Source organism: Dipteris shenzhenensis, chromosome 13 (genome assembly GCF_047967505.1).
Source record: "Dipteris shenzhenensis isolate YYH24624 ecotype China chromosome 13, Dip_SZ_1.0, whole genome shotgun sequence".
NCBI lineage: Eukaryota > Viridiplantae > Streptophyta > Polypodiopsida > Gleicheniales > Dipteridaceae > Dipteris > Dipteris shenzhenensis.
In genome coordinates this window covers 7193356-7265444 of record NC_141608.1, presented here as the reverse complement: position 1 = coordinate 7265444, position 72089 = coordinate 7193356, and the positions used below count along the sequence as shown (strand labels likewise).

The 72089-nt window shown below is 43.5% G+C and overlaps 2 protein-coding genes and 1 pseudogene across 2 annotated transcripts; 1 reads left to right on the top strand and 2 right to left on the bottom strand.

Moving 5' to 3' along the window:
* Nucleotides 1-8071: 8071 nt before the first annotated feature.
* On the bottom strand, nucleotides 8072-8939 carry LOC147894969 (uncharacterized). Its single transcript, XM_087384108.1, has one exon. It carries the CDS (start codon nucleotides 8913-8915, stop codon nucleotides 8574-8576), a length of 342 nt encoding a protein of 113 aa, XP_087240234.1. The 5' UTR covers nucleotides 8916-8939; the 3' UTR covers nucleotides 8072-8573.
* An 11791-nt stretch (nucleotides 8940-20730) lies between these two features.
* Nucleotides 20731-52778, top strand: LOC147894968 (vesicle-associated membrane protein 721-like). The gene is made up of 5 exons (XM_087383500.1): nucleotides 20731-21153; nucleotides 29651-29792; nucleotides 29896-30016; nucleotides 51967-52029; nucleotides 52329-52778. Exons 1-5 carry the CDS (start codon nucleotides 20964-20966, stop codon nucleotides 52473-52475), a joined length of 663 nt encoding a protein of 220 aa, XP_087239626.1. The 5' UTR covers nucleotides 20731-20963; the 3' UTR covers nucleotides 52476-52778.
* A 5506-nt stretch (nucleotides 52779-58284) lies between these two features.
* On the bottom strand, nucleotides 58285-61670 carry LOC147894967 (uncharacterized; annotated as a pseudogene).
* Between the last annotated feature and the right edge of the window lie 10419 nt (nucleotides 61671-72089).

Below are 72089 nucleotides of genomic sequence, written 5' to 3'. Positions count from 1 at the left end.
CTGCAATTACGAACTATTACGTAAGAGTCCACAAACATATGTGTACTCTCATCTAGTAAGAGCTATTAAGTTCCAGTCAACATGAACCTTTCAATGACCTCTCAATTCTAGGCTTGCTATCTCAGTCCTCTAGATTTCCCCATCCAATCGATCATCAACTCACAACTCAATCGATCTTTCCCTAGCAGAATTGCCAAAAATGTTGACGCTCCGATTTGCCCACCCTCAATAGACTAACTTTAAGGTGCTCAGTGCTCGACAATGAATCAGCCCTGTGCAATGCTTGGGTGAAGATGCTCACTCTTACAATCCTTAACTGTAGTGTACTCCAGGTGATGAACAGTGGCCAACAGTAAATACATAGAGTTAGGTAATATCAAAAAAAGAAGGGTGCCAACTCAGAGTCAAAGGAGTCACGTGGCAGTAGGGGACCTTTTTTTGGTGGCCACTCCGTGTGTTGCTGAGATTAGATACATGGACCATGGTGTTACTATCAGGATGTCAGGCATTGAGGAATGGAAAGAAGAGGAGTCGGGATCCTTTGTGAAAATGGACAGCAACGAACCTGGAATCATTTGGCTGCTTGGCTAGCGTTACTGAAGCAAAGGGGGATTCTTCGACACGACCTCAAAGTCAGAAGAGCATAGTGACTATGACTTAGAGGGGGACAACAACAACGAACCACAGTTGGAGCTTGACGGTCCAGGTAAACTGGATTTGTGCCTGGGATATCATGTCTCGGGCATTGTGTTTGGTTGCATACCTCCAACAAAGGGGCTGGACCCCTGCATAGAAGTGAGGTCCTTTGGCCCGGTTTTGAGGGTTCAATGGGCCGGTTTTATGGAACAGACCAGGTCGGGAGGAGAAAGAGACCTTGAAGCTGCAGACCTAGCTCACAGGAGGCTGCCCACCTGGGCCCACCTGGGCTGTACCCAGGCAGTAAGGTGGAGAGATCAGGAATGAACAGAGAGTCTACATATGCTCAGCGGAGCACACAGGATCAGACATCTAGAGGTGTTAGGCATTTAGACGGAGAACCTTCTGTATTGTATCTTGTCCAGTTTGTGGACAGACGGAAATATAACGTATTGCTTCTATATTTGTCTCTGAGCATTGTCTATTTGCTAGTCTGCACATGTACATGAATGTTGGTAAGTACACACACTTGATGAAGCATTGATTCCATAGTGAATTCCTGGGCTAACTATCAGTCTTCTGCTGCGGGATACCCTCTATGTGAGAGAGGTCAACTTTTCTAATAGACGAGACACGTGGCACACCTGTATGGAACTGTACTAGTGGCAGCAGGTGTCAGAACAAGGCCAGAGCTGATGATCAAGTGCTGGAACAGGTCCAGAAGGATGGCGGGCAACCTAGAGCAGGTCTACAATTGACTGGATCAGTGTATAGACCCCGACTTGGGACCATAACGGGCCTGGGCCACTGGCAGAATGCCACATGGCCAGGCAGTTACAAACAGGCCTGGTTGGGCTGGTCAAGGCCTGTTTGTAACTGCCTGGCCTGGGCTGGTCAGGCGGAGCCAAGCAGGCCGGACCCCACACACCACCAAGTCAGCTGGTTTGGGGCTGCCTGGGTTGGTGCATTTTGGGGGCCCTTGGGCACTATTAAAGGAAGCCCTTGGGCTCACTCATTCTATCCATTGGAGCAGTACCTGAAAAGCAGACTGGAGCAGAAGATCAGCAGGGTTTTGGCCTACATCCAGGAGGACCTGAAAAGAGCTGAGCGCTGCAGAGATAGCCCGGGCTTCGCCCTTGGCAATCTTCCAGGGCAGCAAGGTGTACGGTGTGTTTTGGCTGTCCGGGAGGGGCAACAAAGTACAGGTGTCCACGCTTCAGTTGGGACACTAGACATGCTTTGTATTATGTCCATCTGAGTCAGTCGTTTCGTCGGCCTGTCTGCAGAATAGTCGGTCTAATTTTGGAAGTTATTTTGCACACTCCAATCAAGCACAGGCACACACATTTCAGACAAAGGGGGGTAGCTGAGAGAAAGAATCGAGTGATAATAGAGATGAGGCTATGTATGTTGAGACGGAAGAAGTCTCCCAAATCTTTTTGGGGTCCATGCAGTTGTTCACATCCTGAACACAACAAAGACAAAGGCAGCTGAAGGGAAAACTCAATACAAGGCATACTAGGGTAAGCAACCCATTGTTTCTCATTTGAGGATTTTTGGTTCTGATGCTTTTGTACATGTGAACAAAGCAGATACAACAAAGTTGGATCCCCAAAGCAAGAAGTGCATCTTTGTTGGTACAGTGATGAGTCAAAATCTTATCGGCTATATGACCCAAAGACAAAGAAGCTCGTGGTGAGCAGAGATGCTGTTTTCCTAGCGATCCACAAGCAACCGAGTCAAATACATTCCAGAGAGCAGTTCGGAGGTAAGGAGGTCTCAAAGGAAAGCACCAACCATCAAAATGTTCTCGTGGTTCAGATCCAGAAGATTGTCGAACCAAGAACCTTTGAAGAAGCAAAGGGAATTCCAAAGCCATGGACTGTCGTGGAAACAGAAATGGATGTCATTTTTAAGAAGCAAGGGGATTTTCAAACTGCCGTGGAAACAGAAATCGAGGCTATTATGAAGAACCATGCTTGGAACCTGGTTGATAGACCCCAAAAGAGGAAGATCATAGGAACCAAGTGGGTTTATCATGCCAAGTACAAATCTTATAGGACTTTGGATAAGTACAATGCAAGACTTGCTGTCAAAGTCTATGCACATGCAAAGCGATCGACTACAAAGAGACTTTTGCTCCTACAGCTAGGATGACTACCATATGGACGTCATCGCTTTGGCTGCCCATCATCAATGACCAATTCTTCCAAATAGACGTGAAGTTTGCCTAACGGTGAGCTTCAAGAGGAAGTTTATGTTAAGCAGCCAGAAGGCTTCCAACAACTAGGTGAAGGAAATACGCCCTAAAAGCGTGGTCCCACAGGATAGATGACTACTTCTATGAGATTATCACGTAGTCCCTCTGATGCTAGCCTCTTACTGAAGAGACATGGCAGTAGGAGAATGCCAAGCTAACTAGGAACGGAATGGAAATATGGAAAGCATAATGGAAAGAACAAGTGTTAGGCAATGATAACCAAAATACTCACATGATATAAAGCTTGATGTTGACTGATGTGATAGAAAATAGACAAGTACAACACTATATAGTGTGCCACTAGACTCTAGAAAGTCACAATGTCTATGGGATATCTCTCAATATGACACGTGGCATGTCTAGGCTTCACTAGACTATAAAACCACTCCTAGACCACCTAGAACACTCATTTTAGACTCACTTTGGCTGTGGTCTACATCAAACTCGGGAAGTCTTCACCAATGTTGGAGTAGTTACGTGAAGGAGTCACCGCAAAGTAATGTCAAGAGCTCACATCAAGTGACAGGTAGAGAAGATAGAGGCAGCGTGGACAGCAAGTGAGAGCAAAGCTACTTGGACAGCATCAGCAGCAACGTGGGCTGCTAGATGGCGGGCAGAGAGCACAGACGAACTATTTACAAAAGATGGTGGGCCTTTTGCTGAGCGGAAAGGACAATGGATCAGCAAATCGTGGGTAGCTCATCTTAGCTTCATGGGCACCAACTGGAGCAGCAAAAGATGGAGGTGGAGATCAAGATAGTGACAGCAGGTTGAAAACTATCATCCCATGAGCTCAAGAACAAAATCCGCGCCCAGGAATAATTTTCGTCACTTTTTGCAGGAGCTATATCTTTTCATAGAAAACTCGGATTGCAATGATGTAAAAACAAAAATTGTAGTACTCAAGGTCCTCTACAACTTTCCTGAAGACACAAAGTCGTGATGCTGCTTCCAGATCCAGATAGAAGCGTCACATCGTCCGCAGATCACAGAGAGAGCGACATAAATAGCACCACTCCAAGATGTTTTTGTAGTTAAAGGAAGGAGAAGAGCTCACCAAGGAAAGGGAAGAGAGGTGACAGAAGCTCAAGTTGGAGAAGACAACGTTGGAGGAGAATCCCAATGTTGATGAAGCCTTCAATGGAGAGGAGTAGGGAAGGGGACCTCCTCCAAGAGAAGAGGGCAGCTTCTCTTTCCGGCCACCCTCTACCTCATGGAAGAAGCAAGGAAGGGAAGTAGCTCCGATACCACATAAAGAGACATGGCAGTAGGAGAATGCCAAGCTAACTAGGAATGGAATGGAAATATGGAAAGCATAATGGAAAGAACAAGTGCTAGGCAATGATAACCCAAATACTCACATGATATAAAGCTTGATGTTGACTGACGTCATAGAAAATAGACAAGTACAATACTATATAGTGTGCCAATAGACTCTAGAAAGTCACAATGTCTATGGGATATCTCCCAATATGACATGTGGCATGTCTAGGACTCACAAGACTATAAAACCACTCCTAGACCACCTAGAACACTCATAATAGACTCACTTTGGCTTCATATTCCAACACTTACGTCTTCATAGAAGTTTGCACAAGGAGGTAAGACCATGATTATCATCATTGTCATAGAAGATCACCACAAGAAGATGCAGTAGCTTTGGTATGCCATCATTTCGGAGAGATGTGAGAGACCTAGCGGGGTTCATGCACCTATCGCTCCACCAGCGAGCACATATAGCCAGACGTAGCCAATGCATCAGATGGCAGCAGCTTCTACACAGCTGGGAGTTGGTGGTGGCCAGCAAGCCACTTTTCATTACATGTTGGCAGATTCTTTACGTTCATACATGGCCCTACCTGAAGCCATCCCAAGGGGGGTGACTTGCAAATGCATGTTTATAGTGACTCAGTTTGGGCTGGAGAATATGACACTAGGCAGTCCGCTCTTGCGTTTCATCCATGGGTTAAATTCTTCTCTCGCATGCCTTGTCACAGACCGGTACAGTCCAAGAGTACTTGCAGCACTTTTGGAGGCTTTCCTTGTTTGTGCAGGACGTATCTGAAAAGGGAAAGCTCTTGCGTTTTATCCATGGGTTAAATTCTTCTCTCGCTGCAGATGTGAAGGCACATAACCCTCAAACAATTGAGAGGGCAGCTCAGCTTGCAAAAGTATTCAAGCCTAAATATGCTGGCAAGCACAGAAATGCCATGGGCAGCTCGCACGCTACGGGGTATGACGCTGAGTCGAAGCCTAAGTTTGCTGAGTGGACTGACAAGAAATCTGCAGCAGCACCATTTCCCGCTTTCCTACTGTCTCGGGTAGTAAGATGCCGTATGCCAGGCCTTACAGGTATCCTGATGCCAAGCCTGGAGGCAAGCCTACTGCTGGAAGTGAGCAGGCTGAGATAAAACAGCATACACACGCAATAATGGACAGCAGAAAGAAGGCCAACTTATGTTTTAAATGTGGCGAGAAATGGACTCCTGAGCACAGGAATGTGTGCAAGATGCGCCACAGTGCTACTAAGCTCAGCATGACCATTGACCTCTCAAATGACGAGGAATGGTTTGATGCCCCAGGTTCTTTGGATACGTCTTAGGATGAGATGGCAAAAACACATGATGCAGATGAGGCTCCTGACACTGGAGCCATGAAAAGCACTAACTTTCCTTTTGATCCTGGTGGTGCTACTGTACATGACACTCATGCTTCGCATTCATATGAGATTCTGCCCACTGGTGGCATGAGAGGCCGTAGGCCCACACTCTTCTCTGTGGAGCATCACGATGCGATGCCTTTTTATGCATGTGAAGATGCAAGTGGTAATGCTCCTGTGAACGAGGACGGAGGAAGGGAGGTTTATTGGGATGCCCAGCCAACACTTTATACTATTTCCACGCATGCCCTGATGGGTGCCAAAAGTGCTGATACTATCAGATCAACAAGAATGATTAATGGCAGGATTGTGCATGTGTTGGTGGACAGCAGTAGCACCCACAGTTTTGTTAACTGCAAGACCTTACAAAGGGTGGGACTGATTGCTACTGAGATAGACCATGGGCTGAGAGTAGAAGTGGCCAATGGACAGCATATGGTCAGTAGATCTTGTTGCCAAGATGCAAGGATTAAGTTCTCTGATGACTACATTTGCAGGTGATCTCTTGGCTCTTGACATGGGCCCAATAGATGTTGTCCAGGGTTGTGATTGGTTGCAATCACTAAGGAAAATCAGCATGGATTTCAATGCCTTAACACTCAGCTTTGTCCACAGGGATGGATCAGTTACATTGCATGGTATTGCAGCTCCTAAATTGCAGGTCATTTCAGCAAGGCAGTTGGCCAGAGAGCTCAAGAGGGGCAGTGCCATATATGCATTAAATGTGTCAGTGACTAAGGAGGGTGGCACTCCCCGTGTTGATGATTGTGAGATGCAGAGATTGCTCTCAGAGTTTGCAGATGTGTTTGCTGATTTGCCATCACAGTTGCCTCCGAGAAGAGATGTAGATCATGCCATAGTCTTGGAACCTGGCAGTAAACCAATCAATAAGGCCCCATACCGACTCTCTAAGGTAGAATGGGAGGAAGTGGCAACTCAAGTGAGGGACTTACTTCAGAAGAGTTTCATCACTCATAGCCCTTCTCCTTTTGCATCCCCTGTGCACCTGGTAAAGAAGAAGGATGGTTCTTACCGTATGTGCATTGACTACAGAGACTTGAATAAGGTCACCATCAAGAACAGGTTTCCAATCCCCAAGATAGATGACCTGTTGGATAAACTCAAGGGTGCTCAGTTTTTCACTAGGATTGATTTGAGATCCGGCTATCATCAAATTAGAATGAAAGCTGGGGATGAGCACAAGACAGCATTTCGCACAGAGAGGGGATTGTATGAGTTCAAGGTGATGCCTTTTGGATTGACCAATGCACCAGCTACCTTCCAGGCACTCATGAACAAGATTTTACAGCCTCTCCTTTTCAAATATGTGCTGGTATTTTTTTATGACATCCTCATTTACAGCAAGGATAAGCAGGAGCACATCAGACATGTCAAGCAAGTGCTGGAAATTTTGAGGTTGCATGTAAGCACATCAGACATGTCAAGCAAGTGCTGGAAATTTTAAGGTTGCATCAGCTTTATGCTAAAGCCAGCAAATGCACTTTTATGGCACAAGAGGTTGAGTATCTTGGTCACATTGTGAGCGTAGGCACAAAGGAGGAAGGGAGAGTAGATAGGATTAGATGTCACATCAAAAGGTACATAGTAGGGGGTGGATGGAGACTTATATTCCCTCCCCATTTTCCACCTAAAGGGCCTCTAAGTTTGGCCTCTTATTCCCCTTCTTTACAGATGTGTGTAGCTCTTCTCTGAGCAGGTTTTCCTACACTTGTGGCTGAATAAAGTATGAGTTTTGAGCTCTTTGATGAGGGCCTTGCTCTCAGATAAACTGCCCAATTGCCGTCTCTTTGCCTTGACTTTTAGATCGGATTGTTCGTTTGAATAGCACATAAGCTATGGTGAAAGTTTTCTAGCATCGTTGGTTCAAAGACTTCAAGACCCTCAGTCTATAACTGATGTAACTCATGTTAAAAAAATGGTCACTAACCCAATTGTGGGTTACTTATAATAATGGTCCTGCTTTGATAGCTAGGACCTCCTATTTAAAGTGATTGAGGTGCAGAGTGAAGAGGCAATGGCAAGGCCAGAGCAAGAGGATCCAGTGAGCTAGGTAGTGGTGAAGGCGGAAAAGAAAGAGGTGAAGAAACTCCATCTTTGCATCATAGTTGCCAGTATCTTTGACAGAAACGTTTAAAATATTTTCAAAAACATGTTTTTAAACATAAGGTTTTTCCCCTTAAGAATACCTAAGGTTGCTAGAAAAATGTGAATTGTGACATGACTTGATCATGGTAATGACTAATTCATTCTGGAAATTGCATATCTAGATTCATCATTCTACTATCGTGCGTGCAATTTGTAGCCATGCTGTGTGCACAGTGCACATTGTCGTGTGAATTTGTATCCTTATAAATGTTGAACCATAAAGTTATTTGAAGGAGAGCGTTCTTTTAAGCACACATTTGTTTCCACAACCCCCTTAATACAGACAACAGAGAAGAACACGTTCACTTAAATTGCAAACTCTTCATAAGAAGAGTAAGCAGCTCCTATCTTTCCACCCTGATCACTTCTCATGGCAACTTCTTTAACAGCGACCCTCATTACTGGCAGCAAGCAGGTTATGACAAGCGTGTTAAAATCACTTATCTCCTAGTTGTACCTCCCTCCTTAAACATGTTCCTGCCTGTAAACGAGCTTGGAGCTTGGGACAACACCTTGCCTGCATTGGTAATCCAAAAGACTAACCCTTGGTAGTCCCAAAGGAGACGACATAGACAAAACGGGGCTAGACTCAACACGCCCAGAAAGATGTGGTATGATGGACAAGCGGAAAGAAGCACAATGAGAAAAAAGATCTAGATATTTCGCGCCGGTTGGTAGAGTAACAACTACAGAGCAGATGGTCAGCATGGTAGTCTCCAAATTATACAATAGGAACTGAAAAATCTCTAAAAACCTTTCAACTGTTTGAGCCACGACGATCTAATACGAAGGTGGAGATTCAGTCTGCTAAACCTGGGACATCTTCCGACATAACGAAAAACCAATCCTCGCTCATTCGATGCCTGGCACTTTGGCAACCGGACGGCCTTCCCCGTCCACCTCGGCTGCGGAAGAGACCTCGTTTTCCCGCTGATTCTGTTGTTCTATGGGAGCTTCCGCGTACGAGATGGAGATCAACTTGCGACGATACTCGTCCTCGTCGTCGGTGTCCTTGCGAAAGGCGTCGGTAAGGGAGGGTTTGAGCGATTCGGAGGCGGCAGAGTCTACGTCTGCGTCTGTTTGCGAGATGGACAAGAGGCATTGTCTGGCGCGATCAGCCGACGATTGACGGTTCAACTCGAGAGCAGCAGAGAGTTGCTGGGAAGGCAATCCATGGGCAACTGATGCATCCATAATCCGGGGAATTCACTGGGATCTTCTTCAAAATTGTACAAATACAAGGAGCAAGACCAAGTTTATACACAGCTGTCATGCCTTCCACGTCGCACTTTGACCTTCGGGCACAACATCATTGTGGAAGCAACGGCACTAACATACGGCATGATCAGCACTAACACGAGGCCCTCGCTCGCTCAAGAAGAATATGTGGGTATGAGCCTGACGACAAGGGTTCGACCCCCAGTTAAAGCGTTGCACAAGAGTTTTTATCCTTCACCCACCTGTGGCCTTGGACAGCTTCTAGTTCATCCGGACAAATTTTCCCCCCTCACCTGTTGGACCACGCGGGCGGTCGAATGTGCATCTTATTTTTGGAAGGCATCTGGGGGCAACCAAAAACTTAATGCACCTATTGCAAGTATTCCTCCAATAGCGCCTACTGCAAGTCTTCTCTAAGCAATCGGCTATTGAGATCCCTATCTTGAACGTAGCACCTTGAACCGAGTGGGCAACTTTAAATGAATGGCAACACCTTTAGCTGCTTCCAACGCTCCAAGCAGCTACTGCTCTAAGGCTCCATAGCTTGTGAGCTCCAAGGCTCCATTGCCTTCTCTAGCAGATAGCTCCAGCAACAAGCACGGCTGCAACCAAGCATACGACCATCAACAGCTTGCTACAGCTCGCCTATGCGCTTCTACTAAAAGGATCACAATGACTACGCCTACGACTACAGTGCCTACTGCAAAAGACTCACAATGTCGGCTGGCAGCCAACAACTCTGCACCACCAGACGACCGACAAGGAAAGCTCCATAGTCACTATTCTGTGAACTATAGCAGACACCACCGATGACCTCAGAACGGCCTCGAATCGACTCCTCTGATTGCCAGCCTCCTCTCTAGCAAGACTAAACGGCCATCTACAAACAGCTCTTGCCATCCAACCTCCAATGAAAGCCCATTTGGGTCTTCTCTGCCACAACGATGCACCTCTACCATTAAGGCCTCTACATGGCAAGGCCTCTACTCCATGCTCCTAGCTGGCAAAGCGACGACCAATGCATCAACAGCCTTGTAACAAGGCACATCCAAGACTCCAGTGCCCTGTTCTACCATGTTGTGGATTAGTCTCCAATGCCCTACATGATGGAATGTAATGCTCAGTCCTTCTTCCATTCCCCAGAATCATCATCTTGAGGGAAGGCCTACTTCATGATGTTGATCTTGAGGGAAGGTGTTGAGAGTTCACCCTCAACATCGTGTCATCACGTGTGCATAGCACCATCATGTGATCATATATGCATAGCACTGGACGACCATTCCATACGCTCCGCACAGAGTGACTCTTCCACAATGCCATCCACCGAGCCGTTTACAATGAGACTAGTAGCTGCAAAGGCTCTTGGCACTCAATGCTCCAAAGCGGTTCTCTACAGCAACACCATCCATGGCGAACCTATCCTCAGCGTTGTAACAACTTCAAAGCTTCATCGACAAAAATCCATAGCAGACAGAATCTATTTGATTCTATCATAATCTTCATAGATTTCAGTAGCCCTCCTTACGTGACACATGGCAAGCCTTATAATCCACATCACGTTGCTTCAGCAAACAAAAGCGAACCAACTTTGGCAGAAGTACCTCTCGTGCACGAGGTATTCTTGATTTGATTCATACAAATGTATGGGGTTATGCCCAGACCCGCAACATCAATGGTGCACTTTATTACTTGACTTTCATTGACGACTACAATAGATATTGTTGGGTCTACTTTCTTAAAGAGAAATCTAAAGTCTTTTCCAGATTTCAAGAATTCAAATCCATGGTAGAAAACCAGACAGGCATAAAGATCAAAGTCATGAGATCAGATAGAGGAGGTGAATACATGTCTTCAGCATTCATGAACTTTTGCAAAAATCACGGAATTCGAAGACAATTCACATGTGCAGATACTCCTTAGCAGAATGCAAGAGCTGAAAGGAAGAATGGGACTTTAGCAAGACCGTGCTAGAGCAATGCTTAGTGAGAAGCATCTTCCGAATCAATATTGGCCAGAAGCAAAAGCCACTACGAACTACTTGCTTAATCGTCTTCCTACCGAACAAATACAGGGTATGACTCCTTATGAAGCATTCACTGGACATAAGCCACACATTGGGCATCTCCGCATATTTTGTTGCATAGCATATGCCCACATACATGATGATCATCGCAGGAAATTGGATGCAAAGTCACGCAAATGCATCATAGTTGGCTACAATGAAGAACGCAAAGCATACAAGTTGTATGATCCCATCAACCGCAAGGTCATTATCTCAAGAGATGTAATCTTTGATGAGGAATCAGAATGGAAAACCTCAAATACACAACAGATGGAAGCATCGACTTCACAGTCATCTACATAACAGGTTGATGAAGAAGAGCAAGAATTGCCAGAAACACCCCAAGCAGAGCCACAAGAGCTCAAACGACGGTCTACTAGGGAAACCAGACCTCCAACCAGATTGACAGATGCTCAGAAAGGCAAAGCAATTCAGGTTGAAATGCCCAACTATGCTCTTATGACTACCATCATGGCTATAGAAGAGCCAGTGTACTTCGAAGATGCAGTAGACAAGCCAGAATGGAAAACTGCTATGAATGAAGAAATGGATGCTTTGTATAAGAATAATACTTGGGAATTATGCAACCTTCCACCAAGAAAGAAGGCCATAGCAAACAAATGGGTATAAAAAGTGAAGTACAATCCAGATGCCAGTATTTAGAGATACAAGGCCATACTAGTTGCAAAAGGATTTGCACAACAATATGGTCAGGATTATGATGAGACTTATGCTCCAGTAGCAAAGATGGATTCCATATGGTTCTTGATATCACTGGCGACACTCAGCATATGGAATGTGTATCAGCTCAATGTCAAGAATGCATTTCTCAATGGTTATCTAGACGAGGAAGTCTACATGCAACAACCAGCAGGTTATGGTGAACGAGGAAAGGAGAATAAGGTTTGCCATCTTAAGACGAGTCTCTATAGCTTAAAGCAAGCACCCAGAAGTTGATACAGCTAAATCGACAAGTATTTTACTGATCTGGGATACATGAAGTCCAATGCAGATCATACTCTCTACTACAGAGTTCAAGGGGAAGACATTACTATTGCACTTTTGTACGTAGATGATCTGATTGTGACAGGAAGCAAGGATAGCTTCATTAGAAAACTAAAACAAGACTTATCTGCAGAGTTCGACATGAAAGATCTTGGGTTTATGCACTATTGTCTTGGAATTGAGTTCTAGAGAGATTCAGATAGCACATTCATGAGTCAGCTCAAGTATGTTGACAGTCTCCTGAAGAAGTTTCATATGGCAGATTGCAAGATTGCAGCCACTCCCATGGGACAGAGTTTAAAACTTACTAAAGATTCAGAAAAGCCTACACTCACTGGCAGATACTACAGGCAGATCATCGGATCTTTTATATATCTGACTATCACTCGGCCAGATATTTGTTATGCGGTAAGTTCACTAGCACAATTTATGGCAAATCCAAAACAGTCTCACTGAAATGCAGCCAAAAGAGTCTTGAGATACATCAGAGGTACAAGACAGTTTGGGATAGAATACAGAGGAAGTCATCCAAGGTTGCATGGATATTGTGACAGTGACTATGTCTCACATCATGAGACCAAGAGATTGACACAGGGATATGCATTTTTCCTTTGTCACAGTGCTATATCATTGTTGTCAAACAAATAGCCAACAGTTTCTTTGTCTTTGACCGAAGCAAAATGTAGGGCACTCACTATAGGTGCATGTGAAGCTATATGGCTCAGAAGACTATTGTCAGAGACATATTACTTTGATGAGTCAAATCCAACAACAATATACTGTGATAATCAATCGGCTCAAGCATTGAATCCAGTATATCACTCCAGGACAAAGCCATTGATGTCTGAGAGCACTTCAGCAGAGAAAGAGTGTTACTTGGTGACATCACACTGCAGCATTGTGATAGCAAAGAGAATGTTGTAGACATCTTTACCAAACCACTTGGTAAAGAGCTTTTTGAGAAACACCGATTAGCTCTTGGTTTGACACAGAGGAAGGACATTCCCATTAAAGGGGTGTGATGGAATGTAACCAACCCGCAATCAAGTCCATAACACTATCTTCAAGCCTTAGGGTGTAGATCATTGTATGTATGTAGGCCGAGTGAAACTATTACCCATAGCGATGGGGAACTTGGGCAAATTGCCTAAGTTTCTCCATGTTCACCTCTTCAGGTATTCAGTGTTGTCTTTTTCTGTCGATTCTTTGGCCATTTTGCTATGGCTGGCCTTTTTTGTTCATATCTTTCTCAATGTTATACCTCTGGGACACTAGTCGAGTGTTGTCAGAGTCATTCTCTTTGTTCCCTATCATGGTCTTTTGTATCTTTCTCGACATAATTTCTTTGGTATACTAGTGGACGTATTTGTTGGGATATGTGTGATCAAGGCCTTGCTAGGTGCATGTGTGCATCCACTAGCAGTCATATGGTTGTGTGTGTGTGTGTAGAAGAGTCACACTTAGTGCCATAGGCTATGACATAGGTGATGATGTAAATCAAAGGCCCCCACATGGGGTGGTGCCTATGATTGTGGAGTTCCTATGATTTAGGAGTTACCTCCTTTGATGTAGGAGAGGTGCCATTGAACAACAGGCATATCAACAAAGATTTATGCCATCATCTCTTCCCACTTAGATGCTCGAAGTACACACGTAAGGTCATGAATGGGACATGGTACCACAAGATGACATTTCCAATCATGCTTGCATATGCCATAACCGGACACAAGTCACAAGGCTTGACACTACACGGCACAACATTGATCATCATACGTGAATCGTTTTTGACATACATCATGCTTTCTCGAGTGATGAGTCAATGGCAACTTTGTATCTTGTATAGCATAAAACCAGCTTGTTGGAGAAAAACCTTCATGGAGTCATGTTCTACTTGAAAGGTTTGAAGGGGTTCTCATGACTTGGCAAACAAGAAGACTTGGAAGTTGCTAGTGATAGGTCAATGAAATGAAGGAGAAGCTAATTGGCTCGTGATACGCCTGAGGGCATGCATGGCTGGTGGTTTGACTACATGGAAGCTACGTGGTGATTGGTTAGGGACGTGCCTCCACATATCACGATGTGACGGTTCTTTCAGAGGTCACACACAATTCAGAGTCATGGTGGCCTTCACATATCGGTTCAAGGATACAGCAAAAATCCCAATAGGGATGTGATGTTGTCGATTGAGTTGTCATTGATAGTTCTCAGAGTCGAGCATAATAAGGAGATTTTTAACTATCTCTTGTCTCGGCTGATTTGAGTTTTCATTGCACAATTGCTTGGATCTTCTATTGCATGCGTTGTGCAAACTTGATATATAAACTCTAAAACCTAATAGTGGTATCAGAGCTTGGTTTGTGAGGATTTTGTGCATCTGAGTTTGCGTGCTAAGTTTTGCATGTCACAAAGATCAAGTTGAAAGAAATACGGGTCGAAAAAGCTTGTCTTCCCATGAATTTACAAAAGAATGAGGAGCAAAAATTGTTGTAGGAGAAGGTTGTCAATCGACGTATTGGCTAAAGCGTGCTTCCAGACGTTCTTTATTTACTCTTCATTTACATGATCATTATGGATTCTCTCAAGAAGATTAAGGGAGAGGCTAGTGTTGTGACATTCAATGGACAAAACTTCTCTAGTTGGCAATTGTTGACCAAGTCGTGGTTCATGCACAAGAATCTCTAGAGTGTAGTATCAGAAGAGACCCAAGATTAGTGGTCACAAGGCATAAAAGATCCTTGTGTGGGAACAAAAAAATGAACGAGTGATTGGTATGATGGATTGAGCCCTCGGAGCATATTTATTTCATCATTTGGATACTACAAAGACAGGTGCAGAGAATTGGGTGATACTCAAGACGCTGTTTGGAGTCAAGATGAAGCACTCGAGTGCTTGTTTGAAGCAAGAGCTATATGTTTTGTAGATGGGTGAGACCAAAATTCTGGGAGTGTTTCTAAATCGGATGTAGGCTCTACTTCAATAGCTCAACAAACTTGGGTCCAAGATTGAAGAGGAAGATCATAAAGTGATTCTAATGAAGTGTGTGCCTCCTAAGTATGTTGACATGGTACAAATTATTCGTTTGGATGATGAGGAAGATTTTTAAGATTATGTGGAACTTTTGTTGAGTGAAGAGAAAAGAGAGGAGTCTCTTCAACCAGCTGGAGAATCGGCTTATGGTGTGAAAGATTCAAATAGTACCAAGAAAAAGAAGTCGTGTGGTTATTGTGGAAAGCATGGACACGTTGTAGAACATTGCTGGAAACGACAAAAGGATGAGAAAACAAAAACATGCATGGCTGAAGAATCTTCTTCAAATGAGAGCATTGATTTTGTTGCAATCATGGATGGTGATTGGGCATTTTAGATTCTTGGTGATACACTTGTTTTGAATCAAGGTAGCTATGTCATCAGAGTTTGGGATTATCTATAGTAGTGTCCTCCTGTTGGTTATCTTCTATAGTATTCTTTTCGTGAGTTAGGTGATGCAGCATGTGTTGTTCTTAGTTTTCGTCTCCTCCCCCATTCGGTTTTAGGGAGGGATTGTTGGAGCAAAACCTTCATTGGGTCATGTTCTAGTTGAAAGGTTTGGAGGGAGGTCTCATGACTTGGGAAAAAAAAAGACTTGATAGTTGCTAGTGATAGGTCAATGAAAGGAAGGAGAAGCTGATTGGCTTGTCCTACGCATGAGGGCATGCATGGCTAGTGGTTTGACTACATGGAAGCCACGTGGTGATTGGTTAGGGAGGCACCTCCACATACTCACAACGAGACGCTTCTTTCAGAGGACACGCATAGTTCGGAGTCATGGCGGTCTTCAAATATTGGTTCAAGGCTATGATCTCACTCTCTTTGTCCAGGCTCGTGCCTTTAGTCTAGTCTGTCTGTAGCAACTTTTAGGGTCCATAGTATCATCGATCCTTTGGATCATTTTGAGGTTGTAACATAACAAAAAGCCTAGTAGGGATGCGTTGTTGTTGATTGAGTCATCATTGATAGTTCTCAGAGTCAAGCATAATAAGGGAATTTTCAACTATCTCGTCTCTCAGTTGATTTGAGTTTTCATTGTGCAATTGCTTGGATCTTCTATTGCATGCATTGTCCAAACTTGATATATAAACTCTAAAACCTGAAATAGTTGACTTCTTGCCCATGCCTTATATACTACACCCACAATGCAATTGAAAATGATAGTATATGACCCCATACATTGAAAATGGAAAATTCCCATTAATTAGTTGTGGAGAAGAGAAGAGGGGTGAAAAGGAAGAGGGAAAGGGCATGATTAAACTAAGGGATAAAGGGGGGAAGGGGGAGTTTCAATTAAAAGGGATAGTATATGACCCCATACATTGAAAATGGAAAATTCCCATTAATTAGTTGTGGAGAAGAGAAGAGGGGTGAAAAGGAAGAGGGAAAGGGCATGATTAAACTAAGGGATAAAGGGGGGAGGGGGGAGTTTCAATTAAAAGGGACCACTTAAGAAGGGGCATTAAAGAAGAAGGCACTTGCTAAAGGAGGAGGGGGAATAGGGACCATTTGAAGGGGGCTTTAAAAAGAAGAAGGCACTTACTAAAGGGGGAGAGGGAAGAAGGACCATTTATATTATTTTAGTTAGCACCCATTATGCTTTTCTACTCTATAGCTTAGTGGTAGGGCTCATATGTGGGAAATAACACATTGTGGGTTCGAATCCCCCTCTTGAATAATGTGTACTCCTCTTAGACATAACTTAAAATAAATAAATTAACCTAAATAAATTAATTGATCCATGCATAAACATAAGTTAATTAGCCTCCATGGTCCAAAACAAATACGATTAAAACATAGTTGAGCGAGTATGCCCCCCCATACATTGATAAATGGTAATATCCATGCATCATCCATTGCTTAATACGATAATTTTAATGACTGTACAAATGCTTATACATTTCAAGAAACCATTCTCAAATCTTGGCTCTAAAATAAACTAAAAATACTAGATTTATTTATTGTATAACTCATTCACTTTTCCAGGCCCGTGTCTCTTTTGACAAACATGGCTTGCATAAAAGAGGTATTTGTATATGCATTACTATTATTCTAAGATTCAATCTATTTAATATTATTCTATAATTTTATTAATCAATTCCTTGTTATTTGTTGCTGTTTCAACAATTCAAACAAAAAATAATACAAAAAATTTGACAAGGAAGAGCGCGCTCTAAAGATATTAAAAAAAAGGGCAATTTATTTTTCACTGATAAACATATGAGAAGAGCAGGGATACTACCACACGAATATATCTATGGATTTGATTCATACGAGCAATATCATCCCTTGATGGCTAAAAGCAACCCATATTAGGCAAGATAGACCAAGAGGAAGCAATGAACTCGTAGATGGGTTAATAAAGCATATTGTACAAAGACTATCCAATGAAGGAGCCCATAGATGAGTTGTTGCCCTGCACAAAAGTGCAAGCAATACTTGATAAATATACTAAAGGAATAGCAATCTTTTGCATAACAATCTTTTACTTTGGGTTCAACGTTGAAGTTGAAGAGCGTGCCGATCTAGATAAGCGAGCAACTGACAACATATTACAACAATTCACAGTAGGCTCAATGGCCACTAACCATTGAAAGTTTGCATACAAAGTGTCCCATAATTCGTGGAGCAATACTATCGATCACCAGCAACTATCTTTCCCAAACCCAAATAGTAGCCTACACAAGGTAAAATTCTACCCAAGTAAATACATTCTTTTTTCATTTTGTCATATAATTACTTTAACTTTCTCTCATACTTTATTCAACTGTATGCATAGGTTTTTTATTTTTATTTTTTAAAAACATGCCGTATATATTAATAAAAAAGGAGGGTGGTCAACCCTAATAGACCAATTACAAAAAGTGGCTCAAAATGGGCATCAACCCCCTAAGCCTACGCTGCACGCAGTGTTATGCCATCACTCCATGCACACTTTGATTTCTAGAAGTGTCCTACAGACCACCAGGTCTTTTTTTATGAGTAACCAACTGAGGTCTCTTAGATTGGCTTTGGTTAGGGAAAGGACTCTAGACTCTCTCCAACCTATCAGAGGGTTATCACAAAAGACTATTTGATTACGGGTATCCCATATCGCCAAGGAAACCGTTGCTTGAAGATAAGACCAGTTATCTAACTGCTCTCTCCACCTCTCTCTAAGCTTCTTGAGTGATCTAACAGCTCCACATCAGATGCCACACGTTTTCCAGGGATTTGTTGCAGAGAGGACAAACTGGGTTCGGTAGAATCTTTACCAATCGAGCTCTCAATGGTAACCATTAGTGGAGGGTCTTCCAGAGGAGGAAGCTCGCTTTGCCTGCTTTGCACCATTTCCAGATCCACTAGAATCGTTTCTTCCACACATTTACATAAAGAATGCATTGACCCATCTTGGATAATAATATCCTCTTCTACAAAAGGACTACAAATGCCCTTGTGAATGCCTAAGATTCCATTTCCTGTTGAGGTCATGCAACGTGGAAGATTTACCCATCATTCTCTTGTACATGATCCTGGTGGAAATTTTCGCAAGACTTATTTTGCCCATAGCCCAGAATGCTAACTTGTCGTCATTGGTCCTCTGCATGCTCAATGGCCGATCCTCTAGAATTTTGTCCATGACCGCTTGGAACAAGTCTCTTTCTCCTTCTGTGTGTCTGTAATTCTTGCACAAGTCCTCCATAGGTATCCAATCCGCGCTGGGGGCCGCACATGTCTCTCCACACCTACAATTCTTTCCTGTGGAGACGCCTCGCTTTTGGAAGATCATGAAGTGCAAACACTTCATTGTGGGGACGGAAGGCAATCGACCACCAGATGGATTCATCAAGGCTTCCGTCTCCCTTCAATCCACCTCAACCTTTCTAGTTGAGGAGCTTTATTCCCTCCTTCCACATAATTAGTAGTTTCGGCAATAAGATCTGATCCTATTATGCGTGCTGGGAAGGCAAATAAGATCTTCATGTACCATGTCATGTTGGGCCAAGCCCTTACGTGACGGTTATACCCTTGTTCTAGAATGAATTTAACAATTTCAATCCATGGAGCATTGTTGGCGAAGAGTCCTAGTAGCCATTTACAGATCAGTGCCGAGTTTTTAACCCTTACGTCTAGAAGACTGAATCCTTCCTGGGATTTAGGAGCTTTGAGAGCCTCCCATAGAACCGTGTGCATCTTCCTTTTGGCCTTTATCCTTTGCCCAAACAAAGGCTCTGAATAGCTTTTCTATTTCCGCCCATTGTGCTTTCTTAAAGTTCCAAATGGATGCAATGTAGGGAGTAGAAGCGGCCAAGATATGTTGTACAACCAACAATCTTGCATTCCAGCCCAGCGAGATACCGTTCTACTTCCTTAGCTTTTCTTTGATTTTCTCTTTGAACTAGTCAAACCTCTACCTAAGGGTGAGGCCAACCCCTAGTGGGGCTCCTAGATATCTGATTGCTTCTCCATGTTGAACCACTTGAATGTTTGGATCCTCAATCCACGCGGGAATCACGTCGAAGCTATTTTTGATGATGAAAGACTTGTTTAAATTGTAGATAGAGCCGGACACCGAGTAGAGCTTCGAGAATGTGAGCATTAGTGAGTTCATTGAGGCTTCTTCTTCTTGGGTGAAAGATACCATGTCGTCTGCAAACATTTGGACAGTTATCTGGTTGCCTGATGGGAGGCAAACCCCTTCTATCATCCCAGCATTCTGTTCTGTCATTACCTCAATTAGGAAATCCCATCGGATACAGTCATATGCTTTGTCGAAGTCGAACCTGAACATTAGCACCTGCTGCTGGTGTGAGGCCGAGGCTAGGTCCAGAGTTTTTCATAAACATTAAGTATATTCTCGAAGATGTCCCTTCCTTTGACAAAGCCATTCTGCTGCTACAGATTTACCACGTTGGAACAAATATCCCCGATTTAGAGTGAAAGAGCCTTGGCAATTGTGATGGGGCGCCAATCTCCCACTTTGAGCTTGTTCTGCCTTTTTAGGAACAACTTCATCAGACCCCTATTTATGTCCTATGATAGTTGGCCCTTGTCTGTTGTGCGTTGGCCATCTCCACCAGATCTGGCCCAATGAGGGACCAAAACGCTCTGAAGAATTCCGCTATCAGCGTGTCAGGGCCTAGAGACTTGTCATTTTCTAGATTGGAACCTTTTTGAATGACGAACCTTCTAGAACGATGAACAATCTCAAGACATTAATATTTGCCACCCCTTATGCATGGAACGATGCCTTACCTTACCTTAATCGCCAATCATCTGTCCCACAAGACAAATACTGAATAGGCATTGTTCAACATCACGGGCACCTATTAATATCAAACAGTGTGATGTACACATTGAAATTGACTAATTGTATATTTCGTTATGTATGTTAGTTTTCCCTTGAGAGGCGGCCTACGGCAATGTAGGTCCCATTACAGAAGAGGTGTGATCCAAAGGTGAGGATTTGATCCGACGGTGGAGGATCCAGGCTCTGGTGATGATGAGCCCACAACCCAGTTTTGATAAGGGAAGAGTGTTGATCCAACGGCGAGGATTAGATTGAACGGTGAGGATCCAAACTTTGGCGACGACACCGCGGATGGTGGGGGGGGAGGGGTTGGACTTTGAAGGGGAGGGAGGAAAGGTCGTAGGGGGGAAGGTTCCATGTGGGAAACTTGAAGGAAGGAGAAAGGGAAAGAAAGAAAGAAAGAAAGAGGGGTTCCTTTCTTCTTCTTCTTCTTCTTCATAATTAAATTATCATAATCATCTTCTTCGTCATCATCTTCATTTTTGCTTCATCATCTTCATCTTCCCCAAAATCTTCTGATCTCCCCTCCCTTCCATGGTTCTTGCCCTTCCCCCTCTCGACTTCGCAAACCGTTGATTCCCCCCCCCCCCTCAGATTTCTCCCCCCTCTCAGACTCAGATTTCCCCTCCCCCCTCCCGCCATGGGCCAGCAATCCCTCATCTATAGCTTCGTCGCTCGTGGTAGCGTCGTCCTCTCCGAATACTCCGCTTTCACCGGCAACTTCAGCACCATCGCCGTCCAATGCCTCCAGAAGCTCCCCGCCAACAATAGCAAGTTCACCTACACCTGCGATCGCCACACCTTCAACTACCTTGTTGAAGATGGCTTCAGTACGTATTTTGTTAATGTCGGTTTTCCGTATTCTGGCATCCCTTCGACCCGATCTAGATCGATCTCGGCAAGCCGAGGGCTTGCTGTCGAGGTGGCTCCCTTACGGGAAAATTAAACGGGCCGGGTCGCTCTCCCGGACGGTTTTGTTTAGGTTCTAGACCCCCGTCTGTAGATGCTTGGTTGTACGGTCTTTCTCCTGTACCTAAAGTAATTACCCTTGGTGCCCCATCGGACCGGACGCAAGACCGGGTCAGGTCGTAGTTGGAGCACGTGTGTTAGAAGCTTGTGCTACTCTGTGCTTTCAAAGTATGTGCGCATTGACGCACATAGAGAGTTCACCTTTCCTAGGGTTATCATTACCGTTCTCAGGCTCAACCACGGTTTCCAACTTGTCTACATTTTGGAAGACGTTGCCACATGTCTGATGCATTTTGAGTGCTCGTAGATGACAATTCCACCCTAAAGCTGTGCATGTTATCAGGGTATTTTTTTTTGGTTGCTACGATTTTGTGTAGATCTCTGGAGATATTCTTCAGCTTATTTGTATATTTTGATTCATAACGCGGGATGGACTACTATAAGGTCAGCTGCATACAAATTTTTCTGTGCACAGAATAGCAACGAAGAAGGGCTAAAAAGATTTAGGACTTGAACCCCATTAGAAGTCACAAGACGGTCTCTGAGTTTTTTGTTGGCCTTCTCACTATCTTTCCCTCCCCTAGAAATTCATTTGGCAGAGCAAAATGCAAGTTACTGGGATATTTCTGATAAGAAACGATGAAGCTGCTAGGTATTTCTGTCAAACCAGCATTGAGAAAAGTGTGGTATGCTTCACAATTAATGTCGAGACTTTCTTAGGCAGCATCCTATGGCTGTTATGTGTTTAAGAATGGTCTGTGTAATGCCGTGGTTCGATCTCTGTCTATATTATGGAGGTTACTCAAATATGGTGGAGGTTATGGTGCAAACGAGGAGAGACAGTAAAAGTGTTACGTTTCGCCCTTGATTTATGGGTCGTTTCTTGTGAGGTTTTTCCGATTATTCTATGGGATCAGTAAATTTAGTAGCCTGTCAGAAAGTGGATTTTTTATATCAATTGGCTGCTGAGAGTCTGGGTATGGACCCTGAAGGTAACCCAATAATTGGAGTCAGGAATATGGACTCCCAGCTGCTTGGGATTATCAGACCTTTGAGCATTCTGATCTGACCACTTTATTGTCCTGTTTCTACCTTGTGGCAGCCTTGACGTTTCTGATGTAATGCTTGTATGGAAAGACAAGAAGAAATTTCACATGTGAAGGAATTGGCAGTTCTCCAGGGAGAACTTGAATGTGACTTATCTAAATAAGATTCAGCAAGAGTGGGTTGTAGTGGCCACTTTGGGCTCCTGCCCAGAATTATTACTGCTTAGCCAGCAGCAATACCTAAACTCTATGTTGAGTGCAGTTTTTCATGTACTCCATTGTCTAGCTATAAAGCGAAGAAAGCAATAATCTAAGGCATTGAATGAGGGAGCATGGACTTCTGTAATCAGATTGCCACTGAGGCATCTGCCTTTGATAAGTAAGATGGTGCTCAGGCTGAGGGTTTGAATGTTTTTGAAAGCAGTTGGAGGCAGATGGCATGAACGTTCCCTACACTACCAAATGCTTGAAATATCAAAATAAATAGTGGGAACTGTTCAAGGATTTGACAATTTGAAGTACTAGACTTGAATTCCAACAAGAAAGGAGTGAAATACTAGGTGTAAAGATGGTAGTGTTTTTAAAGCCGAATTTTAGAAATTTAGGTGTTTAAAGCCCATATCTTTTTATTTCCAACCCCGAATGGTGTCATTTTACATCTCAAATCAAATGGCAAGGCACGATTCATGTGATTACTGTGCTTGTTGCATCATTTAGTAAAGTTATATAAAAAAAAAAGAAGCATTTTATGTGGGTAATTATCCAAAATTAATCTAGTTGAAGGTTGGTAAGATTGGATATATTCCAGTCTTACAAAGGTATATATCTCGGTTTTCAAGGTGGGGATGGTGAGGTAGCTCACCTATTGTTTGCCCATCTTTTGGGAACATGATAAGCTCTAAAGAGCCCAGGTGCCCAGGCTGGGCATCAATAGAGGATCACTGTTTGCACAAGCGTGGTACACCATTTCCTAGTTCCAGAGGTGTACCTCCCTCGACTTATTTTGGAAGCTGTATGGAGCTTTCAAACCTTCCCAAATTCTGCTTTCAGTGTGTGTGTGTGTGCGCGAGAGAGAGAGTGTATGCTACCGCCATTGTAGGTCAGTCCCTCTTGGCTAGGGCCCTCAAGTTGGCTTCCATGGCTGGCCATATGGTACACTGGCTCCCATGGCTGGCCATATGGTACACACTTTTTTTTTTTTTTGGGGGTAATATCCAGTGCAGTATATTTATATGCTCATAAATTTACATGATGAGAGGTCTCCGAAATGGAGAGTATCCCAAAGATCAGAAACATAAAAAGAAAAGCTCTATGCAAGAAGCATCCATATCACCCTCATGGCAGGCATAAGGATTGCCGCAATGAGGCTCGGAAAGATTCATATGACTTGTGAATCTGCTGACCCAAGTATGCCAAATTATGCTCACTCCAGATTGTCCAAAGAGCCCAATATCGCACCCAAGAGAGAAATAGTGAGTATTGAGACAAAGACTTCATAAATCTGCCAAAGAGCCAGAAATGTTTCCCAAATCTGTGACTCGGGAAACGGATCCGAAGATAATCTGAAATTCTCTTGAGGAGGATCCTAGTACACGGGCAGTGCCAAAGCAAATGAATAACAGTCTTTGAAGGAGCCTGACATCTTAAACATGTGGATGGTGCAATGCGACGTTTAGCAAGTGTGACCCCCACTGACAATGTACTTGTCATACATCTCCAAAGAAAAAGTCTTTGTTTCAATGGCATTTTACACTTCCATAACATCCCGAGTTTCTTCCGCCACCATGAGAGGGGCTTCCTTATATGTCACAGAGAATTAGCATATTGCTGAATCCATGGAGGAGGCTGAAGAAGCCTATAGGCTTTGATGGAGGTTAAGGCAGGAAGAGGAACAGGATGAGTGCATGTAGCAGAGGGTTGCAATTGCCAGTCCGTAAGCCTGTCTGTGTCAGCCACAGGAGGAACAGGCAGAAAAGGGTGTAATAAATCAGCAATTTTCTTCCATATAGGTCTATGATGCATTCCCAATGCATAGGAAGCAGTGGCCTGAGGAAAAGATAAGACAAATCACACACACACACCACACACACTTGCCATATGGTACACACACACACACACACACACACACACATTGTACAAGGCTTAAAGGTGGATTGAATAAATATACTTGCTCTACGATGGTTACTACAAAGCAAGTCTCAATTTCCAAATTAAAGACAAAAGTTACCACAAAACCAAGAATCCATATTTAGTGGTAAAAAATGTGTGCAAGAGACATGATGGCTTTGCCACTGTTACAATAGTGCTATCTTTTACTTGTTTTTATGTGTATCATCTCCAGAGGGTTCAGCTTGACATCTATAGTGTAAGACAAGCAACAAGAACATATAGATGTAAGCGGTTCTTTTCTTTTCGAATCCAATGTCACATGCATCCTCCACATCATGCAACGGAATTATTTGTAGGCCAGGATGTAGCTTCTTGAAGGGATCCTACATTTTTAGCATGGCTTCTATCACATTAGTTGAGAAGGAAGCATTAATCCAAGCCAAGTTGCATCTGTTAGGTCACTCATCCAGCCTGTATCAGTACATTGTGACCCTTCTGTCCCTCTTTGTTCTATTGGAGAGAGGGGCTGAAAGTTCTTGTTTGAAGCAACCACCTGGGGAATCTAGGCTGTATCGGCATGGTGTGCCCCTTCTGTCCCCTCTTGAACCAGCCTTTGTTCCACTTGAGAGAGGGACTGAAAGTTCTTGTCTTTTCAACCAACAAAGATCCACAATGATGGCATGCAATTCCGTGCAAACTCACTAGTCACCTTTGTTGATCATTGAGGATGGGGAAATCCTTGCCATTCACCAATCGCCTTAGTTCGAATGCCCACTAACATGACCTAGTTTTGGCCTTCATTACACCACCTTAGGAATATCAAGACTTTATAGTCAGGAGAAATCCAAGATCTTCCATGGTATGGTTGGTCCATAAGTGGGACCACCTCATGTGGCACTTGGAAGGTTTCTCATGTGAGGGCCTTCAAGGGCAGCCACTAGGTATGTTGGAATGGTCACCTCCCCATCTGTAAGCCCCCATATGAGGAGAGCATTGGGGAGGTAGACCTGGAAATATTGGGGCTGCCACATGGGCAGCACATGAGCTGCCATGTGGGCAGCTGTCAAGGCAAAGGGCAGGCAATGGACCTGCAATTGGAGACGCAGCATGGTGACCTGTTTGGGCAGGCTTGTGCGCAGGGTTATTGCCTGCAGCCGGTCCTGAGCAGGGCACGGACCTGTATGGCTGCAGTACGGCTGCATGGCGGGGGTCTGTGGGCAGGTATGAAGCCTGCAAGAGGGTCTCCAACAGCATCAAAAGGGCCGCCTAGCAGCAGCCCAAAAGGGCCTGGCTAGGGCCCTTATATAGGGCTGGTTGGACCAGCCAACCAGGTCAGCTAGGATGAGGCTGGCTGGTCGGTCCATTCAAGGGGGCCTTGCGCCCTATAAAAGGAGGACTTCCATGCCCTCATTCCATATCTTCTAGAGCAGCACTTCAGCCAATAGATAGGAGCAGCACTAGACCTACCTTGTGCCTATATCCAGGAGGTGAAGGAGACAGAGAATTTGCTGACTAAGTTGAGAAGGGCTGCCCACCTAGGCTGGTTTCCAAATAGCAAGGTGGAGAGGATTGCTCTAGACAGAGAGTCTACATTTACTCGAGGTGGAGCATGTGGGCTGAGAGATCTAGAAGTGCTCGACATCTAGTAGGAGAACCTGTTGGTATTGTATCCTGTCCTACTTTGTGGACGGACGGAAATATAAAGTGTTGCTTCTATATTTGTCTTTGAGCATTGCCTATTTACTGGCAAGGCGCTGCTGGCGAATGATTACACCGGCAAAGGTAAGGGCAATCCTAATGGTGGCATGTCCAAGAAAGACGACTCTGATGACGAGGATACTTCCAAGAGGAAGCAGAAGAAGAAGTGCTTCTACTGTGATATGCCAAGACATTTTGCAAAGGACTGCAGAAAGAAGAAGGCGGATTAGAAAAGCAAAAGGAAGGAGTTCAACTCAGATTCTGAGGGAGATACAAAGTTGTTCCTCGTGACATGGTAATCGAAGAGTTGTTCCTCGTGACATCACGGTGTAACCAAGGTCAGATATGTTGACCAAGAAACCACAGCGAGGATGTCTGACATAGAGGTGTGGGTTGACGAGGAGTCAGATGCCTTTGTGAAGGTGAAGGACAACATGGAGCTCTTGGTACCTTCCAGGTGTGTGGCTGTCGACACAGACACGAGGGTGGATTCCATGGAGGACCCTAGGGTCTTATGGTCAGATGGATGTTGTTACCTCATTGAGGCACCCACCAAAAGCCTGTGTAATCCTATATTGTCCCATGGTTTGCTTTCAGAGCAAGCACACAGGTAGTATGGCGGTTTGGTATGTACTTGATGTCAGGAACATTTGAGCCTTTATAGCATGCCGTGGAGAGACTCTGCTCTTTATTTGTCTTCGGTGATGCGAGATTGGAAGGAATTGCCCTCCTTCGAAGGCAGAAGGGGAAGTATTGGTGCTTCTTCAAATCTCAGACGTAGATTGCTGGAAGGTGATGGACAAAGGGTACTGAAGCCAGAAGAGTACTTTCTTGAGAACTCAATGAGAGTTCATGGTCCTGGTGATTTGGAGATATTCATTGGTTACAGACCTTGCCAAAGGAAGGATGGGTTGAAACAGACCCTCAGAGCATGGTGCTTGGAAAACTCCTTGTTGTTCACTCATTATGAGGGGGACAATTGGAACATCGTGACGGCTGGATTGCTTGAGTTCGAAGGCAGGAATGTGACTGAAGATGGTGGTGCCAGGAGGTGCTACCAAAGATGGACCTGTGTATCAGGATGGTGTGCGGAAGCGGAACCAGAATTGGTGGAGTAGGAGCCATTGGATGAAAAGCCAGGAAAAGAATTCGACATCAAAGTGTTCCAGAGGACTATGACCCGGGAGTCATTGGAGCATCATCATCGACGTGTTGGCATTGGGCCTGGATGTGTCGGTGAGAGGGGGGGTTGGAATGGTCACCTCCCCATTTGTAAGCCCCCATATGAGGAGAGCATGGGGGAGGTAGACCTGGAAATATTGGGGCTGCCACATGGGCAGCACATGAGCTGCCATGTGGGCAGCTGTCGAGGCAAAGGTCAGGCCATGGACCTGCAATTGGAGGCGCAGCATGGCAACCTGTTTGGGCAGGCTTGTGCGCAGTGCCTGCAGTAGGTCCTGAACAGGGCGCGGACCTGTATAGCTGCAGTATGGTTGCATGGCGGGGGTCTGTGGGCAGGTATGAATCCTGCAAGAGGGTCTCCAGCAGCAACAAAAGGGCCGCCTAGCAGCAGCCCAAAAGGGCCTGGCCAGGGCCCTTATATAGGGTTGGTTGGACCAGCCAACCAGGTCGGCCAGCAAGCAGATTGGTTGGCCACGATGAGGCTGGCTGGTCGGTCCATTCAAGGTGGCCTTGCGCCCTATAAAAGGAGGACTTCCATGCCCTCATTCCATATCTTCTAGTGCAGCACTTCAGCCAACAGATAGGAGCAGCACTAGACCTACCTTGGGCCTATATCCAGGAGGTGAAGGAGGTACAGAGAAGCTGCAGACTAAGTTGAGGAGGGCTGCCCACCTAGCCAGGTTTCCAGACAAGCAGACTGGTTGGCCAGGATGAGGCTGGCTGGTCGGTCCATTCAAGGTGGCCTTGCGCCCTATAAAAGGAGGACTTCCATGCTCTCATTCCATATCTTCTAGTGCAGCACTTCAGCCAACAGATAGGAGCAGCACTAGACCTACCTTGGGCCTATATCCAGGAGGTGAAGGAGGTACAGAGAAGCTGCAGACTAAGTTGAGGAGGGCTGCCCACCTAGCCAGGTTTCCAGACAGCAAGGTGGAGAGGATCACTCTAGACAGAGAGTCTACATTTGCTTGAGGTGGAGCACGCGGGCTCAGAGATCTAGAAGTGCTCGACATCTAGTAGTAGAACCTGTTGGTATTGTATCCTGTCCTACTTTGTGGACGGACGGAAATATAAAGTGTTGCTTCTATATTTGTCTTTGAGCGTTGTCTATTTACTAGTTTGTGATTCCACACCCCACACGCACACTGTGTGAGCTCCTAGGCATTACTATCAGTCTTCCGCTGTGCGTACCCTCTGTTGGGTCATTTCTAACAAGGTATAGGCATCTGCTAATGTTGATGGTGTAAGAGAAAAAGGGAAGTCCTCTGTTGACCCTAACTAAGGGAACCAAACCCAATTTTGGCAATTGTTGCTCTTGTAAATGACAACACTCTTAAGAGCACAACTTAAAGTGATAAGTTGTGATAAGGACTCAGGGGGCCTCTTGCCCTAGAGAATTGAGCTAACCAATGTTTGCCCCCCCGGCATTACTATTAGTCTTCCGCTGTGCGTACCCTCTGTTGGGTCATTTCTAACAAGGTATAGGCATCTGCTAATGTTGATGGTGTAAGAGAAAAAGGGAAGTCCTCTGTTGACCCTAACTAAGGGAACCAAACCCAATTTTGGCAATTGTTGCTCTTGTAAATGACAACACTCTTAAGAGCACAACTTAAAGTGATAAGTTGTGATAAGGACTCAGGGGGCCTCTTGCCCTAGAGAATTGAGCTAACCAATGTTTGCCCCCCCTTGTGTAAGTTCCTTCCGATAGGCCTCTAGGATAGGTTGCATCGATCTCCTTAGCGACTTGCCCCTCTCATATTTATCGAAGCTCTTTCAATTGCTAGGGGGGATAGCACAATGAGTCTGTGAATCTAGCTGGTCCTCTGTCCCATTGTGCCCAACTAATGTGAGTCTTTGAGCTAGCATGAAGCCCTTTTGGTCCTAGACGTTTGGTGCCTAATGAGTTGTTGATGTTCTATCTCCTCTTGCATTGAGGTTGACATGCACGAGAGCAGTTGCTAAATGGTGCTAGACCCCTCATCAAGGGGAAACCCTTACGTGTTAAGGGGCATTCGTGAAGATCCATGTATGTGAGGCTCCCAATGCTCTCTCTCTCTCTCTCTCTCTCTCTCTCTCTCTCTCTCTCTCTTTCTCCTCCCACAGATGATCTTTGGTGGTACTTTTAACTTTCTAAAGATTGGTTTCTAATCTTTGTAAAAATCTCCTTTGATTCTGTGAATTAAGCATATGCATATAAAAAGGATGAGCACATTTTTATTGGTCCTTAGACGTGGGTTAATGTGGAGTTTGTCGTAACTGTGGGCATTTAGCTAATTTTCTCTCTCTTAAGGGTATCTGTTCTAATTTCAGTTGATAATTGCAGCTTATATGGTCGTTGCCGATGAGACAGTTGGAAGGCAAGTGCCCTTTGCATTCTTGGACCGCATCAAGGAGGACTTCAAGCGGCGATATGGGGGTGGGAAGGCTGACACAGCTGCTGTGCACAGCCTTGACCGAGACTTTGGGTGTGTGAAATGTTATACACTCAAAAGGTTTTATATCAATAGTTTTCTGAACAGCAGTTTGTTTGGTTTGACCCACAGACGAATTGTTTGGGGAATCCTGCAGGCCTAAGTTGAAGGACCATATGCAGTACTGTGTTGATCATCCTGAGGAGATGAACAAACTAGCCAAAGTGAAGGCTCAGGTTTCAGAAGTAAAGGGCATCATGATGGAGAACATTGAGAAGGTTTGTCTTTACTGCTGTTTTGGGGAAGTCAAAAGGGGCTATTGGACTTCATTGTGGTGTTCTTTACGTCTAATTTGTCAAGCAGGAAAGCACTGGAAGTTTTGCTTGTTCCTATGTTGTGAATTCAAGACCCATACTTTCTGTAGCATTGCTAGTGTTATTATCCTCCTTGAACTGACTTTCAGGTTATATATCATGCAACACCTTTTAATCCCTGTTGGCAATGCGTCCTTGACTGAGATGATATTGGCAGAACTTGAATCCCTTGTGGTATGGATGGCTTTTGCTTGTAGTATTCTTCACCACTAACTTGTCAAAAGCAGGAAAGCACTAGAAGTTTTGCTCATTCCTACGTTGTGAATTCAAAGCCCATACTTTCAATAGCATTGCAGGGTTGTTATCCTCCTTGAACTGACTTTCAGCGTAGATATCATAATGCACCTTTTATCCCTGTTGACAGTGTGTCATCTTGACTGGAATGATGTTGGCAGAATTTGAATCCCTTGTGGGATGGATGGCTTTTGCATGTAGTATTCTTTACCACCACCTTGCCAAGCAGGAAAGCACTGAAAATTTTGCTCTCTTCCTATGTTGTGAATTCAAAGCCCATACTTTCGATAGCAATGCAGACTTTCAGTGTAGATATGATGCAGCACTTTTTCAGAATACATCAAAACATCTTGACTGGGATGATGTTGGCAGAACTTGCAGAACTTGAATTTCTTGTGGGATGGATGGATTTTGCATGTATGCTTCTGTTATGCATTGGACTTCAACTCCTTGTTTCAGACGATGCTCTTGTGGTCATGCTTAATGAAGTTGCATGTAGAGCCTGCTTAATGAAGTTGCATGTACAGCCTTACTTGTTGGTCAAGTTAAGTTTCTTTTCTCACTTAATGCCCTGAAATGTTTTCTTTTTTCAGAGTTTGGGCCATGTGGACTATAATTGAGATTTGTAACATTCTTTTAGTTGCATTTGAATACATCTTACAAGAGTCGGAGGTCTGTGTGGTGATCTTAGATTGAGTAGACTTTCAGTAGGCCCAGTGCATTAATGCGTCATGGTCAAGCTGCGAGAGGTCTGGTTCAGTGGCTAGTGGGTAACTCTGGTCAAAACCTCTCTGCATGCACTCACACTGTGATCAGGATGACCCCAGGCTTAACTTGTAAAGAAGAGAGCTGAAAAATGGCCCTATGCTTCCACTTAACCCAAAGGGCCCAGTCCTGCTTTCCCAACCACTGTCCCTGATACACGTAGAAGCTGTAAACCTGTAGATCCTAACCCAATTCTCACATCATGGGCAATGGCACATAGTTGTACTGCCCAGCCAACCTTTGCGCGTAGTATGAACTTAAGATTCAACGATTTTCTCTTCCTACATGCATACACCAGAGCCCACAGCTCCCTAGATGGTTCTACTTGCCACATGTAATCGTTTTTGAGGCCCATCCTTGGCACACCATTTTCCCCCTCTCTTGGAGTACATTAAATACACTTGCCCCTTGGCTTTTACACATTGGCGCACCTAAGCCCTTAGCCTTAGAACCACCTAGTCTGCACCATTCCGCCCTCATCAAGGACCTTGACATTGATTCCTTTGACCACATATTTGAAGCACAATGAAATATAATATACAAGTTGGTCCTCTAAAGGAAAATGTCCACTGATCCTTTGGAGGTCATGTTATCTCGACTTGGGTATCAGTGACCTTGCACGCTCCGCACCTGGTACACAGATTTCCAAGTAGCCTCAAGATAGAGGTAGACCATGCCATGCAACCAACACCGTGGATATCTTCCGATTGTGTACTTGCATTGCTCCTCGGTCTAGGATTCTTGTTGGTTTGCGCCTTGCATTATCCTCTATCTCCTGAAACAAAACAACACCCTCGATTAGTGAGTCACCTGGGTGCACAAACTTTTTTAAAGAGAAACATGAAACACTGAGTGCACCTTACAACCGTGTGGTAATTCCAACTTATAGACTACCGTGCCTATTCTTTTAAGAATTAACCACGGCCCGCAATATCGGGATGATAACTTAGCATACTCTCCTACAGTCAGAGACTTGGAGTGTGAAGTATTCTCCTTCCAATGACTGAAAATAATTTAATGTCATTGTGGATCTTATGAAAAACTTTGCGTTTCAATAAGAATACTAATCCTCCCTAATCCTCCCTAGTCTTCCCTAATGCCTCTACTAGATTCTTAAATTCTATATCTCCTAACCTAAACATCGGATTTGCGCGGGATTTGTTGCACTAGGTTTGTAATTTTGTGTTTCATTCATCTTGAAATTCAGAATTAGGATTCGGTTAACAAAAGTTAGGAAATTTAGATCTTTCACCGAAAAAATTGATTGGTGATTTAATTAAAACATTAACCTAAGCTACACCCCCTAATGTACATTAATCTAAATTAACCTAATCTAAACATTAACCTCCAACCCTTACCCCAGATCCTGCAACAACCAGACCTGAAGGTTTGTTGCGTCGCCGGCGACTCCTTCCCCTCGGCCGTGCCTCTCTCCACCATGGAGCTTCCCCTCCAAGTCACCCCTCCCTCCCCTCTCACTCCCTTCGCTCTGCCTACCCTGTCCCCTCTTTCCCTTGTTGTGGCCATACATCAAGGGCTTTGTGTGTGTGCCTTTGTCCGTGATAGAAGCAATCGGCCACAATAAGTATTTCAGCTGTTCCCCTCCCCCTAGCCCTCTCCTTGCGCTTGCAATGGAGCTTCGTGCGAAGCTTCATCGTCGTTAGCAGTGATAAAAGAAGCAGCAGCAGCAAAGTGCACTCACGATGCACAACGCTTTATAACGATTTCCAAGGCAGTGCACAACGAATTCCAGAACCCTCCAATTGGGACACATGGCAAAATATTGCCTCCCCTCAATTTATGCCTCCCTTATCTCCCTCTTTCCATAAGAAATTGCTAATGTAACTTTTTCTCACATAGCCTCCCTATTCATCCGCATATGCTTTAGATCTATCCATGGCTTGGCGGATTTTAGCTCTCACAAGTGCTAGCATCTCCGGCATGTGAACCATATAGTTCACGGCACTAGGCTCTTTTTGAGGTATTCCGACCGTAGTTGGATTTGCTTTTCTATAACCATAGTTCAACTCAAATGGACTCATTCTTGTAGAAGAATGCTTTCTATCATTGTAGGAAAATTCTAATAATGGCAACCACTTATCCCACGTATGTTACCGCAATGAAACATACGCTCCAAGCATATCCTCTAAAGTTTGGTTGACTATTTTCGTCTGACCATTTGTTTCAGGATGATCCCCACTACTCATTCTCAACTCAGTCCTTAGTGCCTCAAACATTGCAGTCCAAAAGCGATCGGTAAATTTAACATCCGTGTCATACACTGTGGGTCTGGGTAATCCATGTAGACGAAATATATGTTTAATAAACAAATCCGCCATTGCGGGGCACTAATAGACTCCCTAGTCGGAATGAAGTGAACCATCTTGGTAAGACGATCAACCAACACAAGGATAGAATCATATCCACCTTGGGTCGTAGGCAGATCAATTTAAAGTCCATGGAAATGCTCTCACCTACCTTGACACATCCCCGCACTCCTGAAACCTCTGATCTGCAAAACACACCACGTGAGAAACTGAGCAGGTTGCTCTCCACCCAACCATGACATCTACGGGATGTGATCCCGAATCAGGAGATGTTCCCTCCGAGCCACGAGCTGAGCTACTGGCACGAACTCCCAATCAGAGCCAAACCAGCCTGGTGTCCCATACCACCAGGTGGCGCTGTGAAGCCGTGGATCTGCCACTGGGCCTTGGGCTACGCTAAGATGCAGGCGCGCGTCCGCGACTCAATCCAGGATTAGACCTGGCACTTGGGAACGAAACTTGCTCCCAACTGCACACTGAGAACTGAACCCCCTGGGCCCTTTTTATAGACTCGGGCCCCGAGCGCCAAAAATAGCGAAGACCTATAAATAGTTCGTACCCTTGCCACTCAACCCGAGAATCAAGCCTGCTTAGCTCTAAGCCTCCCCAAGCTACCTGAGCTAGTCCTGTGTACCTAGTACACGTCAGATACCAATCCGTGCACATGACATACTCCCCCTCCTCTAAGAACTCACTCCTGAGTTCGCTAAAAAACCTGGAAATGTTCTTTGGAGGTTTTGTAATGTCTCCCATGTTGCATCCTCCTCAACACGATCCTTCCACTTGATCTTGTATTCCGTGATAGATCGATTATGAATCTGTCTGTCACGAAATTCAAGAATATACTCAGGTTCGTGTGGAATAAAAGTCAAATTTGTAACTTCTATTATCTCGTGAGGAGAAACAAGTTGATCATCCGCACCCAAGACTTCTTTCAGTCTACTGACATGAAAGACTGGATGTACTTTAACATCAGGAGGCAATTCTAGTCGATATGCAACTGGTCCAATTCTTTTAATGACCTTGAAAGGACCAAAGTATCTGGGGGATAATTTCGGAACCAAACCAGTACTTAGGCTCTTGGATTCCTTGGAAATTCTCAAATATACCATCGTTCCTTCAAAGAACTCTCTAGGTGAACGATGTCTATTAGCATAAAATCTGTCCCGATCTTGGGCACTTCTAATAGACTCTTTGGCAAACTGCAACATTTCCTGCATGTCTAGCAAGAAGTTCTTAGCATTTTGAATCCCTTTTCACCCAACCATAATTGGTGACTTAGGTTGAAACCCTTACATAAGCATAAAAGGACTGTAACCAGTACTAGAATGCTTTGCACTGTTGTAAGCAAATTCAATCATAGGTAGATAATCCTCCCATGAAGACTGTCTCTTAGATACATATGCCCGAAGCATGTCTTCAACCAACTGGTTAACCTTCTCTGTACTGCCATCGGATTGTGCATGATCCGAGGAACTCATACTTAGAGTAGTTTCTAACTTCTCAAAAACAAGTGTCCAAAAGTTACTTGTAAACTTTGAGTCCTTGTCACTGACTATGTCAGATGGCAAACCATACAGCTTAAACAAGTGGTCCACAAACTCGTGAGCCAGCTGAACAGCTGAAATAGTTGTTCTAGTAGGTAAGAATCTAGCCATTTTTGTCAAACGGTCAACTATGACCCAAATGGAGTCATGACCCTTGCGCGTTCGAGGCAAACCAGTAATAAAATCCATGGAAATACTTTTCCATTTATTACCTGGAATCTGTAATGGCTGTAATAAGCCCGCGCTTCTAAGACGTTCTGCCTTAGTAACCTGACAAACCCGGCAACCTACTACATAGTTCTCAATAAATGCACGCATCTTAGGCCAATAAAAGGTATGCTTCACAAGAGACAGAGTCCTATGTATACCCGGATGTCCAGCACTAGGAGCATCATGACACTCCCAGAGCTCTTGGATTTAAGGTCCAGAACATTTGGCACACAAATCTTTTCATTCCGGAACAGCAAGCCGTTCCTAATCATCCACTGACCTCCCGCCGCTTGTATCGTAGGTGGCACAATCCCTGAGTCCTGGTCAACCATGGAGCTCCCATCCTGGACTCTCTGCCAATAAGAACTGAAAAGACTATCAGTTGCGTATAGCCCTCTCAAGGATTGAAATAGGTATGAGGATATTTCCGTAAATGACAGAGCATTTACAAACTTAACTCGACTTGAGGCATCCGCCACACTATTCAACGAACCCTTACGATAACGTATTTCAAAATCAAAATCTTGCATTAATTCTGTCCATCTAGCTTTCCGTCCCCTCAATTCTGATCCGTCACACACATACTTAATTGACTGATGATCAGTCAATACAAGAAACTTTGAACCATACAAATAGTGTCTCCAAACCTTAAGGGCATACACTACAGCATAAAGTTCCTTCTCGAGTGTGGGCCAACGATATTGAGTGTCGTCTAGCTTCTCACTCTCGAAAGCTACAGGTCTGTCCTCTTGGAATAGGGCTGCCCCAATCGCATAATCACTCGCATCGGCCTCTAAAACATAAGGCCGGGTAGGATCGGGTAATGCAAGAACGGGTGCTTCCTTGATAGAGAACTTCAAGGTTTCAAAAGCCTTGTTCATTGCATCATTCCAAGAGATTGGCTGGGTAGACCTGCGTCCACGATCTTTCAATATGTTTGTCAGGGGTGCCGTGATATGTGAATAATCACGCACAGATTTTCGTAGAAATACCATAAATCCTAGGAAAGAACGAAGTTGTTTCACAGTCTGAGGAATAGGCCATTCTAAAACCTTCTGGATACGATTCAGATCAATGCTAATACCTTCAGAAGAAATCTTGTGTCCTAAGTAAATGATCTCCTTCATAAAGAAGTCACATTTACTCATTTTGGCATAGAGCTTATGCTCTCTTATAATAACTAAGACAATCCGGAGGTGTCCTATGTGATCCTCAAGCGTTCGACTATATACCAAGATGTCATCTAAGAACACTACAACAAATTTGCGCAGAGAATCCTTGAACAAATCATTCATCATCTGTTGAAAGGTGGCAGGAGCATTGGTCAAACCAAAAGGTAATACGAGGAATTCGTAATGACCATACCTAGTTCGGAATGCGGTTCTATCTATGTGTTTAGCATAGATACGGATTTGGTGATAACCCGTACGCAAATCAATCTTAGTGAAATACTTCGCTCCGGCCAAACGGTCTATCAAATCATCGGAACGAGGTAGAGGGTATCGATTCTTAATTGTCACTTTATTTAATCGTTTATAATCTATACACATTCTCTAGGAAGAATCTTTCTTCTTTCTTAGAAGGATAGGTGCACCCCAAGGTGATTTACTTGGGCGTATATAGCCCATATTCAGGTAATCCTGTAGCTGGGTAGCTAACTCATCCTTCTCAACCTGGCTCATCCTATAAGGTGGTACACTGATAGGTTGAGCCCCTGGGACTAAGTCTATGCGATGATCTATTGCCCGTTTTGGAGGTAAACCTTTCGGCAGTTGAGCAGGGAATACATCCTTAAAAACTATCTAACAACATTCTCAATTCACGGTGTTCAAACACGCTTAAATCATTTTTACAGAGACAACAAATGAAGAAAGCGGAATCAAAACACACTGATAGACATCATAATGAGAAGTGTTTAATATATTCCAAATCTGCATCGCAGATACAATAGGTCCCTAAGAAGAGGGAATTTTATCACACTGAATACAAAATTGGGTGTCCTTATCTACAAAAGAAAGTGTATGCTCTGTTCATCCAATCTGAATATTGTGGGTTTTATACCACTCTATTCCGATCAACAAGTCTACATGCTCCAGGTGCATAACATAACATGTAAGAGCCCCTGTGTAAGCTTGAATCGGAATGGGAAGCGCTTCAACCTTGCGATCCCAAAACTGCTTCCCAGTTGGAAGCTGCACCTCATAGGTGTGATCGCTAGGTACTGTGGACAGCCCCATCTTCTGCACAAATTTGTAATTAATAAAGTTGTGAGAGCTGCCCCGATCAAAGAGAATGTGAACCTGTTGGTCCATAACTTCTCCATAAACTCGAAAAAGATCATGGGAACCAAACAACGAAGTATTGAAAGTGCAATTACAAGAAAGTGGGCAGGTAATGACATTTACAGAAATACCTGTCATCGAAACTTGGTTCACTCCCTTGGCTTTGGTACCTGGACCCGCCCGGAGCTTCGGTCCAAGCACTAACTTTTGATTCTTGCGCTTTGGACACTCATTCTTGGTGTGGCCCTGCTCCTCGCAATAGAAGCAACGTCCTTCTTTCTTAAGCTTCAAAGTGTGAAGGAAACGGGCTCGACCATTCTTTGCCTGAGTCAAGTTTTTCTTGGAGGCGTTGTCCGTAGACTTCGTCTCCCCGGTACCAGTCGTAGGCTGAAAGAACTTGCGTTTGTTCTTTCCACTCGTGTCGGAAACTGTAGTTGCTTTGGCACTGGCCATGGTATCATCATAAATACGCACGTAATTCATGGCCTCTTGCAACGTTGTGCATTTGTTGTTCTTTATTTGCAACTTGTATGAATCTGGCAAACCATCCACGAAGAAACCTAACAAGGTCACTGGATCCATCTTTGTGGCCCTGGTCTGCAGATCCTGAAATCTTTGAAGATAAACTTCAAAGGACAAGTTTAGCTTTGACATATGGAGGGCTTTAAGCTTGCCGACGATATCATAATCGTACTCCTTCTTCAGGAACTCCTTCCTGAAGACCCCTTCGAAATCTATCCATGTATCCGACTTAGGCTGAAGTTCCTTCCACCATAGCAACGCTTTACCTGACATGAAACCGGCTGCAAGCTGGATCTTCGTCTCATCTGGGTACGGGTGGAACTGGAAGTGTACCTGCCACTTGTGTAACCAAGTGTCAACCACCTCCTTAGTTCAAGACTTTTGATCTCCCGGAAAAGGGTCTGGAGTTATGTTCGGGCCTAGCACTGAAGCCATGGCATCCACATGCGTGAGTGCCTGCACAGTGCTAGCCAGAAGAGTGAGAGTCGCTTGAATCCCTTGGAGTTGCTGTGTCAACTCCGTTTGATTCACATTAACCTGCTCGAATTTTCCATCCAGAGCAGTGGTGAATTCACTGGAGGCCTTTTTCGTAATCAGGTCATCATAAAGACCCTGATCTTTTTCTCCCATAGGAGTGTAATCCAAATCCTGCTCTCCCATGGTGAACTCGGGATTTGCAGAATCAGACAGAACTTGAAATCTGATTTGAATATAAACTGAGAGAAATAACTGAATGAATCGATTCGGAAAGGAGAATGGAGCAGAGGAAAACCGTCCCAAGAGATGCTGACGGAAAGAGATGCTGAAAACTGACGAACCAAATAACTGAATGAATCGATTCGGAAAGGAGAATGGAGCAGAGGAAAACCGTCCCAAGAGATGCTGACGGAAAGAGATGCTGAAAACTGACGAACCGGAGGTGCAAAAATCCCGGAGTCTGGCTGAACTCGATGCAGGCTGCAGCGTACGGAATTCTGCAGCAATCCGTACCGTACGGTACCCTCCTGCTGACCGTACAGGTGACGCAGCTGTACGGATGGCTGACGTGGCTGTACGGCTGCTGACGCGATCCGTAGGGACGCTGATGCAGTCTGTACAGTTGCTGACGTGTGTACGGTGGCTGACGCAGGCAGTACGGTGCTGACGTAAGCTGTATGGCCGATGACGCAGGCTGTACAGCTGATGATGCAGTCTGTACGGCCGATGACGCGATCCGTACGGACGCTGACGCAGTCCGTACAGTTGCTGACGTGTGCGTACAGTGGCTGACGCAGGCAGTATGGTGCTGACGTAAGCTGTATGGCCGATGATGCAGGCTGTACAGCTGATGATGCAGGCTGTACGGCCGATGACGCAGGCTGTACGACCGCCTGGCGCAGGCTGTCCCGAATCTCGATGGCGCAGTCACTTCGTAGGACAGAGAGGGCTCCTTGCAAGGCTATGGCTGGGGCTGGAACCCTGTCCAACTATATAGGGAGCAGGGCAGCCTAATTAGGAAGCCCTGCTTCCAAAAAAGGCTCACCCTCCCAGCTTTGGAGGGTGGTGCTTTTTTCGAAAAAAGCAATACCTCTCGCAGGGTGGCCGCACCCTGTTCCAGCTCCTTGCGCCTCTCCCTGCCCTGGCCGAAAATCGTACCAGCCATGGCGCACAATCACAGCCTCCATCGCAGCCCTGTCAGTCACTATTTGCTTGCCTGCAACTCAGCTACCCTATCGCCTCTCTTTCCTTCTTCTCTGCTCTCTCCCTACTACGTGCATCCTTCACTCTCAGCACCCTTCAGGAATTTCAAAACTCTCTCCTTCTTCCTCCTACCTTTTCCCTACATCCTGACCACCCTTGATAACCCAGGAGCCAACCAGAATTTGCAGCAGCAAATTTCGAAATTTAGGGCATACCTGGAGGAAGAAATCATCCAAAGTACTCGCATAAGAAATTCCTACCTCAAGAGCTGGCTCTGATACCAACTGACACATCCCCGCACTCCTGAAACCTCTGATCTGCAAAACAAACACACACCACGTGAGAAACTGAGCAGGCTGCTCTCCACCCAACCATCACGAACTCCCAATCAGATCTGAACCAGCGTGGTGTCCCATACCACCTGGTGGCGCTGTGAAGCCCTGGATCTACCACTGGGCCTTGGGCTACGCTAAGATGCAAGCGCACGTCTGCGACTCAATCCAGGATCAGACCTGGTACCTGGGAACGAAACTTGCTCCCAATTGCACACTGAGAACTGAACCCCCTGGGCCCTTTTTATAGACTCGGGCCCCGAGCGCCAAAAATAGCGAAGACCTATAAATAGTTCGTACCCTTGCCACTCAACCCGAGAATCAAGCCTGCCTAGCTCTAAGCCTCCCCAGGCTACTTGAGCTAGTCCCGTGTACCTAGTACACGTCAGATACCAATCCGTGCACATGACATACCTAGTGGTATTTTCGAGGGCTGTAAAAGTTAGGGTGGCTTCACCCGCTCTGCTTTACTCACTTGACACGAAAAACATGTCATATATTTATGAATATGTTTTTTTATTTTTGGCCAAAAAGAAATCTCGTTTTATGAGATCATGGTAGTTCTTACGTCCTGATGAAGCATCTTGAGCTTGGGATCAATATAGAAACCTCTGTAAACAACCTGACTTGAGAGGCCGCTAAGCTAGGTCGGTAGAGCTCATGCAAGCTGAAACAATGCACATGAACTTGAAAAACGATGGATCTGACAGTACTACGATCGAACTTGTTGCCAACTTCCAACGTAGAAAAAAAAACACCTTCACGTAACACACTCAACCTGGTGGCTGACAATCCAAGGAAAACCCAACTAACTCCTTCGACTTCGCGCTCTGATATCAAATGATACATGTAGAAGCTATAAACTTGTAGATCCTAACCCAATTCTCAAATCACGGGCGATATCCATACTTATACCACCCAACTAACCTCTGCGCGTAGCATGAACATTAGATTCAACGATTCTCTCTTCCTACATGCGTACACCAGAGCCCACAGCTCCCTAGATGGTTGTACTTGCCATATGTAATCATTTTTTAGGCCCATTCTTGGCATTTCCCCCCCTCTCTTGGAGTACATTAAATACACTTGCCCCTTGGCTTTTACACATATTTGGCGCACCTAAGCCCTTAGCCTTAAAACCACCTAGTCTGCACCATTCTGCCGTCATCAAGGACCTTGACATTGATTCCTTTGACCAACTTTTATATTATATTTCAAGCACAATGAAATATGATATAAAAGTTGGTCCTCTTAGCACTTCCCTTGTTTGCCAATGGCTATGATATTTGCATAAAAATGGAATTTCGGAGGATAAGGAAAGGAGCCAATGCCAAACTCACCCCTTTTGTGTGGAGGAGCCCACCACAAATGCGAGCTTTGGGAAATCGTTTGACATAGTTCTTCACATTAAGCTTCCATGGCAAAAGTTTTAACTTTTTCAACATTCCTTAGAAAGAAGGTTAATATTTATATAAGAAATATACAAAGTTGATGATAAGGTGGGTTTGAGGCATTTTATCTAAAATTGAGAGACTCTATGCTGGCTTCTCCTAAAGTTCGGCCTCTTACTAAAATTATAGTGATTTTGGGGTACAATTTATATGATTGCTAGAGAGGTTAAGTAGGGTTGCATATGACTACTAGAGTAAGGCTGAACTTGGCTTGATGTATGGATGGAGCAAGGGCTGCATTATGCACATCGGTTGATCATAAGGGCCTACTCACATGAGTGTGTTGGGAGCTGGCCTAGTCACACGAGAGAGAGTGGGCACGTAAGGTACCTTGGCCTCTTTGTGGGTATTGGAATAGTTGTCCAATCAATTCGTTGCTTCCATTCGACAGGAATACACTATATGGGCAGCCCTTCTATTTGCCCAAGCTTTTAGGGATGCTAGCTGGATGTATGCTTCTGTCTTTACTCTGAGCAGATAAGTGGTTAAGAGGGAACTTGAGGCAGTTGCAAGGAATTGTGATCGAGTATGGGTTGCTAGGAACAGTTCCAGGCTTAGTGCAAGCCATCTGGGACAGAAGTGAATGCCTATTTGCTATGCTTGATGGAAACCACTTACAGCAGAGGTTATGCCCTGGTGAATGGAGTGTGATGAGCTGTGGAAAGCTCTAGAGGCAGGAGTAGTTGATTCCAATTTGTAATCTGTTTTTTTAGGGTGTGCTGAATATTAAATAAATACTGAAAGGGGCGCCAAGGCTTTGGGGCCAATGTGTGTCTTTGTTCTAGGTGTAGGAGCATTCTGGCTCCCAATCTGCATTTGAAATATTTGCCGAGTATTTGTAAGGTGAATGCATTGGCTGGTTAGTTGTCTATTACTGCCCTCTTGTTGGCCTGGAGGCCGGTTTCATGGTTCCTCTAATGGGTAGTGGCAGTGCAGGACAGGCTGGAGGGAATCCTATGCATCCTTCTTTTTTGCAGCTCCCTGTTTAGGATAATCTGACAACCAAAGGGAAGGTAAAGGATTAGCTAGGGGGGTGATTCTGAGTTACATGCATGTGGAGGGAATCCTATGCATCCTTCTTTTTTGCAGCTCCCTGTTTAGGACAATCTGACAACCAAAGGGAAGGTAAAGGATTAGCTAGGGGGGTGATTCTGAGTTACATGCATGATGCTTTCAATGACAATCTATAAGGCCACACTATAAAGTGATTACACTCTCGATGAACTAATACTAGATCTAGCCAGGTTACTTTTGGTTGAGTAAGAAACAATCCACTGTGGCAACATCATCATGTGGAGCTGAGTACATGGCAGCCTTAACTACTACAATAGAATGTGTATGGCTCAAGAGATTACATTTTTCCACTTTGGCGATTTAGGAGATAAATTGGTAGAGTGCTCCTCCTTCTAGACACAACATTCCCACTTTGGCTACCCGCTATGTGCTTTTTCTCTCAATTTCTCAGCAATGAATCACTTGTGACTGATCCATGCTTCTCATGCTAGACCATTCCATGCTTGGCACTCGTACATAACAATTGATTGTACCAAGGATTAAGAACATAGACTAGTGGGGGCACTTGTGAATTTTGAAGGAGTTTAAAACTGCAAGCATCTTGGTTATGCTGGTCTCATCGTCCTTGGAGGGCGTCAGCTAGACATAGGCGATCTTAGCAAGTGGTTGATTGGCTTAAAGAGGCCCCAGTGATTGAGGCGAATGGCAGTGGTGGTAAGGCTCGTGTGGATGGGGAGTTCAATGACTTTGCCAGCATGGAGGATGAGGTCTCCAAGGTTCTTGCAAGAGAGCATGTGTAGAAAAGGGGGGTAGGGACATGGAAAAGGGGGATAGACTAGCAGGAGAGAGAGATAGGGGAAGAAGGAACGAGAAGGGGTAGGAGAGAGAGAATGAGGTAGGAAATAGAGAGAGAGAGAGGAGAGGGAGTAGGGACGAGAGAGAGAGAGAGTGAGTGAGCGTAGGTAGGAAGGAGGAAGGGAGAGTAGATAGGATTAGATGTCACATCAAAAAGTGCCCAAGTACATGAGAGGATGGTACTTATATAGTACCCCCTTAGCTATTTAGACCCCTCTATTTAGCAAACACCCTCAAATACTAATTACCCTAACCCCCACTAACTTGACCCACTTTTGGCCTTCATTACAAACCATCCCTGCTCAATATAATTTTGTCCTCAAAATTGCAAGTGATGGTTGAACTCCAAAACTTCCTGCTGTAGAATAAACATGTTCCAACATGCGGGCCACCTGGGTCAAAAGGGAAAGTCCAATAGTTCCCTTCCATAGATAACATGGCACCTCCTAGGTCATGTAGGCGTTGATTCCACTTAGCATGCCCATCATCAATAAGCTCCACAATCATATAGCCATTGCTCATCTCCATGGAGTCTACTTTGCACACCTCTATGCCTTGTTGTCGCTTTCTGCCTACATTGGGAGCATTCATTGCTTTTCCATATATCCACTGCATCTCTGGCTCTGTTATGTTGCCCAAATGCAACAAACTGAAAACCATCTTCATTATAGATGCTATATTCAGGCTCAAGCAGTTCCAAAAGTTCTTGTGCTTCCTCAACATTCCAGGGATCTTCAATCTTCACATGTAAGGCCTTCAACCCTGGGCTGGACCGCTGTAATTTCCTTTTAACCATGACACCCATGAGGTCTTTGAAATCTGCACGTGTGTAGGGCTTCCAAGATGAAATCCTTATCTTCAACCAACCCTGGACATGATGCATGCTATCATAAAGAATCTTGCCCTCATTATCCATTGGATAAAATCTGAGATCTCCTTCCAAAGCTGAGAGCCATTCTCCCTGCTTATTAGGATCCTGGGTTCCTCCTTTGAATCTATGGTCTGCCAAAATATCATTTGAGTTTGTACACACTTGTCCAACCAACTATTGCCATAATGCAAGAAAGACAAGTTATCAGATGGTACACCCACATAGGCATGGTGCTGTTTTGACAAGGCATCATCAATGTCCCACTTGGCCTGCAAACTCATGTACATATTGTGCATGTGGCGTCCTTCCACATAAATCTGTCCAGGCTGCGTTCGAGGTTGTCTAGACTCTATGTAAAGCCTACTATCTGATTGAGATCGAGGCCAACTCCTCTCACAAGCATCATGCTGAAATAGAGCTGAGAAATAAGTGCTGGAGGGATATGCTTCCCTAAAAGCATCCACATGAGGTTGGGATACGCCAAATGGTGCTAGTGAATACCGCTCTCTATCCCCTGCATGTAACTGAAGGATATCACCCCTTGGAAGAGTCACTGGTGGAAGTCTCTGGCAGAAGTTTCTCATGGGCAAGATCATAGTGGACTGCTTACTAATAAGATTTCCACAGATGGAAGGACCTGGCTGGTTGTGTACTAGGTACTCTGCCCTTTGCCCAAAATGCACCTTGTGTGGGGTTACAATGAAATTCCCATGCATTAGTGTGCCTTGGTGCTCTGCGGACAAGGATGCAGCATTATCGTGCCATATGAGATGACCACCCTCAGGAAGAGGCCCTTTGTTCTTCATGATCCTCAACTTCTGTTGTGGCAAGTTTGCCTCATCCCCAACTATAGACTTACCTTGGTCTCCTGCAATAGCACTTCCATGTGCTTTCCCATCAAGTTGCATATCTGCATTACGTTGCTGCTGTGCACTAATGTACTCCTGGGGACAGTAAGTATTTAGACCAATGTGGTTGTGCAAGGGCTGATTGTCCTCAATATTATAATACCCATTTGCAAAACGGTCATAACAGCCATCTTCCTTTTGCTGTGCATTATCCTCATAACTTTGGCTGTCATTTTCAGGTTGTACCATGTAGATGCCGCTTTTGTGATTGGCAGTGGTCATGAACATATAAGAATCAGCTGTAGGGCTCTGCCATCTGGCATTATCCCTGCAATTCACATGCTTGGCCGCGGTTTCCATCCCCACCATTAAGTTCAGTCCTAGATGAATGCATCTTTGTTGTGTGCTTCATATACATGTCATATACGTTGAAGAGCTCAAACTTTGATTGCCCTTTGAAAACTATCCCCTGAAATTTTTCAAGTGCCAATACATGGCTACAATATTTTTGATGTGCTGTACACAGCATGAGGACATCCTTCCAAAGTTTTTCCTCTGCGTTTATAACACTCCTGTGTGATGCTGTTGTTTCCCTTGTGGCTGCTAAGTGTAGGAGGCAGAACTCTCACGTATACTCACCTAGTGAGCAGTAGCGAAGGTTATTATTGATGTGGCCATATTCCCCATTGTCATGGTCCTGACTGCGTTGTGATGCAGCTTCTGGGATCAAACTGTCATGCATATCTTGTTCAAGCTGCTCGTTGTCACTGTGGGTAAGATTACTTTGGCATCCCTTTCTGTGGTTTATAGAGACCATACAATGCTGGATACTCACCTCCTCAAAAACTTTGTCCTGAAAGTTTGCATGCCTAGAAGGATCAAGTGTAAGTGCATCCACATCTTTACTTTGCTGGTCAACATCTGCATCTTGATTCCTATTAAAGACTTGCTCATCATTGCTTGGCTCATCATCTAACTTTTCAGCCATCAGGCCTGCTTCGTTGTCACTGTCAGGTAAGCATTTTCCATCACCCTGCATAGAGGTGTTAGTATGCTGAAGTGCCAGGGCATCATCCCGAGCAAAGTTTTGTTCTTGCAAACTGATATAACAGCCCTCTTTTTCTTGCTGTCCATATTTGCCTCCATCATGTGGGCTGCTCTTTTAATATGAGCGGCTATCTCCAAAAATCCCAATTGTATTTGCAGCTGTAATCGCCTGGAAATAACCAGATTTGTGCCGTGCATACAAAGGCATGTTCACTAGCTTTGAAGCATGATTTGGCTGTGTACGAGTGAGAGGCATAGGATGGCTGGGCTGCATTGGCTGCGTTACCAGCATTGGCATACGTGCATTCTCCTCAGATGTTGGGTGGCTATTTTTATCGGCCTGCTTAGCGTTTGCCATCACACCTCTAGGCATCATAGCTCCAAAAACAAGTGGCTGCTTTATGGCATTTGTATCTCCACTTTTAGCATGGAATGACCCCATGAATGACAACTCTGTTGGTTTTAACAGCTGAATGTGTAAGGTACAACCACCGTCATATATATTGCGACCTTGCAGAGTGTTTTGTGCTTGCAATGCACTGGCCCACGAGGCAAAGTGTATTTCAGCTTGGGGACCACCTGAAAGCTGATGCATGATAATCTTATCAATAAGCCCAAAGGGGAAAAATACTTGATGCAACACATCCAATGTAACGGGGTACAACAGATGATGGATGGTGATCAGAAGGATTCCCTTGGGCTGTGAACCTTCCTCCTGTTGAAGCTGCCCTAAGCTTCCTGCATACTGCTCAAAGCCCTGCATAAGCTGCCCAAAAGTCGAGGCACATTGCCCCATGTTCCTGGCTGTCCCATAGTGTGACCAAGCTTTGTTGCTGTCCCACTATGCCAAATGCATGCACATGTCCTCAATTCCTACCTGTCTCAAAGCGTTGGATAGGCTTGGAAGAAGGTGGGTGAAGAAGTTGGCTAGCTCCCTACAGGACAGTTCAATCTGATAGAGGTGGCTGTCCCACAAGCGAGTACGAATGCAAGGCAAAGATCTGCTGTAATGAGCACCAGATACAGTGTGTGAAATGTTAATGGAGAAGCTCAAGAAGAAGGTTGATGAAAAGGCTTCAAAACGGAGTCCGAAAGAGCCCAAATGGGGCTGTAAAAGGCCCTAAGAAGGGGCTGTGAAGAGCTGTCCTTCTTGCCTCTTTTTTTTTTTCCCCCTTTTTTGAGGGGGGGGGGAAGGGGGGGGGTTCCTTAAGTCACCTAGGACAGTTAGGACTCCTAACCTAAAGACTGCTAAGACACTTAGGACCACTAAGACATTTTTGGTTAGTCTAACTTAACCCTAATAAAATGTAGCTCAACCCGGGTTTCCTTAACCACTAACCTAACCCTTGAACTAAACCCCAATTACCTAACCGACCCAACTAACTAAACCTAACCTATCTAACCAAACTTGAACCTAACCTAACGGACTAACCCTAGTTAGGAACTTGGACTAAGGTCTAAGGTAGGGAAGAAAAAAAAGAAAGGTGGTGTAAAGGCGAGTAGCGGCGGTGCGACGAGGGCGGCAGGGTGGCATCACGACGGGCTGCGGGCGGCGTCACGGCGACGCACAGCAAGGGCAAGCATTATGGAGAGCCAAGGCGATGCACAGCAAGGGCGAGCAAGTCGCGACGGAATCACAGAGTCACGGGGGTCAGCTGCAGGGGTTGACGATTTGATGACCAGCTAGCAGGTGAAGGCCTCACGTACGACCTGGGATCCTTGACGAGCAGCTTGCGGGTGAAGACTTCACGTATGATCTTTGAAGGCCTCAATGCAGCTTGCGGGTCAATCAATCGAACCAGATAGCGAGAGAGGCAGGATCACAAATGGAAGAGCTGGTTCGTGGTTCTTGACTGGTTGCTGATTCGAAAGTAGATGCAGGAGGGCTTGCTGTCGTTTATGCGATGCTTGGAGCGTCAACATTGATCGTCAAGATTGGACCGTGTCTGCTGCATGCACTGGTGGCTTTTGCCATTGCACTTGGATGAAAGCTTGTGGTTGTGCCCTTCAATTTTCACTGTTGGACAGCAGCTCAACGATTGAAGGGTGAAAGGGAAGCGCAAAGGTGCCAGAAAAGGTGCTCTGATACCAATGTAGAAAAGGGGGTAGGGACAGATTCGGAAAAGGGTGATAGACTAGTAGAAGGAGAGAGAGATAGGGGAAGAAGGAAGGAGAAGGGGTAGGAGAGAGAATGAGGTAGGAAATAGAGAGAGATGGAGAGGGAGTAGGGAAGAGAGAGAGGGAGAGTGAGTGGGGAAGAGAGAGGGAGAGTGAGTGAGCGTAGGTAGGAAGGAGGAAGGGAGAGTAGATAGGATTAGATGTCACATCAAAAAGTGCCCAAGTACATGAGAGGATGGTACTTATATAGTACCCACTTAGCTATTTAGACCCCTCTATCTAGCAAACACCCTCAAATACTACTTATCCTAACCCCCACTAACTTGACCCACTTTTGGCCTTCATTACAGCATGATGCGCAGCTCAATCCACTAACTTTATGCAGAAATTCTTGCTAAAAAACTTCAGGGGGGCTTCTCTCCGTTGTCTGACAACAAAGCTTGTGGGATCTTGCATGCTGAAGTTTCGCATCGAGCCAGGGAAGAGAAAAATAAGAGTTAGTATGAGTTGGTTAAGAAGCATCCTATTGAGGCTGTCTAAAAGGTGGTGTACACCTCTTCTTTACTAGGACAGTTTCGTCCATGTTTGAGCTTGAGATTTTATGGTCTGCTAGTGTTTTTTCCGTCTATTGCTTATTTTGCAAGGTTTCTTGGGAAAGAAATTTTCCTTATCAGGTGTGCATCGGAGGCATTGCAGGATGATCTAGTCGGGAGATCGTTTGTGTTTTTAGGTGCTGCAGTTTTGGTGCTGCCTTGGAGCCCATCGTTTAGCATAGATGAATTCCTTTTCCATGATTGTTTGGTCTGGATTGATTTCCCTGGTCTTCCGGTGTGTCTGAGTGAGTCTGTGAAGCGGGTGGCTGCGTCTTTGCAGAAGGTTCTTATTCCCCATGTCTTCGAGATCTTGGACGGCCCTAAAGGTGGCCTGTTTTGAATGCATATTTTATTTGCAAGGCTACGAGACATTTCACACGCAACTCTATCTAAACTCTAAAGCTCAAAATCTTGCATTGGCGCTTGGAGAAAAGACTTTTGATGTTAAGGAAGAATCAAGATGGAGATGAAGCCCAGAAACCGGTTTCGGCAGCTGCATGTGCCATGCAGCCCATGGATTCGTCGAATCATGCTACGGCAAGAGAGAATCAGGCCATCCCGAAGGGCTCGAAGTGTGATCAATGGAAGGTTGCTGGGAAGCAAGGAATGGTGGTGGAGATCTAGGATGGTCGGGAATACCCTAAAGAACCCTTGGCCAACGACAAGGCAGCTGGGAAGGGAAACCTTGCAAAAGGTGATTTGCAAGGAAAGGAGCAGATCTTGGTAGTGAGTTGGAGTGAGCCTAAGCCCAATGGCCTTCAAGTTGATAGCCTGCAGGTCGAAGATCCAAAGAAAGGTATCGCAGAGGTGAATCATTGCAAACGGCTTTGGAGGATAAGCAACATGAGAAAAAGCCGCTTGAGCCGGCTGGCTCCAATGCAAATGCCCAACTTGACCAAATGATGTAAAAATGTAGGAGAATTGATTCAAAATTTTTCGCAGCCGGCTGGCTCCAATGCAAATGCCCAACTTGACCAAATGATGTAAAAATGTAGGAGAATTGATTCAAATTTTTTCGGGATGTGTGCAAACTTACAATCCTTCGGTGATGGGGGTTCTGGTAGTGCGAAGGCTGAATCTGTTCTGTCATGGATCTTTGCGGTTGTTGTGGTCCGGCCAAACAGTGAGGATGCTCTGCTGTGCTGAATGTGGCCAAACCTGGCATCATCTTGCTTGAGGAGGTTGAGTGTGGGAAGAAATGATCATTTCCGTAAGTTGGGATTTGTGGTCTTGGTGAATTATCCTTCAAGAGGGAGAGGAGGGTCTGCTATTGTAGTTAAGGACTCATTGGGGATACATGAATTATTTTGTGGGAGTAAGGGCTGGTATGTTATTGCTTTAGTCTCGGTGGAGGGCCTTGATTTCAGAGTCCTGCTCTTCATTCTCCAGGGGAAGAAGTGAGTGTTGGTGCTTCCCTAATGCAAAGATGTCTGGTAATCGCTGGCTATTTTGTGGAGATTGAAATTTTACTGAGATTGGAGAGGACAGGTTTCACCTGGTAGATCGCTTTCGGGTCAAGAATTGGAAGCTTTGAATGATTTGTGTCTTATTCATGGGCTAGTCGACTGTCTGGAGTTGGATCCGTTGTTTTAGATAGTTTCTCTTGGACTAATCGTCGTGAAAGGGGGGGGGGATTCAGTGTAGGGAGAATTGATAGACTTTATTCTTTAGATGAGGGTTGGTTGTTGTGTGTTCCCATGCATGGGGAGTATTTAGTTCGCTCGTGCCTTTCAGATCATCTTTCGATCATTTTGAGGTTCAGAATTCCAGTAACAGTTGGAAGACCTGATGGATTTGCCTTTCAAATTTAATAAAAAGCATTTGGCATCTCAGAAGTTTTTCAGGTTGATCCTACATGGAGGCAGACTAGGTCCAAGTTTGATGACCCCTGTCAAAGATGGGATGCTTCAATTCGAGGGATTGTGCAGGAGGCTCGGGCTTGCGAGTCCCCGGAGAGAGCAAGGAAGATTAAGATTGATGATCTGTTGCCCATTCGGCTGGCCTTGAGAGCTGCTTTGGAGCAGATGTGCGAGGATCAAATAGTTTCTACCTTACTGAAAAAATTGGAATTAGGATTCAGGCGCAAGAATTAGAGTAGACCGAAGCTGCCAGAGTTTGGAGCAGGCAACTCTGGTTGGAGCCAGGTGATTGCCCTACGAAGTTCTTTTTTCAAGCAGTGAATCACAAGCAGCAAAGGAATATAGTTGATTGAGTTATGGATGCTCAAGGTAACGTAGTGACTGAATTTTGGCAAATTGCAGAGGTGTTTCGATCCCAGGTAAATTGGTATTGTTGGAATGTTTGCCGAGCAAGATTTGGATTGGGCAGATGCATTGAGGGATGTCTTATTTGGTCTGGAGGCAAGAGTTTCTAAGTCACAAAGGGAAGCTTTTGCTTGACCTTTTGCTGTTGAGGAGCATCTGAATGCAAAGTGGTCTCGGTCTTTGGATAGTACGGACTTGTCTCTCACCTGGGATGCCCTCTGCCCATCCTGTCTCAACCTGTAGCCTGCATGAAGGTACTTGGACGAGATTCTCAGTGCATGTGGGGGATGCATCTGGGTGTGTGGCCCGGTGGTTCGGTCAAAGCTCCCCTCTGATGTCCGCAAAGCAGTGATCTCTGTAAGGACTGAAGCTGAGTAGGTGCTAACAAAGTCGTGTATGTGCGGAGCTGCAAGAGATCCTCTCTGATGACTTGGTTCACCTCCTGGTAGGCTCCATCGAATGGATGGAACCTCAAGGCTATATTGAAATTGTGGCAGTCTAGCCATCTGTAGTCCCAAGGGCCAAGCCTGCAAAGCATGTGTGTGTCTGAGCATGCCAGTTCTGGAGGATATGCCTAATCCATGCATGTATGCACATATTTACATACATAGATAAATACGTTCACCTATGCCCATACATCCATCCAGGTATGCCTGTCTGTGTCCTGCCAGTCTGGGAAGTGCTTGTGGGGCCTTCCTACGTACATAAGTTGTGGATGTGTATGTGCATGTGTGTGCTTCGCTTTGTTATATTTATTGAATTTACTGTAAATTACTGCAAATGCCACTCTGATGTCTATTGAATTTACTGTAATTGCCACTGTAATGTTACCTGTTGAAATTCACAGATTTATATGAGTTAGGCTGTTATCTTTCTCCGTGACTGTCCATGCAGGTCCTTGACAGGGGAGAGAAAATTGAATTGCTTGTGGACAAGACTGAAAATCTCCGTTTCCAGGTGATTGTTTTTGTTGTGCTTGACTAGTTTTTTAAATTATTGTGAAAGAATGAAAAGGATTTTGTTGATATTAGAGAGTGGTCAAGTTGCTTTTGGAAAGCTGGCAGCAAATGAGAAGGATTTTGTTGATAGTTAAGAGTGATCAAGTTGTTCCTGGAAAGCTGAAGCGAGCCAGTTCTAGAGAGTTCCTAGCGAATATCGTAATTGTGTAAATTGCAGAGTAGATTGTTTCTTGGACTTATTTGCAGTAGGTCTATTAGAAGTAATCAATCTAGGGGTGGTTTGTCTTTTTGTTGCAGGCTGATAATTTCCAAAAACAAGGCAAGCAGCTCAGGAGGAAAATGTGGTTTCAGAATATGAAAGTGAAGCTTGTGGTTCTTGGAATTGTGATTGCACTCATCCTGATCATCTGGCTCTCTATATGCCATGGCTTTAAATGCAAGTGATGTTTCACTGGTGTAGTTTAGCCTCTTATTGGGGACGTTAATCATTCTTGTATACAGAAGGTTTGAAAGAAATTCAGAGTAGCAAACGACTTGTCTACAATATAACATCAGGTAATAGAGTTTTTGTAGGGAGACCAGTTTTTGTGTATTGAGTTGAGTAAATATTAGAATAATTTGTTAAGTTGAGATGCAGGGTGCACATAGAGACTTGCACATTGCAGCTTCTCGTTAGTTGTGCGTATGACCTTTTTTCTCCGAAACAGGAATGTTGATTGTTATCACAAGCCATGGCTTTACATGCAAGTGATGTTTCACTGGTGTAGTTTAGCCTTGTATTGGGGGATGTTAATCATTCTTGTATACAGAGGGTTTTGAAAGAATCTCACAGTAGCTAGCGACTTGTCTACAAAATAATATCAGGTAATAGAGTTTTTGTAGGGAGACCAGTTTTTGTGTATTGAGTTGAGTAAATATTATAATAGTTTGTTAAAGTTGAGATGCGGGGTGCACATTGCAGCTTTTCGTTTGCTGTGCGTATGAAATTTCTTCCAAACAGGAATGTTTATTGTTATCGCAGGTGTGCTTCGAATGACTTGTATTAGTACATGTAATGTTCATACGTTCTGTACTGTACCAAGTACATTTCATACACACAGATGTACTGGATTGCTTTTGGGTTTTTGCTAAGGAAAAAAAAGCTACTGGGATGTGTAGTGGTAGACGGAAGTAGTCTTGATGATGGTATGCCCCCCCCACTCCACCCCGACATCACCCCCACCGTTCCTGTTTATAGATTAGTGACCACTTCTCTTCATGCTTGCTAAATTAGTTGAATAGGATCAAAGCTCCTTGATAGCTGTGTGTAATTAAGAAACATTTTTGGTGTGATCAACATTTGAGAATACAACAATGCATCATGTCGTTCTTCTGTTATATTCAGTAGCTGATCAAAGTATGACCATGATTTCTGAAGCTTTCATGCAAATCTTTGGAGGGAGGCTGGTTGGAGTAGGAGCGTATCTTATTTCTCTAGCACGACTCTTAACTATAGTACATAATATCTAGGAGAATGACTATATGCATAATATCTAGGAGAATGAGATTGGCATTTGCATGAAAGTTTACGACGCTCGTAAGAATACTCTGCAAATTTACGAATGTAAAATGCCACTTGATTGAAAAAGTGGCAAAGAGAGACATTTACGGCCCAAGAAAGATTTTCTACCCAAGAAGTTTTCCGACTTCATAGGGCTATCCATTTGTCAAGCTGTCAATCAAAGTAAACAACACTTAAACTCCATTTTCTCTTAGAACATATAAGGTCAAATGAAAGTGCATGCAACATGCCCAAGCAATTTCTAACCAAATCTCTCCACGTAAAGGAAACTTTGATGGATTGGTGGAAACACTCCAACATGCACCTTAGGAGTTGTTGAAGGGATGTGCATCCAACGAGAAGAATTACACATCTCCATGTGCTCTAGAAATAATTTGATAAGCAAAGTTGTTGACGACCAAATAGCATGCAAGATAGCCCAACTAGTAGTAAAAAGGCCATGCTGTCGATGTTAGTAGTACTAGAAATATTCCCTAGTTAATATATGTATCAAAGATATCCCAAGGCTTAGAGAGGATATAATTCTGTAATTTGAAGAGTCACCAGTTTAAGATGTGTGTTAGATTCTCGTACAAATACGATTTTCTGAATCTTTCAATTGTTAATCGAGAAGGTTCCGAATGTGTATGTAGGAGTTTTGTAATCATTTTGATTCAGAAAATATTTGTAATACAATAGCAATGGTTATACTTATGTATGATCTATTTTGTATTAGATTGTTGCATTCTGCAATGAATCTCTATTTGTAGTAAAATTTTCATCAATTTTCCATGAAGTTTGATTATTCTCCATAAAGTTTTGTTCATAATTATCGTAGTCTTGTACCCCATTAACACTTGGCGATGGACGAGTTCGAACACCCAATCAATCAAAGATATTTTGAAGACCAATGATCTAGGGTTCACCTAGTGAAGTTTAATAAGAGGTGTGCTATCATATGGATGATGACGCCATCCAAGGAGCAAATGCAATCTAATTGGCGATTCACTCATTGGTAATGTGTGGTGGTGTTGATCAGAAGCCAATTTTCAAGTCCGATGGTACGATTGCCCTCGTTCGTAGTTTTGATAAAAGATGGTATGTGTTGGATGTGGTGCCAGAAATTGACATGACGGTTAATGTCTCATTTGTTCAGAGTCGACACAACGAAACCATGCTAGTATAGTCATATACCGCAGCCATTATGTCAAAAGCATATGATGTGTAGGGTTTTTCTTCTTATTATGCGAAATATTAATCTTGATTCAAGTAGGAGTACTTTGGCAGCTACACAGTCCTTGGACGGTCGCAATAGATGTTGGAAAGCAATCTAATGCTTCGCCAAATGTCGATGAAGGAATGTGGATGGTTACCTCGTATTTAAGACTATCAACATTTCCATTTCAAAACAGATGCATTGGTGAAATGGCATGCTAATTGTTATCTATAGCTTGACCCAGTGCAAACAAGAAGTGGCAATACTGAACAAGCTTGCGTCACATGAAGAAGAAGAGAGTACTAGAGACATCATCAGATGAAGTAGAAACAATACTAGAAACATCATTAGACGCATAATCGGAAGAACTTCAATCACAATATGAAGAACAAGAAGATGGATGATGACGACGACGACAAGAACAAGAACAAGAACAAGAACAAGAACTGAACAAGAACAGGAACAAGAACAAGAACAAGAACAAGGAAATGAACAAGAACAAGAACAGGAACAAGAACAAGAACAAGAACTTTCAGCTCTTGTTCTTGTTCCGTAAGCATAGAACATGTGCTTATATGTGCATGCATATCCATCTTATTACGAATTGAGGTACAAGGAGATAATTAGGGGCATACATATGTTGATTGCCTAAGGGTCATGTTATGTATATAATATTGATAATTCTTGTATAAAGATAATGACAAAATGTATTTAAAAGTTATGAGTGACATTTGTTCTTATTGGTTTTAATGTAGACACTAAATAAGTAATAAATCAATCTTGGAGGTGTGTACATTTTGTGAATAAAAATGGGTAAACTATGAATTGAATTTGTAGATCACCCTTAAAGAGTATAAAATGTGCATATTTTATGAATGCCCGTTGTGAGGCCATAGCTCACTACACTATACTTTTGCTTCCATGTTGTGTGTTCATAGTTTTGATATATTTGTCATCATCCAGATTCCACATCGCCAGTGGGAGATACGGGCCTCCAAACGGGGTTGTTTTTTCCAGTGCTAAAAAAGAAAAGAAAAAGAGAACTTGCCAAATCACAACGATGGAATTATTTTAGAAAGGCGAGCTATGGGGACATAGGTGGGGAGAGGCAGCAGGCGGGGGGGGTGGGTGGGTTAAGATGGCTTTTGTTTTTTCTAGATGACCTTTTTTCTTGATTTTTTTTTTTGGGATTGGATATTTGGTGGTGGGAGAGGAATTTCCTCCAAAATAATTAAAATAAAAAAGGCTCGAATGTCCCAAGTGCAAGTGAGTGCAAAATTGGGCCAAACCACATCACGGTTTGGCCCAATTTCATGCGTGCTCACACTTGGGGCTTCTGGGCCATTTTTTTTGGATTTATTTTTGGGGACTTGCTACATAGGTCCATGGAGAACTATTTCCCCTTTAAAAAAGTGAAAACAAAAGCTTTGAGGCCCCATTTGCAAGTAGGTGCGAAATTGGGCTAGATGGTGTCACCGTCTGGCCGAATTTGCTTGCACATGGGGCCTTAGGGCCATTTTTTCCCAATTCTTTTTGGCACCAGTTCTTGCCACAGCGGTGGTGTTGACAAGTGCTAAAAGTGTTTAAAGAAGTGTAACAAAGATAATGTGCTAGCATCTTTGGATGTTGGATGTAATTTATTTTGTTTCAATTTCGATGTAATACTATTATCACGAAAACTATCAGATGTAATTTCTTTTGTTTCAATTTCAATGTAGTACCATTATCGCCAAAACTATTTGTGCTGTTACTTTGGTAGTGAAAGTGGCTCTAAAGAAGCACAAATGGCATATTTTTTCCCTCGTTTACATTTTACTTCAACCATAGGGATCGTTGCACAAGAAACTATTGAAAAAATTGTTACTATAGTGAAAATGGTTCACAAATGCCCTCATTTAGGATTTAATGCAACCAGTGCAACTGGTGTGATTGTTGCAGAAGGTTTAAAATAGTTGTAAAATAGGATTGCATGTTCCTTAGCTTGGAACTAAAATAGCACTAAAATAGCTCCAAGAACTAGCAAAAATTATTGAACAAGGACTAGTAGTACTAAAATAGCTTCAAAATAGGAGTATATTATCCTTGCTTTTAGAATTATAATTTTTCTTGGTTTATAACTATAATAACTTCTATAACCAGTGCAATGTTTTAGAACTATAATAACTTCAATAACCAGTCGGTGGTTGCAAGGAAAGTTCAAAATAGGAGTATAATAACTTCAATAACTAGCATAGTGGTTTAGAGCTATAATAGCTTCGATAACCAGCGTAATGGCTACAAGGAAACTATCATAAATTGCAAATGTCTACATTCTCCTTAGCTTGGAACTAAAATAGCTCCAAGAACGTGTGCACTGGTTGAGAAATTGTTGCACAAGGAGTAATACGACTAAAATATCTCCAAAATAAGACTATTTTCCGTGGTTTAGAACTAAAATAGCTCTAACATCTAGCACAATGGTTGCGGATATGGACCTTGAGGGGCTCCCTTTAGAGATTGACATGCCACGGTGGTCTTCATGCCAACGTGGTGGTCTCTCCATGCCAACATCATTGCTCGAACTAGCACAATGGTTAGCGTAATAAAACATTGTTTTTTATTTTTTTTTGAGAGCTGGCTTTGCTGTGGGAGCGCTTACACCCACCAAACATCTCATGGAGGACTCTTTCCCCCCGCCTTATTTATTCGGGGCCACCTCAAGTGTGGACTCTGTAGAAATTAAATCCAGAGGGCGGAGAAGATACCAGGACCCAGGCATGCAAGGCTATTGCGCAGCAATAGATGGCAAAGCTACGCAATGAGAAGTGGTAAGGCAAAAGTTTTGTGCTGTAGTAAGGCCAACATGGTGGTTAGTTGAACAAAATATTGTGTTGCGCAGTTGACAGATGGCGAAGCTACGCAATGATAGATGGCAAGGAAAAGGCTATGTGATGTAGTCAGGCAGAGCAACAATCTCTTTGCTCATGAGTAAATGCATATAGTGCCATGTGTCGAGCTCTGTGCTGTTGACAATGATAAGATTGTCTCATTATTATGCCAGTGCGACAATCATGATGCCGAAAAAGCTTTCAATAAGAGCGTGGGTCCGTGCAAAATTCAAAATCTCACCGACAAATGCGTCGCGTTGCGGCGCCAAAGGGCCCCGAAAATAGTTTTATGATTGGATACACCCAAGCAAACATTGACCCATGAACAAAAATATCTAGGCAATCAAAGGCAAAGGGAAGAATCTTCTATGGTATTCACCATTTTTTGAGGCAGATGCATTGAAAGTGGTCATTCTTTACTACTTACCACTAAACCCATCAATATCATATGTAGCTCGTAGGAGTTATTGTCCTTTAGAGGACACCTATTGTATTATAGTGTGCCATTTTATAGATACTATATTTTGGCTTCCCAATGGAGGTTCCTTGTACTTGCCCTTTATAACACAATTAGTCTTCTTTCATTTTGTTTCCTTTCTGTAAGAATATTTCTTTTTCTTTTGTAACAAATCAATAGAACACTTCTGGCCCACTTTTGAATGCATAATCATTTGCCCTCACCTGAACAAGCTGAATTCGCTTCCTCTCAGCCCTAGATCCAATCACTTGGCCCAGGATGGAAGCCGCAATCGTAAAAGCCATTGCATATTTAGGCATGTTGACGGCCTTCCTTAACATAGCAATAAATGGAACAGACGCATGCACAGCAGTAAACCAAGCTGGTGAAAATTTCTCAGTATGTTCCCTCCAAATCCCTAAAGGACATTTAAAGCAATTCCCAGTAGCCCGACTGCCAACATTTTTCTCGGTAAAGGTTGAGGTCTTAAAGTTTTCACTGCAGCTATTCGAGCAAGTGCTGCACGTGCTGCAACTATAGCAGGAGGGCATCGGAACTTCAAATCTGGAGGAGGTTGAATTATCTTGGTAACTATTGGCAGAACCCCACTTACTGCACGAAAGGATTTCGCGATGGGACAATTGCTAGTCTGTAGCCATTCATTACTCCGAGCTTCATGGTCCTGCTCAACAGACACATAATTTCAGACTGTCAGAACCTACAGACTCATTGGAAGACCTAGTGGACAAAACCCTTTTCAGGACAAACGCAAGAATTTTAATTGAATGGAATGTCAGGAGTGCTAATATGGATATATGAGTACAACTGGTTAAAAAATGTCGAATCCATCTGATAATCTAGGTTCCGAGGTCGGGTTCCACTTACTTGCCACCATCCAAACAACCCTATATGTTGGAACAACATAGATTTGTGAGGGAAGACAGGTAATACATGTGCACCCCAGCTTGTTATTGCTTATACCAAAGACTCATAAAACCCTTACGATTCTCCAATGGAAATCCCAATTTTAGATATAAGGGGGGTGGTACACCACTCATTTCAAGTACGTATCAAGGAAGATAGCCCTCAATCTTCAAGAGGATGGAGTTAACATGAGAAAATATCACACATAGCTATATATTTTTTGAAAGCAAAACTTTAGAGAAACTTAGAGTGCCTATAAGAGTAAGACTATATGATACTACATTATTTACACATGACAAAACAATCCATGGTTGGTCTAGTAGATCATAAGTACAAGGAAGAGTAACTTGAATGAAAGAAAAAGTCCCTTATAAAAAATTACGAGCATAGGAGAAGTGAAGAGTCAAGTAAACATAGTACACATTATTTCAATGGTCATTCTAAAGATTAATTGATAAAAAATTTCTTTATCACTAGAACTTTCAACTAAAAAACAAAAACTCAAAAGCAAAAAATTAAAGTACATAATGGGAATTACGAAGGAAAAATTAAAGAGGAGATAAAGATAGAGAAAAAAATCTAAGGATATTATACCACAATGAAGAGATAACGTTTATACAGTTAAGAAACAGAGCATATATACAATGTAAGTGGTCTAAAAAGCATAAGAAGAGAAATTAAGTAGTTAAAGATGTAGCAGGAGATGTAGGGAAAATACGAAAAACGAAGGGGGTATTTTTAAAGGGGAGCATTTTTAATTAGAGAGGGGGTTAGGGAGAAAAATTAGAGGGGGGTATGTACATATAATTAGAGGGGGGTAAGGAAAAATTATCTAAGTATATAAATAGAGGGGGAGAGGAGGGTGGGGGGAATTTATAAATCATTAGAGGGGAGGTTAGGGAGAAAAATATCTAGAAAAGAGGGGGAGAGGGAGGATAACTACAGAAGACTATATATCCTTAGCACGGGGCCTGGGATAATAACTCTATATGAAAAAAGGGGGGACGAGGGGGGTTTGGGGGTTTAAAAGAGGTAGGACATTTGAAGGGCTAAGGGATACGATTTATGGGTACCTTAGGGTCCATGATGGGCGCGACCCGCGTATTAAGAGCAGCAGATGATGTAATGGAAGTAGCAGTCACCTTCGATCTCAGCAGTAGCAGCAATAAGGTAGTAGAGCCAGGCTACTCAGTGGAGATGGGATGCAGCGTAGCAGTAGAGGCACAGTACACTCAGAGCACACGGAAGGTGGACGTTGCCTAGTAGCATCGTAGTAGCCAAGCTTGAGTAGAGTTTGTGGAGTTAGGGGCCAGCAATGCAGGGACTAGCACTCCAATGAAGAGAGCTAGTACTAGAGAGGTTGGGAACTAGTACTAGAGATAGTAGAGCAGTGGTGGTTGGAGTATGGGAGGGCTAGTACGTCGAGCAGGGGAGCACTCAAAAGTACGACGAGCCGTTATGGACTTTGGAGGATGAATAGAAGACAAGGTAAAGCTTAGGAGCCTCTTGTTATATAGGCACTAGGCAGTGCTTGCAAGCATGTAGTCGATTGTAGTCGGCGGTCTTAGGGCATTTGAGTTTTTTCAGGGGGTGGGTAGGTTAGGTGCCTTAACAAACATGTGCCATAGTAGAAAGGCCAGCCATTTAGAAAGTGCGAGGGGGTAATTTATTAGAGGTAGGCTAGACCATACTACTAGGCTTAGATACAAAAATGCGAGACCATAAAAGGGTGCTTTAGGAGAATTTTTTCTCAATAGTGGAAGGGTAAATCAAGAGTTATCTATATTTATAAATATATAAAGTAGGATAGGTTATACAAAGTAGAAATAACTAAAGTAGAGAAAGAATTGAAATAAAGGGGTTAGAAAAAGAAAATTAAAAAATAAATAAAAAAGGGGGAAAACAAACCAAAAATATATATATGATACTAAAAATTTGGAATAAAAGAGGTAGGTATAGGAGTTAGTTTTGGGGGGAAGACGGGGAGAGGGGGGGAAAAAATACCCATAGATATTTAAAAAAATAAATTATAACGAATTAAAACAAATAATAATGGGGGTTAGTATGTGTGTGTGAGTGAGTGTAGATGGGGAAGGGAATAAGAAGTATGTGTTTGTGTGTGTGTGTGTGTGTGTGTGTACCCACCCAGGTGTGTGTGGTGTGTGTGTGTGGTGTGTGTGTGAGGTCGGTGGTAAGGTCGTGAGGGTTGCTGCTTAGCCTCCCTGAGCCCCGTACAAGTCTACGTCAGGACCTCGTACATCTCCGCACTTTGCCCGTACAGTTGTACGAACACCGTACATCTGTACGGACGCCGTACAGATAGTGCTCTTCTTCCCTATGCAGCCTTGCCACATCTGCTCGTCCTTTCCCATACCTTCCATACAGCTTGCCTCGCCTTTTTTCCGTACCTTCCGTCCTGTTCCGTACAACTTGCCCTGCCGTTCTGCGTCAGCAGTCCCTTCCCTCTCTGCATTCCGTATAGTCTCTGCGTACCTTCTCGCCTTCCGTATGACTCAACCCCTGCAGTCCCTCTTCCATACATCCGTACGATCTGTACATCCCATACAGTTCGTACAGCTTGCACTTCCACCCCTTTCATTGTCCGTACAGTTCTGTTCTGCTTCTGCCTCTTCATCGATCCCGCCCTGCTTCTCTTCATGGAAGACTAGTTCAAAAGTTACTCTCGCAAGGAGTCTTCCCGGGACTCCAAAAGACAGCAAGTTGATTTCTCTTCTGCAGACTCTATAGATGCTCACTATGTTTTTGACATGCTTAAAGATGAATTTCATCACAGCCAGAAGGAGTGGGCCAAACCTCCCCCAGCCATCAAATATAAGTTGAAGCTGCCTTCATTGGTTGCTCCTCTTCGAAAGTTCTCTCAGCAAGCAGTTATCATTTTTTTTCCAGGAAAGTTACCTTCAGCCAATGATGTGGCCCAGTGGGTTCAGGCATTGTTGGGAGGCTGCTTTGTTGTTGAAGTATATTTTGCTTCCAGGGGTTTTTATGAAGTGCATTTTTTGGATGCCTCATATCATTAGCAGATATTGGAGATGTCGCCCTTATTCTATGGCAGACAAATGGTGCATGTCATGCCATGGTCGCCAAATAAGGATTACCACAGCCTCATTCGACATCACTGCCCCATATGGGTTGAGGTAGTGGATTTCTTGGACTATATGAGGGCTGAGTTACCAAGTTTGGCAGCCACTTTGGGGCAAGTTGTATGCCCACCCAAGATAATACCACTCATGGTTCTCACATGATCCCCACTGAGCTCCGACATTGGGAAGATATGCTCTCATCTCTGCATGTAGAAGATTTATGGCTCTCAACAAGGGACAGAGATATGGGTTATACATATCATCACAATGCCTTTACTCATTACTGGGCTCGACTTGACAGATGGTATTTGCTGCATGCTCAGCAGTATGCTGATTTTACATGTACACTTTGGGTTGATCATTCCCTCTTGCTCTCTGATCATTTTCCAGTATGCTTGACATTATCAATAGCACGTTTGACAGATGATATGCCTTTTTTTGGTTGTCGCCTGCTCCATGTTAATAGTGCTTATTTGCTTCATCAACAATTTCAAAACATGGTGAGAGTGGCTGTCTGTCCCCTCCTCTTACATGCTCAGGAGGATATGGATTTTGCTTGGATCAGTCTTGCTCATCGCTTACAGGCCGTTATTCAAGATTATGGACAGAGTTACATGGGAAACCTCAGGCTCAAGCTGAAATGGGCTCAGTCTCACAAGCAGCAAATGGATGCAATCAGTTCTCATAAGCAGCTTACCTCTTCTGAGCAGGATTCTTGTGCTTATGCGGTTCATATCATCCACCAAAATGATCTTCGCAAATTAAAGAAATGGCAAATCTGAGCTCGCATGAAACCCCTTTTGGATTAGGGCTGCTCCTCCAAAGCCTTCTTTAAAAGTCTTCATGCGGATAGGCGAAAGGAGGATACTTGCAGGATCAAGAAAGATGAAGTGGTCCAAATCAAAATTGGAATCACAATGTTCTAGTCATTTCTAGCACCTCCTTTCTCTTCAGCTTGATCATCTAATGCAAGTGGATGCAGCTAGGTCTCAATTTCTTATGCATGTCTAGCCCATATTGTCTCGGGAACAGGTTCATGCATTGGAGCAGCCTTTTATGCTTGGTGAACTGGATGATGCTTTGAGTCATCTACGCAAAAGCAACTCTCCTGGTTGGGATGGATTGACTGTCGAATTTTCCGTGCATTTTGGGGTGATCTCAAAAACTCTCTTCTTCTAAAGATCAATCATGCTTGGGCAGAACAATCTCTTCCCCCATCCTAGAAACATGGCTTAGTCAAATTGATTCCCAAAAAAAGCTTGTGTGAGACAATGGCTGATTGGCGGCCTATATCTCTCATGCCTGTTATTTACAAACTCATTGCTAAAATGATTGTCCTCAGAGTTCGCTTCCTTCTGCAAGCAGGACTTCATCCTAGATAGTATGGGTTTGTCCCCAGAAGGCAGATCACTGACAATATCTCCAATGCTTTGCTTGCAATTGAGTATGCCAAATATTCTAAACAAGATGTTCTCATTCTGCAAGTAGACATTGCGAAAGCATTTGATACTGTCCATTGGGATTTTATCTCTCAGACTATGCATAAATTGGGATTTGGCCCTTGGCTTGTCCATATCATCTATTGTCTCTATTCTCAGGCCACGGCGCAGTGCTTGCTTGGTGGTGGGTTGTCAAGATCGTGGACTATGACCCGCTCAGTGAGACAGGGTTGCCCTCTTAGTTCTTTACTGTATGCCATTGCTACCCATCCGTTACTGTTGCATATGGACTATCTTGCAGATACAGGACAGCTTCATGGCTTGCAAATTCTAGGGGCACAGTCATTTCTTGCACAGGCATATGCTGATGATTCATACTTTATGCCCAGGAATTCTCAAAGTGACCTTTCTCACTTGATGCATACACTAAATGACTTTGGCATAGCTGCTGGACTGCAAATCAATTTTCAAAAATCAAAACTTCTAGCTTTGAAAGAAGCTGATTGGCATGCACTTCTCTAGCCAGGCCACATTATCTCTTCCCACACTATTGTGAGGCATCTAGGCTACCCCATTGGCTGGAATATTACCCCGCAACAACAGCTCAAATGGGTGCTTCAAAAGATCAACAAGAAGCTGGAATACTGGCATTTGTCCACTTGGCCTCTACATGTTCGACTTCGGATAGTACAGTCCATCATTATGGCATATGTGCAATTTTATTTGCCTCTTCTTCCCTGGTCTTTCAAGCATTTGGCTTCCTATATGTCCCAGGCTATGGAGATACTTTGGAAAAGCAAATCTCATAAAAAGGCTTTGCGACTACTACCTATGCAGTCTATTTGTTCACCCAAGACTCATGGGGGGCTGAATATTCTCAATCTCCAGGTTCATATGTTGGCAAGAAAGAGCACTATGATTGATGATTTTTTTCAGCAAAAACAGCCATGGGCTATTATGTTAGCAGCTATGTGTGGAAACATGGCGTCTCATGCATATTGGCATTGGATTACAGATCACTGGGAAGCAGTCATGACCACATTTCGGGGGAAAATTCCTGGTTTCCCTGTTTCTAATGCTTTTATTCATGATTGGAAGAGAATTCTCTCATATGCAAAATGGACAGGTGCTTCTTCTCATCATGGTAATTCTTTTTGCTTGGAAAGCATCCATTGGAGCAAGGTGTTTGAATTGCCTCTCACTTTATAGGCACCTATTAAAGCATACAATCTCATGAAATTGGGCATAAGATTTGTTGGCGATGTTGTGGATCAACAAGGTTGTATGCTTTCATTTCCACAAGCTTGCAGGACATTCTCCTTGGGTCTGCATCATAGGTCCATTTGGAGAATACTTTCAACTATGTTGCAGCCATTTGTTCCGATTCCTCCACTGTTTGTACAGGATAGATTACTGGATTGGAATTTGACTTCCTTACCTCCTGCTACCCATACGCTCTCAATGCACAATCTGACCTCCTTGAAGGTCTACAGATTTCTTCTTCCACAGCCATGGATTGATAAGCATGCCAACACTCTTTGGAATTTGGATAGGCCTCTATCTTGGTGGCAATCACGACTCATGAAAATCTCGAAAGCCAAATTTGCCATTGAAACAGAGGCTTTTCTTTTGGAGATGTATAGTGGGAGCTTTTTCCATTGGGGCGAAATTTGCAGCATGCCACATTGCTTCCCCTTCCTGCCCCTGTTGTTCTCATCACTGTGAAACAGTTCCTCACCTATTATGGTCTTGCCCACACTCTCGCATATTGATCACTCATATTTCTCATTTGCTGTGGCTTCGATTTCCCTCTATCAGATTTGGGAAACTTTTCTGGATGTTTGGATGCCTCTCATCTCAGATGTCTCCATTCCTCCTCTTTTTTCACTAGACTCGCTTTTGGGTACTATGGACCATTTGGACACAGAGACTGCATTCTAGGATGGGTCAATAGTTTCCTCAAGCATATATTTTCTTCAGAATGTCCCTCAAGCAATCCTTATATGACAGTTTTGCTGCAAGGACTTGGATGCTACTAGCCTTGAAGTGTTCTCTACCTGTTTTTGAGTTTTTCCATTGGGCTCTCTTTTGGAGTCTAATGTCAGTGTGTGGGAGACTTCCCATCTTGTAAATTTATGAGAATATAAATACACCGGATTTTACCAAAAAAAAAGTGTGTGTACCCACCCTGACCCGGAGGGACACCATATGATGGGGGCAAGACGCCCATTATAAGGTGTCTTGCCCCTCACCAAGAAGTGCTAGTAGGGAAGAAGTATTGATATGAAAGCCAGGAAGATGATTCTCATAAATGAATTTAGCAATAAACCTTTTTTATGTTGGAGAAATCCATTATTGCAAAATAATTTTATGAGTTTAGTCAGATCCAACCAAGCCATCTCATTGTTGGATGCAGCATATATGATGGGGACAACCTGAGATAAACATACTTTGTAACAGGTTCCTTGGGTCTATTGCTATGAAGATGAATGAAGGCCACATTGGGGACAGGTAGCTTGTTTTTCTTCACTGCAATCGATGAACAATAGTTTCCAATGAAAGGTTTTTGTAGTATAAAAGTGGTATTGAGAAAATTAATATCCAAAGTAGTAGCACCAATGAAATTTGAAGTAGGTTTTAAGGAAATGATGTTAAGAGGATAGATCCATAAGGGGTTCTCGAGCGATTTTTCTCGTGATGGATCTAGGCATCTTAAAATAAACACAAAAGTTAAGATCAACTATGTACCCGTGGGTTAAAGAGAAGTGTGTGAGGTGGTGATGTAGGAATAGCCCAGGGGTGGTTCAACAAAGCTTCGGGGTAGCAAGGATAGTGGCAGAGCTCAGTGACAGTGAGACAACGGCATGAATTGAGGATAGAGAGGATAGTAGTACGAGCATCATGAAGCGAGGGGGATCTACTTAGTTTGGTCAGCGCGAGTATAAATGTGATCATAGTTGGCGATAATAGGAGGGTAATCGTGCAATAGGTAGCGGGACAATAGGCAACGAGATAGCCGAGTGTGGCAGTACACTGTGCTGAGCAGGTTGGGTGCGCTAGCGTAGAGACTGTGAAGTGGGAGAGGCTTGGAGAAAGTGAGGGGGGTACTTGGTAGAGGGAGTTTTTAATAGGGAAAGGTTAGGGAAGGTTGAGAGAGTCGGGTATGAAGTTAGGAAAGGATTGCAAAATTAGTTGGATGGAAGATAGTTGAGGGAGGGGGAAAGGGCGAATGAGGGATGCGTTAATTTTACGAGCAAAAACCTATGAGCAAGTTTATCCGAGCGTGTTTTTCAAGAGATTTTTAAAAATGTTTTTCTTTAGGAAACATGGTTTTTACACTTTTATTTTCACTAGAACTAGATCCCTTTATCATAAAAATATACAGACTAGTCACTCATTCATTTTTACACAACATAATTTTCTTATTTAGTGACATCCCTTTGTACCCCTATTATTACCTTAAAAAAGTGTTGATTCCTTTAAGAAACATTCCTCATAATCACTCTCAATGTAATAATACTATGCATATATAATTACTTATTAACACATTTATATCATATGACAATATCTTTTTAGTGTTTTTATAGCATATTTATGGACATGTTTCTAAAGAAGTTTAAATTACTATAAATAAGTATTAACTTGGGCTTATATATCACTCTCATAAAATACATGTAATATTTAATGCTATATATGAAAGATTTTCCAAAATATAACTCCATAGATGTGCTCAAATGGGGTGTTCCGATCAATTTGAGTGGTTGAATGACTATATTTGGACATTGGATATGAAAGTTATGTCACTTTTAAAAGTGCTGTCCAAGGTAGTTTCGCTGGCGAAACTACCTTGGGAGACTTGCTTCAAAGGGGTTTCGCTGGCGAAACTACCTGGATGGCTTGCTTCAATGAGTTTTCTTTGAAGAAACTCTTTCATGAAGATAGGTTGAGAGAGGGTTTTCAATGTCACCCCCTATTAAGTAAAACTTGTAAGAAGGATCATAAGGGAATTTTCATAGAGAAATCTACTCTACATGTGGGTTTCTTCAAAAGCCATCCCATTATGCTCTCACCATTCCTACAGATTCACCTAAAGATTTTTGTATAAAATAGGCATTGCTATAATACTTTGCATATTTCTAAGTGAAACTATGTTTTCTTCTGATCGATTTTTGCCATATTTATGCATAGTTGGAAGCTTTTTTTTTCCTTCGCTCGGATGCTCGGAAGATTTTGCTCAGAAAATGCTCGTCCCCGGCGAATGAGTGTGCATGGAGATAGTTAGTCATGTTAGAGGTAATTGTAGATTAGCGGTAAGAGCAAGTTAAGGTATATAGTAGTTAGGGGAATTATTAGGAAAAGTGGTAGCTAGAGGAGGGAGAGAGTAAGTAGTTTTTAGAAGTAGTTAGGGGGGCGAGGGGTAGGAAGTAAATGATTAGGCATAAGGTTAGGTTAGGGAGTGTAGTTAGGAAAAGGAGTTGTTCAATCGAGGAAGAGAGGGGGTCGAGTAGAATAGAAAATAGGGGAAAGAAAATTAGAAATTAAGAAAGAAGGAAAGAATATGTTAGGAAATAATTAAGGGAATGTAGGGGAAAGAAAATAGGAAAAAATAAGAAGGCTTTTAAAGAAAATAAAGAGAAATAAGAATAAATGAAGAAAAAAGTGAGGGAACATCTAAGAAGGGAAATGAGAGGGAAATGAATGGAGAGTGGGTGAAAAGGGGAATAACCAGGGAGAGAAATTGAAAGAGGGGTTTGGGGGGGCAGGGGGTGTGTCAGGGGGAGATCTAATGAGCAAGTGACTAGACCAATGGAGGAAGGGATGTGTGTGTACCCACCTTTTCCCGAGTAGGATACAACAGGTTGGGAAGCAAAATGGTTTAACAGATATATGGGTAAGTTATGGTTATAATTATATTAGGCAAGTAAAGGAAGTGGACGGTTTTGATAATAATCTAGTTTAGAAGAGTTTAAAAGGAAAAAAACCAACAAGGTAAGTGTAATAAAACAATGTTGCTCAAAAGAGACATGAAATGAGTTTAAAGGCCAAAAAAGTCATGATGACTTGAATGTATTGTTTGGGAGGTGGGAACCAAAATCAAGGGAGAGCTGTGGAGAGTATTGGATTTGGAGTGTGACATCCGATGAATAATTATGCAAGGACAAGAGAGGGATTAGAAAGATCTTTATTAGAAAAAATAAAACAAATAAAGAGCAACTTAATGAAGGGAGTCAAGAAGCCAAAATGGCATTAATGACTTAACTGCACTATGTGCAACCGTCCAGAGTTGTAGGGGAAACGACTTGTGTGTGGAAGATTTTACAACACCCCTTTGCATAGTGAAAAGACAAAAGAGTGAAGCTAGACAATGAGATAGGACTAATTGCATTAATGGAAAAGTTTGTACAAGTCGGTGAATCCCTGTTTATAAAGGAAACTAGCAGTGGGCCCTTTTGTAGAAATGACTTTGTGAAAACTGTATAGAAGTTGAGCTTGATAAGTCCTGGCAAGCATCAATTTTATTAAAGAGGGAAGTCTGCCTACCTGCCACCATCCAACAAGAAAACGTGGTAAGAACCAGCTTAACTTAGATTGGGAAGACCGGTGTCATAAACACCCCACCCTTGTTATCGGGGTCACACAATAAAAAAGTAGCTTAAACACAGACTTAAACAGCTCAAAGTGAAGTTAAATGTTTAAAAAGGTGGGTTTATAACTAGTGGAGTGTGGTGAGTCAACTGAGATAAATATGCTAGGGAAACAGAGGGGAAGGGGAAATGTATTGAAAAATTGATCAAAGTATTGAGAGCCTGGAAGGTAGGAAAAGTACATGAGGGAAATTGCAAGGACTTAAAAAAAAAAAGGGAAGATATAGGGGGAATTAGAAAAGGGAGTTTAGTAGGGGTAATTAAATAAATAGATAAGGGGGAGATTAAGGGAGATAGATAGATTAGGAACATAGATAAAGAGCTAGTTTAAAGCCTAAAGAACTAGTCGAGGGGGGGGCCTTAAGGGAGATAGATAGATTAGGAACATAAAGGAATAGATACATAAGTTAGGATTATAGAGAAAATGGAGGGGGGGAATGAATAAAAATAAGGGTAAGGAGGGAGTGAAAATAAAGAAAATCGCATGCTAAAAATAGCTAGAACTAGAGGGGGAAATTGGAGAAAATTAAGGGGGAGGGGGGAAGAAAAAATTGAGTAGGAATAGTGTGCAAATTTTAAGGTATTTAAAGCTAAAAGACAAGTGAAAAAGAAAAAGAAAAAAAAGGATCAACAAGAAGGGGAAAAAATAAATAGAAATTTTTAAGGATTGATTTTAGAAAATATGAAGGGGGGGTTTAAGAGAGCGAATTAAGAGAGAGAAGGGGAGGGAAATAATAAACACAGAGTAGGTTAAAGTAAAGGGGGGGGTTTAAGAGAGCGAATTAAGAGAGAGAAGGGGAGGGAAATAATAAACACAGAGTAGGTTAAAGTAAAGGGGGGGGTGTTCTGGTTTGTGCATGTGAAAATAGAGGGGGGAAGTCCTAAATGAAAGAAAGAGGTGGCATATTGTGACTTGTCGGCTAAAGAGGAGTGTCTGAGGTGGTGACGTACGAATAGCCCAAGGGTGGTGCAACAAAGCTTCGAGGCAGCAAGGATACTGGCAAAGATCGGTGATAGTGAAGACAATAGCATGAATCGAGGACAACATGGATAGTAGTACGAGCATCGTGAAGCGAGGGGGTGCATGTACAGTGCCATCAGAGGGAGGTCTACTTAGTTTGGGCAGTGCGAGCATAAATGCGATCATAGTTGGAGATAAGAGGAGGGTAATTTTGTAGTAGGCAGCAGGACAGCAAGGTGTGGCGGTACTATGCTGAGCAGGCTGGGTGCGCCAGTGCAGAACTACAAAGCGAGAGAGGCTTGGAGAAAGTGAGGGGGGTACTTGGTGGAGGGAGTTTTTAATAGGGAAAGGTTAGGGAAGGTCGGGAGAGTCAGGTATGAAGTTAGGAAAGGATTGCAAAATTGGTTGGGTTGAAGATAGTCGGGGGAGGGGGAAAGGGCAAATGAGTGTGCGAGGAGATAGTTAGTCGGGTTAGAGGTAGGAGTAGGTTAGGGTTAAGAGCAAGTTAAGGTATATAGTAGTAGGGAAATTATTAGGGAAAGCGGTAGCTAGAGGAGGGAGAGAGTAAGTAGTTTTTAGAAGTAGTTAGGGGGGCAAGGGGCAAGAAATGAATGATTAGGCATAAGGTTAGGTTAGGGAGTGTAGTTAGGTAAGGGAGTTGTTCAATCGAGGAAGAGAGGGGGTCAGGTAGAATAGAAAATCGGGGAAAGAAAATTAGAAATTAAGAAAGAAGGAAAGAATATGTTAGGAAATAATTAAGGGAAGATAGGGGGAAGAAAAAAGGAAAAAATAAGAAGACTTTTAAGTAAAATAAAGAGAAATAAGAATAAATAAAGAAAAAAGTGAGGGAACATTTAAGAAGGGAAATGCGAGGTAAATGAATGGAGAGTGGGTGAAAAGGGGAAATACCAGGGAGAGAAATTGAAAGAGGGTTTTGGGGGGGTTGTCGGGGGGAGATCTAATGAGCAAGTGACTAGACCAATGGAGGAAGGGATAGTAAGTCTGTGTGTAATACATGTCTAGGGGCTATGGATGAGTGAGAGAATTGGTGGTAAAGCTAAAGCTAAAGAAAATGTAAAATCTAATTCTTAATCAGATAATTATTCTCTTTTCAAGAAATTGTGGAAAACATCCAATCAAAAGTTTTAAAAACATTGGTCATATAGTCTCATGCAATTTTAATATTATCAAATTAGTCATTGTCCCGCATAGCCATTCCTCACCAAAATAAAGCCATTAGAATCTCCTTTTCACGACGATGCTGTCTCACACACTTTTGCATGCCTAAGCACCCCATAGTGCTATCATATAGTTAGGACTTTCTTACAATTTTGACCCATTTCTCTTCGTATGCAAGGGACAATAGAAGCACCTCGTAATTGAACATAAGCTTCTTCATAGAAACTTCTTTCAAGGCACTGATAAAGAGAACTCAACTTGGTGTGAGCTCAATTGAGTACAACATTTGATAAACAGGGAATTCAATTTGGTGGTGAGCTCCAACACACTAACGCATGTCTCAATGTGGTAGAGCTCATCTCCAAGTCGAGTTCTCCTTCCCCAGTGCCAAAGGTTGTGCTCAATTATGAGAGTCTCATCACCAAGTTGAGTCTTCTACCAGTGCCTGACGGAACGACGATGACCCGTTTCCCTTGGCTCCCTATCCTACAACTCCCTTGGTCATGGCTATGGTTGATGGATGTTGCAGGATCGAGAGCCAAGGCAAACAATGGATCCCATGACTTGGGAAGCATTATGAAGAGGCATAGAGGTTGCAGTAGAAGATTTATAACAGAGGTGGAAGGGGGCTTGGAGAGAGCATGGAAGGGGGTAGGAGGGGGATTTTCCTAGGTGTGGTGAAATTACCCTTAAGGCCTTTATATAGCTAGACTTTCTTCCATCCCACTC

Excerpts from the sequence above, each read along its gene's own strand:
- LOC147894969 (XM_087384108.1), bottom strand. The coding sequence starts at position 8,915 with ATGGATGCATCAGTTGCCCATGGATTGCCTTCCCAGCAACTCTCTGCT.
- LOC147894968 (XM_087383500.1), top strand. The coding sequence starts at position 20,964 with ATGGGCCAGCAATCCCTCATCTATAGCTTCGTCGCTCGTGGTAGCGTC. Across the intron at positions 21,154-29,650 it reads CCTTGTTGAAGATGGCTTCA|CTTATATGGTCGTTGCCGAT; the intron begins GTACGTATTTTG and ends TGATAATTGCAG. Across the intron at positions 30,017-51,966 it reads TGATGGAGAACATTGAGAAG|GTCCTTGACAGGGGAGAGAA; the intron begins GTTTGTCTTTAC and ends CTGTCCATGCAG.